This window comes from Salmo salar, chromosome 01 (genome assembly GCF_965601325.2).
Source record: "Salmo salar chromosome 01, fSalSal1, whole genome shotgun sequence".
NCBI classification, from domain to species: Eukaryota; Metazoa; Chordata; class Actinopteri; order Salmoniformes; family Salmonidae; genus Salmo; species Salmo salar.
The window spans coordinates 131,691,300-131,757,548 of NC_138291.1; the positions used below are offsets into that span (position 1 = coordinate 131,691,300).

The 66,249-nt window shown below is 40.3% G+C and overlaps 1 protein-coding gene and 2 long non-coding RNA genes across 8 annotated transcripts; 1 reads left to right on the plus strand and 2 right to left on the minus strand.

The window, feature by feature from the left end:
- Positions 1-9,384: 9,384 nt before the first annotated feature.
- On the minus strand, positions 9,385-13,621 carry LOC106560605 (uncharacterized). Its single transcript, XR_014395547.1, has 3 exons — positions 12,100-13,621; positions 11,884-11,979; positions 9,385-10,791 (listed from the first exon to the last, which is right to left on the minus strand). It is a non-coding gene; the product is annotated as an uncharacterized LOC106560605 (long non-coding RNA).
- A 3,609-nt stretch (positions 13,622-17,230) lies between these two features.
- Positions 17,231-30,991, minus strand: LOC123724437 (uncharacterized). The gene is made up of 3 exons (XR_006756988.2): positions 30,870-30,991; positions 18,184-18,256; positions 17,231-17,941 (listed from the first exon to the last, which is right to left on the minus strand). It is a non-coding gene; the product is annotated as an uncharacterized LOC123724437 (long non-coding RNA).
- Positions 30,784-59,643, plus strand: setd9 (SET domain containing 9). Of its 6 annotated transcripts, none has more exons than XM_014123646.3 (8): positions 30,784-31,004; positions 32,364-32,544; positions 36,944-37,137; positions 39,740-39,895; positions 48,494-48,617; positions 50,058-50,173; positions 50,384-50,489; positions 59,231-59,643. In XM_014123646.3, the coding sequence occupies exons 2-8, from the start codon at positions 32,447-32,449 to the stop codon at positions 59,316-59,318; spliced, it is 882 nt and encodes a 293-aa protein (XP_013979121.1). In that variant the 5' UTR covers positions 30,784-31,004; positions 32,364-32,446; the 3' UTR covers positions 59,319-59,643. The 6 variants fall into 6 exon arrangements, with proteins under 6 accessions (XP_013979121.1, XP_013979094.1, XP_013979086.1 ...); XM_014123619.3 differs by lacking the exon at positions 30,784-31,004 and adding an exon at positions 31,069-31,240 and having other exon boundaries at positions 32,367-32,544; XM_014123611.3 differs by lacking the exon at positions 30,784-31,004 and adding an exon at positions 31,081-31,240.
- The last annotated feature ends 6,606 nt before the right edge of the window (positions 59,644-66,249 follow it).

Below are 66,249 nucleotides of genomic sequence, written 5' to 3' on the forward strand. Positions count from 1 at the left end.
AAATGCTAAATTAACAAATGTACAGAAATATCAGTGCGAAGGCCAAATTACAGAGGAATAACTTTTTGAGGCTATTAAATCCTTTCAGTCTGGAAAAAAACCCAGGGCTTGATGGCATACCGGTAGAGGTATATCAAACCTTTTTTGATATACTAAAAGCTCCATTGTTAGATTGTTTTAACTACTCCTATAGAAATGGTAGTCTGTCAGGTACTCAGCAGGAAGGTCTGATTTCTATATTATTAAACCAAGACCCAGATGGCAAATATAAAGACCCAGTCTGTCTAAAAAAACTGGAGGCCCCTTACACTTTAATGGTGTGATGCAAAAAACTAGCGAAATGCATAGCATTCAGAATTAAAAGGGTTTTACCATGTATTGTTCATCCTGATCAGACAGGTTTTTTACATGGTCCATACATTGGAGATAATATACGACAACTACTAGATATAATAGAACATCATGAAACATCTAAGAAGCCAGGCCTGGTATTTATAGCAGATTTTTAAAAGGCATTTCATAAAGTAAGACTGGATTTTATTTATAAATGCCTTGATTTTTTCAATTTCAGTAATTCTCTTATAAAATGGGTAAAAATAATGTATAGCAACCCCAGGTGTAAAATAGTACATAATGGCTACTTCTCAGAGAGTTTGGAATTGTCAAGAGGTGTTAAACAAGGGTGTCCGCTGTCACTATATCTATTTGTTATGGCCATCGAAATGCTAGCTATTAAAATCAGATCCAATAACAACATTAGAGGATTAGAAATCCAAGGCTTAAAAACAAAGGTGTCCATGTATGCTGATGACTCAAGTTTTACATTAAGTCCGCAAGCTAGATCCCTGCAATGTCTCATTTTTGCCTTTGTGCAGATTGCCATGTCTCATTTTTGATTAATTGAAAATGATACTTTTTTCAAAGTATCTCTCTTTTCAAACAAGCATTGCAGAGCTGGCTACAATTTCAATTTCATCCCCCTGAAAAGATAGAACAAATATTACAACAAATATTATGGCTGAACTCAAATGTGCTGGTTGATAAAATACCTGTATTTATGGGAAAGATGTTTGAAAAGGGTATTTTGTTCTTAAATTATATTGTAAATTGGAATGGTAGTTATGTCCTTCATGGACTTATCAGAATTGTAGGGGAAGGTCTGCTCAATCCAAGAGTACAACCATTTGATTACAGCATTACCCCATTACCCAAAAATGGAGGAGGCAGGTGGCAGCAGGAGGAGGTAGGGAACTGGTCTGTCTGCCCAATATAAAGGGTAAAAACTGGCGAAGGAATGAAAATAGCATAAATAGGAAAGTATACCAGTTCCATTTGAGGACCAGGATGTTGACAACTGTGCCATACAGATTGCAAAATAGTTGCGAAGAAATGCCCTGGGGCATCTGACCCTGTTGCAGGGTTTCCCAACCTTCTCCTTTGCCCAACCTTCTCCTCCGCATCTTCTTTGTGCAGCATGTGACATAGCCAACCATAGCACCAAGGAGTGTCTGTTTGAAGGGTTTTATTGGCCCTTGTCCCCAACCACCGTAATTTATCAGGATGATGAAGGGTCCCTTACCTTCCAGGAGCAAGGTGTGTGTTTATTGTTTAGGTGTTTGAAATTAAATCTGATAGCACCACCTGCCATACTCACTTTTTAGTCATGCTGCACATTTTTCAATTCATCAGTATTTACAGTCCAAATTTTGTGCCACAGCAGTGTGGTTTCCCCCGCGGGGCCCTAACAGTGACAATCGGCAAGCAGTTTATCCTGATTGAAATAAATGGTCAGTCTGCGGTTTTAAATTACTTTTATGTCTAGTAGACAACCCACGGAGTTGCTCCAGCAATGTGTTCAATGCTTGGTCATGATGTTTGGCAAAGGTCTGGAACCATTCTATCAGACTACGATGCAACTACTCGTGCCTTCCGATGATGGCTTCTTGGGAGGCGAGGGCGTTGCGGATCTGGTCCGAGTCTGCTGGGTCAGTCATGGCCAGTTCGTACTATCACGTTTTAGGTAACACCCAGATGCAGACAGTGTTGAAGGAACAAAGTTGAATACTAAAATAGGGGCAGGCAAACATCAGGTCAAGGCAGACAGAGGTCAATAATCCAGAGAGGGTTTAAGGGTCCAGAATGGCAGGCAGTCTCAGGGTCTGGGCGGGCAGAAGGGTCAAAACCGGGAAGGACTAGAAAACAGGAGCAAGAAACAGGCAGGAACAGGGAAACAAACGCTGGGACAATATGGAAACAAATCAAGTGGTCTGAATACATTCCAAATACACTGTACTGTAGGTTATGAGCAGTGAGCCTATTACTTATGAGCAGTGGAATGGTCTGAACCACTTCAGTAGGGCTAGTGATTTTCTTTTGAGTAATGAGAAAACAATAAGCAAAAGTGATGGGAATATTGCATTTTGAAAAGCAAAAATGTGGACCTGTGTGATGGGTGTCATGAAGAATTAGATAGGGCTCCTGTTACTTTCCCCAGATGAAATTGCATGCTTATATCAGACAGTAAAGATACGGTAAGTTGCCTACAAGCAACATGAAAAAAGGATGAAGACCAATTATCTGCCTAACATCCAAACATGCGGCTTCACAGCAGCATAAACCACTATAGTCCTCTTTCCATTTTATTACTTGTAGAAACTGTAACCTACTTTAGGGTCAAATGTGTAATCGATTTGTGACAGGGAACAACTTATTATAGCTTATTATATTACCGACTGACCTTGAAATAGGTTACGTAATATAGGGCTAAATGCGATAATAAGCGCATCTTCATAGAGGAGTTTATTATAGGAGTGTAATAGGCTAGGTGTAGCTATATATTCAAATACGGTACATATAGGCCTACGTGTATATAGTCATAGCTTACAGTTGAAGTCGGAAGTTTACATACACCTTAGCCAAATACATTTAAACTCAGTATTTCACAATTACTGACATTTAATCAGAGTAAAAATTCCCTGTCTTCGGTCAGTTAGGATCACCACTTTATTTTAAGAACGTGAAATTTCAGAATAATAGTAGAGAGAACGATTTATTTCAGCTTTTATTTCTTTCATCACATTCCCAGCGGGTCAGAAGTTTACATACACTCAATTAGTATTTGGTAGCATTGCCTTTAAATTGTTTAACTTAGGTCAAACATTTCGGGTAGCGTTCCACAAGCTTCCCACAATAAATTGGGTGAATTTAGGCCCATTCCTCCTGACTGGTGTAATTGAGTCAGGCTTGTAGGCCTCCTTGCTCGCACACATTTTTTCAATTCTGCCGACAAATTTTCTATAGGGTTGAGGTCAGGGCTTTGTGATGGCCACTACAATACCTTGACTTTGTTGTCCTGAAGCCATTTTGCCACAACTTTGGAAGTATGCTTGGGGTCATTGTCCATTTGGAAGACCCATTTGCGACCAAGATTTAACTTCCTGACTGATGTCTTGAGATGTTGCTTCAATATATCCACATCATTTTCCTTCCTCATGTTGCCATCTATTTTGTGAAGTGCACCAGTCCCTCCTGCAGCAAAGCACCCCCACAACATGACGCTGCCACCCCCATGCTTCATGGTTGGGATGGTGTTCTCAGTTTACAAGTATCCCCCTTTTTCCTCCAAACATAACAAAGGTCATTATGACCAAACAGTTCAATTTTTGTTTCATCAGACCAGAGGACATTTCTCCAAAAAGTATGATCTTTGTCCCCATGTGCAGTTGCAAACCATAGTTCGTTTTTTTATGGCGGTTTTGGAGCAGTGGCTTCTTCCTTGCTAAGCGGCCTTTCATGGCTTTGTCAATATAGGACTCGTTTTCTGTGGATATAGATACTTTTGTACCTGTTTCCTCCAGCATCTTCACAAGGTCCTTTGCTGTTGTTCTGGGATTGATTTGCACTTTACGTACCAAAGTACGTTCATCTCTAGGAGACAGAACGCATCTCCTTCCTGAGCGGTATGATGGCTGCGTGGTCCCATGGTGTTTATACTTGCGTACTATTGTTTGTACAGATGAACGTGGTACCTTCAGGTGTTTATAAATTGCTCCCAAGGATGAACCAGACTTGTGGAGGTCTACAATGTTTTTTCTGAGGTCTTGGCTGATTTCTTTTGATTTTCCCATGATGTCAAGCAAAGACGCACTGAGTTTGAAGGTAGGCCTTGAAATACATCCACAGGTACACCTCCAATTGACTCAAATGATGTCAATTAGCCTATCAGAAGCTTCTAAAGCCATAATATCATTTTCTGGAATTTTCTAAGCTGTTTAAAGGCACAGTCAACTTCATTCATGTAAACTTCTGACCCACTGGAATTGTGATACAGTGAATTTTAAGTGAAATAATCTGTCTATAAACAATTGTTGGATAAATTACTTGTGTCATGCACAAAGTAGAAGCCATAACCGACTTGCTAAAACTATAGTTTTTTAACAAGCAATTTGTGGAGTGGTTAATGACTCCAACCTAAGTGTATGCAAACTTCCGACTTCAACTGTACATACATACATATGCTGCAGTAGAAACGACAACACGATATACAGAAAATAAGGCACTTACTTTGATAAGAATGTACACATGTCCAAAGTTATTATTCGTAAGGGAAACAACAATGAAACAATGCGAGCGCCAGACAGAAAATGTGCCTGTGCAAATGTCAATGTGCCTGTGCAAAACTCCCCAATCAGCCCCAATTAGTCCTGGCCGGAGACCCCGTCAAGACCTGGCACATCCAGCAGATGGAGCCATCACCTTGTGATGTATACTCCGTCTGTCACCAGGCCTCGACGAGTCCCCCCTGGTGGCTGACCTGCTGTACGCCCCCCCCTTAGCTCTGTCGGGGAGGGGACTGTCGTCAGTGCGACGTTTGTCTCCCTTCTCGATAGGGCATCCGCGTTACTCCGTCTGTCACCAGGCCTCGACGAGTCTCCCCCTGGTGGCTGACCTGCTGTACGCCACAACGTTTAACTGAAAGCCAATATTTTGTAAAGACTAGCACTTATGAAAAACAATGTAGCAATGTATGAATGCAACATTATTCTACATTTTGAAATTATATACCACGTTGTCAATGTCATTTTCTTGACCTTATCACCATTGTTGCTTACAGCTGATTTTATTGCACAGTTCAAACAAAGTGGTTCAAATTAATCAAATCTGGTGTAGAGGTTGAGTGGGTTGTTTGTAAAAAGGGAATTCAAGGAATTGTTATGATTTGCCCTACTTTGCTAAGTAAAGTTGTATAGTTAAAGCTGTAGGCTATGTTTTATCTGACAAATAGGCTACCTATTTGAAAAAATTGCACCAGCTACTCCTGTTTTATTTAGATCATGGACATGTAGCCTAGGCCACTGCTGGAAAACTTGAGGAATGAGGTAACTCCGATTTCAAAAGAGAATACAACTCTTTATAATGGATTTTCCTGACAATTACGCTGACATACGCTACGACGTCTATGTGAATTAATGCTTACTGCTGTCGAACGTGGTTGACGTGCCCCTCCTCAACTGCCCCCATCACCACAGGCCCCACTTGTTGGAAACAAGTGTCATATTTCATTTACAAAGAAAATACAAAATTACAAATCACATATACAACAGTATTTGCAATGGTTCAAATCATTTGGTTGCAAATGTGACTGTGGATATGTTAGAGACTTGTTAGGCTACTAATTTTCACGAACCACGTATGATCACAAAAGTCTGTATGACCAGTTACAGTAAAATAATGTGCCTACTTCATAGAAAATCTAGATACTTCATGGGAATTAATAGTGATGCCATAAAAAGCCTATAACAACAAGTACAGGTCCATAAAAACATGCTTTTTGTTCATAAAAAGACTTCACTCATTCGGCTAGTGTAGCATCATTGGTTCTAAATTAAGTAAAGAATATTTGCGTTAATATTTGGGACTTTAGTTGGGTATTCCCTTATAGAGTCATATGATGTATTACACCATGTTGCATGTACACTGAGGCAATGTAGATTTGTAGTGTAACACACATTTAAATCATTTTTGTCCACTACTGGTCATTTCAGAGCTACAGAAACATAGTTTGAGCTAAATCTACAAAAATATTTGGAGTCTGGGCAACATGTTGAAGTATATTTTTTGGAGTGCAGAATACTTAAAAGATGTCTGTCCATTAACTTGCTTTTATTCCTTACAATAACTTTAGTTGTAAAGTTCTGTTTGTACTCAACATTAAAGCCATGGCAACTTAACTGACCACTTAACTTGGTTCTATTGTGTCACTGTGAATTAAATTGTTTAAGTATCCAAACTGTGTAACTTTTGCACAACTTACTTACAATTTCAAGTAATATTACTATATTGTATACGTTCAGATCTCTTGATAAATAACTTAAATCATTCATGTTGTATCACTGTAATTAATGACTTTAGTTACTCTCTTCTTTGGAGGGCATTCAACAAGTACCAAATCAACATGTTCAAGTTTGCATACAACTTTTGAGTAAATTAAACATAAATCAGTAAAAAAAATTGTATCACATTTTAGTCCTGTGTAACTTGACATATTTTGTTACGTAACTCAAATAATTTGTGGAAACCAGCTGCACTTCAAAATTCAAAGTAAAAAACTATTCTTAAAATCCTTAAGTTCTTTCTGTCAGTCAACTATTCTAAAGCAAGTTAGCATTGCAATCGTTTTTTCTTAAAAATAAAATTACATTTTCTTTAAAACGCTGCATCTTCAGAATCGCAAATCTCTAATTACATGAATGCACAAAACATGATTAATCTATTTTAGCCTCCATCAATAGATGAATGCCAATTCTGTACAGTATGACTCATTTGAACATATGCAAAACTTTTAAAAGGCCCAGATAACAAAACCCCAACTTTAAATCAATTCAATACTGTGTAACATTGCAACATTCCCCATCAACAACTTAACTATTAAAACATAAGCACAGTATAATGACCCTTCCCCAATTAACACTTTCAACTGATGTGGTAGCTTCCATTCAATTAAAAGCTGTGCTGAAGGATATAAAATCAAAATAATGAGGTAGTGATGTGCCGACATCCATTTCACAGTCTAACAACTTGACTACATTTAACTGTTCCTTACAATGCCGATTAATGTTGACAATTTAAAAACATTTCGACCACGACAATTTTCACTCCATTATGTTTACAAAACAAAGTTATACTTGCAGATTATAAAATGTACTTATGCACGCAATGCTTCGGTCCTAAACCTTAATTCCTGTCTAAGGTGTAGGGCCGAATCATTAAACAGACAAATAAACGTTCTAAATGCAAGTAGAAAGTGTGTGCGAACGTTGTTTCTCCAACTTTCTTATATGTACCGGTCCACAACACTACACAGGTATGCAAAAGACCTCTCCTTACAACTCCATGAAGATTCCCTATCTATTTTCATCCTCTGGGACCTCACACATTTTTGATGATGAAGTCAGCAATGTGAGATTTGTGGCCAATGCCTCTAAAGCCTCCTATATTTAGGATTTAGGCCTAGAACTTCATCGCTGATTTGTAAGGTAACTTCACAATGCCAATGTTCAGTTTTCCCAAACATTAACACTTTCAATTAAACTCTACACAAACTGAAGTCAAGTTACTCCTGTATCTCTGTACATGTTAAGACTCAATAGATTAAAGGCCAATAGTTTTGCATGACTTTCTCATTTTTGTGACTGGTTTGACGAAAGGCACAGATCAAATCAAATGCATGGAGACATTTTAGTTGGTATTTGCCTACAAAACATTTAGTCGTCTTTAGTCGTTTTTTTTTATCCCTAATCTCTTTTCCTTATAGGAGAACGTAACTATTTACAATTGTTTAGCACCATACATTTTTGCGTTGGTTTTTCAAAGCAAGGACCTTTGGCTTCATTCTGTCTCTATCCAAGTTTAACAACACTTTTTGTATGAACCCAAATATGTTCTTCATGCCATTTGTGTATCCATGTTGGAGTGAGTACTGTACATTAGCCCATACAAACATACAAGTGCATCAGGCCAGCACCGGAAATCCTTCATAACCACCTTTTCCTGAAGGACCACGTAGACTCTTCCTAGATGGAATGGCACAGCAGCTACATCTCCATCGTAATCAATGACTAAGTTGATGGCTGCTGGTCTCTTGATGGCTGCAGGGTCTTGAGACGTTCCCTCCTGAGAAAGAACATGAAAATATAATTATCATGTCACAATACATTTACGTCATTTAGCAGACGCTCTTATCCAGAGCGACTTACAAATTGGTGCATTCACCTTATGATATCCAGTGGAACAACCACTTTACAATAGTACATGGGGGGGAGGGTAGGGGGGAGGGTTAGAAGGATTACTTAATCCTATCCCAGGTATTCCTTAAAGAGGTGGGGTTTCAGGTGTCTCCGGAAGGTGGTGATTGACTCCGCTGTCCTGGCGTCGTGAGGGAGCTTGTTCCACCATTGGGGTGCCAGAGCAGCGAACAGTTTTGACTGGGCTGAGCGGGAACTGTGCTTCCGCAGAGGTAGGGGGGCGAGCAGGCCAGAGGTGGATGAACGCAGTGCCCTTCTTTGGGTGTAGGGACTGATCAGAGCCTGAAGGTACGGAGGTGCCGTTCCCCTCACAGCTCCATAGGCAAGCACCATGGTCTTGTAGCAGATGCGAGCTTCAACTGGAAGCCAGTGGAGTGTGTGGAGGAGCGGGGTGACGTGAGAGAACTTGGGAAGGTTGAACACCAGACGGGCTGCGGCGTTCCGGATGAGTTGTAGGGGTTTGATGGCACAGGCAGGGAGCCCCGCCAACAGCGAGTTGCAGTAATCCAGACGGGAGATGACAAGTGCCTGGATTAGGACCTGCGCCGCTTCCTGTGTGAGGCAGGGTTGTACTCTGCGAATGTTGTAGAGCATGAACCTACAGGATCGGGTCACCGCCTTGATGTTAGCGGAGAATGACAGGGTGTTGTCCAGGGTCACGCCAAGGCTCTTAGCACTCTGGGAGGAGGACACAATGGAGTCGTCAACCGTGATGGCGAGATCATGGAACGGGCAGTCCTTCCCCAGGAGGAAGAGCAGCTCCGTCTTGCCGAGGTTCAGCTTGAGGTGGTGATCTGTCATCCACACTGATATGTCTGCCAGACATGCAGAGATGCAATTTGCCACCTGGTTATCAGAAGGGGGAAAGGAGAAGATGAATTGTGTGTCGTCTGCGTAGCAATGATAGGAGAGACCATGTGAGGATATGACAGAGCCAAGTGACTTGGTGTATAGCGAGAATAGGAGAGGGCCTAGAACTGAGCCCTGGGGGACACCAGTGGTGAGAGCACGTGGTGCGGAGACGGATTCTCGCCACGCCACCTGGTAGGAGCGACCTGTCAGGTAGGACGCAATCCAAGAGTGAGCCGCGCCGGAGATGCCCAACTCGGAGAGGGTGGAGAGGAGGATCTGATGGTTCACAGTATCAAAGGCAGCAGATAGGTCTAGAAGGATGAGAGCAGAGGAGGGAGAGTTAGCTTTAGCAGTGCGGAGAGCCTCCGTGACACAGAGAAGAGCATTCTCAGTTGACTGACCAGTCTTGAAACCTGACTGATTTGGATCAAGAAGGTCATTCTGAGAGAGATAGCAAGAGACCTGGCCAAGGACGGCACGCTCAAGAGTTTTGGAGAGAAAAGAAAGGGATACTGGTCTGTAGTTGTTGACATCGGAGGGATTGAGTGTAAGTTTTTTGAGAAGGGATGGAACTCTCGCTCTCTTGAAGACGGAAGGGACGTAGCCAGCGGTCAAGGATGAGTTGATGAGCGAGGTGAGGTGAGGGAGAAGGTCTCCGGAAATGGTCTGGAGAAGAGAGGCGGGGATAGGGTCAAGCAGGCAGGCTGTTGGGCGGTCGGCCGTCACAAGTCGCAAGATTTCATCTGGAGAGAGAGGGGAGAAAGAGGTCAAAGCATAGGGTAGGGCAATGTGAGCAGGACCAGCGGTGGCGTTTGACTTAACAAACGAGGATCAGATGTCGTCAACATTCTTTTCAAAATGGTTGACAAAGTCATCCGCAGAGAGGGGGGGAGGAGGATTCACGAGGGAGGAGAAGGTGGCAAAGAGCTTCCTAGGGTTAGAGGCAGATGCTTGGAATTTAGAGTGATAGAAAGTGGCTTTAGCAGCAGAAACAGAGGAAGAAAATGTGGAGGGAGGGAGGGAGTGAAAAGATGCCAGGTCCGTGAGAGGGTGAGGTCAAAAGAGGAGAGGAGTGGAAAGAAGGAGGCAGAGAGAAATGAGTCAAAGGTAGACGTAGGGAGGTTAAAGTCACCCAGAATTGTGAGGGGTGAGCCATCCTCAGGAAAGGAACTTATCAAGGCATCAAGCTCATTGATGAACTCTCCAAGGGAACCTGGAGGGCGATAAATGATGGATGTTAAGCTTGAATGGGCTAGTGACTGTGACAGCATGGAATTCAAAGGAGGAGATAGACAGATGGGTCAGGGGAGAAAGAGAGAATGTCCACTTGGGAAAGATGAGGATTCCAGTGCCACCACCTCGCTGACCAGATGCTCTCGGGGTATGCGAGAACACGTGGTCAGACGAGGAGAGAGCAGTAGGAGTAGCAGTGTTTTCTGTGGTAATCCATGTTTCCGTCAGCGCCAAGAAGGCGAGGGACTGGAGGGTAGCATAGGCTGAGATGAACTCTGCCTTGTTGGCCGCAGACCGGCAGTTCCAGAGGCTGCCGGAGACCAGGAACTCCACGTGGGTCGTGCGCGCTAGGACCACCAGGTTAGAGTGGCAGCGGCCATGCGGTGTGAAGCGTTTGTGTGACCTGTGCAGAGAGGAGAGAACGGGGATAGACAGACACATAGTTGACAGGCTACAGGAGAGGCTACGCTAATGCAAAGGAGATTGGAATGAAAATTAACTAAACAACTGGGGAAGCGAGAGAGCAGGGCCTCCCTCCCTAACCATTCACTGAAACACTCAAATATAACTTTCCCACCTTCCACTTAGAAATTATAATTGATGTAAACTACAGTGGTTCAATGTTTCCAGGAATAGGCTCAAACTTAGTTTATTCAGCTAGATAACTTGGTACAGTATTCTTCCGTGAAACCCACCCAGTGCACCGTGTCCTATGACGCCGTAGATAACTAGCATGCTAGCATCCAATAACACACGGTTAGCACCAATACTTGGTTACAACAAACTACCAATGGATCATTCGTGTCCGTGTCTAGTTCCTTTCATAACGCAGAAGTAATTAAACGTTGGCTAGCTAACACAAAGTCAGTCCTGTTAGCTACACAAGTGGACTACACAACTCAAAAGTTCAGAAACTAAAGCTTACGTTGCAAAAATCTTATTGACTAAAAATGATACAGTACTGCTAGCTGGTAGAGTTGGCTAGCTAGCAGTGGCTGCGTTTACCTTTATCTTTGATATAAAGACAACTATGTAGCTAGCTAACATTATACTAATCAAATCGTTCCGTTGTAATGTATTTTGTTTCTTCAATACTGCTAGTTGGTAAAGTTGGCTAGCTAGCAGTGGCTGTGGTGTTGTGGTGTTGACGTCGTTTGGAAAACGAACAAACAAACGAACGAACGAATACAGCTGGCTAGCTAACCTTGTTAGTTTCTCAAAGTTAGTTTCTCAAAGCTACACCTACACCTTTAGCTACACCTTTATCCTTGATGCAAAGACAACTATGTAGCTAGCTAGCTAACATAACACTAATTAAATCGTTCCGTTGTAATGTAATGTAATGAAATGTAATATTACCCACGGAGCGAAGTACAGCACGACTACTCACTCCAACATCCGGTCATAAACTCTTATGAAGACACAAGTAGTTTCTCCCCTCCTTTATTTTGAGTCTAAGAATATTTGAACAACTTCACACACAAACACAACCCACCGTGCATGTTATGAACACTCCAGAGTCATCCTCTTGGAGTATTGCTGGAAGACATCTGAGGACAACAGCTCGATTGGTGTTCACATCACATGGTTGCTACAGAGAAACATTACAACATGAACTATATATCTGTGTAACGGTATCACTGATATTAAAATATAACATTTCAATCAATTAATTCACTTTACATTTTGCTTACTGATTTAATTTATATACCTGGCTGTACAAATTCAGAATGGAAGCTATCTTCTGTCCATTTCTTCCAGTCTTTCCCTGCTTTCTCTGGATAGGGCTAGCAAGTGTTCTGTGTGTTTGTCCAACATGGAATAAAACGAATCCCGGAGTTGCTGGTTTGTGATGCGATGGCATTCTGCACATACCTAAAGTACAAAGGCAATTGAAAACTGCTTTACGTCCCCCATCCCCCACCCACATACTTGTTCCTTCAGGAAAAGTGCCGGCCATCTGTCTTGGATACGCTCTATGGTGGGGGTTAAGGTAACAATCTCTTTACGTCTCAATGCAAAGGTCCTACACATGCTGCTGTTGACCAATGATAAGTCAAACTTGTCTTGGACCATTTCCTCCAACTCCTCCACAAGGACAATCTTCAACCTCTCTAGACTTTCTTCAGTTTCACCGCTTTATCTTTGAATGTGGCGAGTCACCATCTGGGCTACTTATACTTCTCTTGCCACTGTTACCTTTCACTTCTGGACACACTGACTTGCTGAGTTTGCATCTGTTTGAACACCAAGCTGTCTCTCCATCCATCACAGCCACTTTTGGAGCCAGACTATTTCAGGCATCGATGTTTCTGAACTAATGCTTCAGCAGCACTTTTGATCTCATTGCTGCAAGGGTATGCCTTGTATTCAGATATTGCTCCAGCCATGCCCTCAAAAATCTTCCGTTTAAAGTAAGGCATTTCCCATGCAGCTATTTAGCTTCATTGCCTTCCCTGAGAGCAAATTCTATGTCATGTGGAAAGTTGGGCACCACAAACACGTCTGGCCATGCACTTACCCTTCGGGGTGTTAGGCAGCTGTAGGTCTCTCCACTGTCACTTGTCCCTGCAGAGCTGGAAGTTGAGCTACAGTCCAAGTCCATTACTCTGATCAATTTGACAGTTCCCATGTTTTGTAGTTCATGAATACTGCTCAGATTGCATAGCTGGCCACCAAAATCAGGACACTGTATGGAATTTCACATTTTTCACGCAGTAAAGTAGTTAGTTGAGGGACAGAATCTGGACGACAGGGGAGTGTCACCCGTTCAATGCCTCCGTCTCCTAAGTGGACTCTCAGTCAGGAGGAGTTCAGACTTGTCAGCCTTATCGCTGTAGGACAGGGGAACAAAGATGACTTTTCTACCTGCTCAAAGTATGAAGTGCTTAGTAGTAAGGACAAGTTGTTCATTCAGTCTGTATGCAGTTAGAAGCATGAAGTCATGGAGATCTGATGGTGTTGTTACAACATATGACTCTTGTTGTCACCTCATAGGAGTGCAGGTGCTCTATGTACCAAGACTGGCAGCTTTTGCATATAAACAGAGTTTGATTGGAAACATCATTCTCGTCAACAATTTGTTTGAATTGGGGCAAACCACCATGTAGGCCAGTGCACACAAACATGCATCTGACAAAATGCGTGTTGTCCACAACAACATGTGAAGTGCTGTACACCGAGGTGCTGTCAGTTATTCCCTGTGTATAATCCTGTGCTACAGTCAGAAGAGTGTTCGAAAATATGTTCTTTACAGTGAATGTCTCAACGGCAGGCTTAAAAAAAAAAAAACGGAGAAAATTCCAAGCAGTAAGTGGAATGTCTGAGAATTGTAGTTCTTCTTATGATTCTCTATCGAAACTACAGTATCTGTGGGGTTACGTTGAACTTTCTAAGGCTTCCATTGGCTGTCTAAATGGAATCTTCTCAGGTTTTGGCCTGCCATATGAGTTCTGTTATACTCACAGACACCATCCAAACAGTTTTAGAAACTTTAGGGTGTTTTCTATCCAAAGCCAATAATTATATGCATATTCTAGTTACTGGGCAGGAGTAGTAACCAGATTAAATCGGGTATGTTTTTTTATCCGGCCGTGTCAATACTGCCCCCTAGCCCTAACAGGATAATAAACACAAGTAAAGCATCCACAGGGAAAAACAATAAACTCTACTCACGATGACAGGAACAGTTTTGCAGGCACACAACACGCAGTGCAAAAACAACTACCCACAACCCCAAAGAAAAAACACACACTCCTATATAGGACTCCCAATCAAAGGCAACTCAACACACCTGCCTTCAATTGGGAGTCCAATCACCAACACAACACTTAACACACAAAACCCCTGCCACATCCTGACCAAAACTAACACAATTACGCCCTCTGCTGGTCAGGACGTGACAGTACCCCCCCTGAAGGTGCAGACCCCGGAATGCACCTAAAAAAAGAACACAAAAAAATCCCCAATAACCCAACAAAACCAATAAACAATAACCCCTAAACAATAAGGGAGGGAAGGGAGGGTGGCTGCCGTCAACGACGGCACTGTGCTACACCCTCCCTCCCCAACCAACCTATGCTGGAGGTGGCTCAGGTGCGGGACGTGGACCTCGCTCCACCTTCGGCGTTGCCCACTTCGGTGGCGCCGATAGCTGCGCCGGGCAGACGGGCCACTCGGGCTGACCCTGGCAGACGAGCCGCTCGGGCTGGGCCGGAGGTCAGGCGGGCCGCTCGGGCTGGGCCGGAGGACAGGCGGGCCGCTCGGGCTGGGCCGGAGGACAGGCGGGCCGCTCGGGCTGGGCCGGAGGACAGGCGGGCCGCTCGGGCTGGGCCGGAGGACAGGCGGGGCACCCTGGCAGATCCGGGCGTGCGGGCCGCTCTGGCTGGGCCGGGCAGACGGGCCGCTCTAACTGATCCGGGCCGCCCTGGCGGCCCCGGGCAGTCGGGCCGCCCTGGCGACCCCTGACTGGCGGGCAGCCCTGGTGACCCCTGACTGGCGGGCAGCCCTGGCGACCCCTGACTGGCGGGCAGCCCCGGCGACCCCTGACTGGCGGGCAGCCCCGGCGACCCCTGACTGGCGGGCAGCCCTGGCGACTCCTGACTGGCGGGCAGCTCTGGCGACTCCTGACTGGCGAGGCTGGGCTGACGCACTAGACGCCTGATGCATGGGGCTGGTACTGGACGTGCCAGCCTGGAGACACGCACCTCCATGCTAGTGCGTATAGCAGGAAACACTGGACCGTCGAGGCGCACTGGCGGTCTTGAGCGCAGGGTTGGCATCACCCCTTCCGGCTCGATGCTCACCTCACCCTGGTACATGCGCGGCGCTGGTACAGGTCGGACTGGCCTGTGCGTACGTATAGACGAGATGGTGCGTACCTCAGCGTAACATGGCGCCCTCCACCTCATACGCAGCTCCCTGTAATCACGGGTAGCTGGCTTACGGCTCTTCCTTGGCCTGGCCAAACTACCCGTGTGCCCCCCCCAAAAAAAATCTTTGGGGTGCCTCTCCGGCTTCCTCACCAGCCGTGTTCCAACATAACGTTCGCTCCCTTCTCCTGCTGCCTCCGCTCTTCTCAGTGCCTCCACCTGCTCCCATGGGAGGCGATCCCTTCCGGCCAGGATCTCTTCCCAGGTGTAGGATCCCTTGCCATCCAGGATGTCCTCCCATGTCCATTCCTCCACCCGATGCTCCTTCCTCTTCCGCTGCTTGGTCCTTTTGTGGTGGGTAGTTCTGTAACAACTGTCTTCAGAAATGGACCAAGGCGCAGCGGGAATGTGGATACTCATAGTTTCTTTAATAAACACAAGTAAAGCATCCACAGGGAAAAACAATAAACTCTACTCACGATGACAGGAACAGTTTTGCAGGCACACAATACGCAGTGCAAAAACAACTACCCACAACCCCAAAGAAAAACACACACTCCTATATAGGACTCCCAATCAAAGGCAACTCAACACACCTGCCTTCAATTGGGAGTCCAATCACCAATACAACAATTAACACACAAAACCCCTGCCACATCCTGACCAAAACTAACACAATTATGCCCTCTGCTGGTCAGGACGTGACACATATTTACAATTGAAGTTATATGCACATAACTCAGAAGCCTGTTAGGATATATTATTGCACTCAGGGTCAACCAACAAATGTTAACATTATTTTCTGGAGTGTTTTTCCAGTCACACATGACCCCTGCCGATTCATCCAAACCATCCACTTTCACAGTGTAATGTATTACTGATTGTATGTTTGTTTATTCCATGTTTAACTCTGTGTTGTTGTATGTGTCGAACTGCTTTGCTTTATCTTGGCCAGGTCGCAGTTGCAAATGAGAACTTGTTCTCAACTAGCCTACCTGGTTAAATAAAGGTGAAATAAAAATAAAAAATGAACATGTAACAAAATAGAAATATATTTTTTATGTTAATTGCGCTAAATACATTTGTGAGCAAAATTACTTAAATAAGTGTATTTTTTTATGTGTGAGGAAGTAAAATCAATTGAGTTCAAGGTACTTAAAGCAAAACAAATGTTATACTTATAAAAATCAGGTTTTGTTATGTTACAATTGCTTTTAAATTGCATCTACAAGCAAATGAATGTTCAATGTACAAGCTGTCTTTGTTATATGCACTTATACAACTAAGCTACTGTCACTTAAAAATAATATGTTACAAGTAGTTAAAAGTGTGTAATTGTTCAGGTCAACTTAAAAATGTAAAGTTCACATGACTTCTCATCAAGTTTTGTGTCAGTACCACTTAAAGTGTTTGAGTGTGTGAAACATTTGGAAATATTTCATTTCAGTCGACTCAATATATTTGTGCTAGTAAAGCATAAGGGTTTACAGTGTACTACCATACCCCGTTCAAAGGCACTTAAATATGTTGTCTTGCCCATTCACCCTCTGAATGTCATACATACACAATCCATGTCTCAATTATGTCAAGGCTTAATAAGGATCCTCCCCTTTTTTTCAATTTTCGCCTAAAATGACATACCCAAATCTAACTGCCTGTAGCAAGGATATGCATATTCTTAATACCATTTGAAAGGAAACACTTTGAAGTTTGTGGAAATGTTAAATTAATGTAGGAGAATATAACACATTAGATCTGGTAAAAGATAATACAAAGAAAAAAACATGAGTTTTATGTATTTTTTTTGTACCATCATCATTGAAATGCAAGAGAAAGACCATAATGTATCATTCCAGCCCAGGCGCAATTTAGATTTTGGCCACTAGATGGCAGCAGTGTATGTGCAAAGTTTAAACTGATCCAATGAGCCATTGCATTTCTGTTCAAAATGTTGTATCAAGACTGCCCAAATGTGCCTAATTGGTTTATTAATACATTTTCAAGTTCATAACTGTGCACTCTCCTCAAACAATAGCATTGTATTATTTCACTGTAATAGCTACTGTAAATTGGACAGTGCAGTTAGATGAATAAGAATTTAAGCTTTCTGCCAATATCAGACATGTCTATGTCCTGGGAAATGTTCTTGTTACTTACAACCTCATGCTAATCACATTAGCCTACTCAACCATCCCACGGGGGACCCACCGATCCTGTGGAGGTTTTAACAGGTGACATACAAACACACACATACATACACATTATACACACACGTACACCTGGATTGTGTTGTAGTAAGGTAGTGCCTGGAGGGCACACAATTAATCTATTGTGAAATGGTATTATAATGTATATGTATATTCCTTAATGTTTGCTGGACTCCGGGAAGAGTAGCTGCTGCCTTGGCAGGAACTAATGGGGATCCATAATAAATACAAATACATCAATAAGGGATCATAGCTTTCACCTGGATTCACCTGATCAGTCTATGTCATGGAAAGAGCAGGTGTTCATAATGTTTTGTACACTCAGTGTATATCAATCAAGTAACTTCTCAAACACAAATCTAAGGGCAGTGTGATCCACCGTCTCCTCCTCTGACAGGTCCCAAGAGGTGGTGAGGACCTGGCCTTTAAGCCCCCCTCACTCATCTTCTTCTTTTTCCCCAGAAGCAGACTAAAGCTGAAACGACAAAGTATGTTATGGTCATTGTTTCTGTACAATTTCAAAGGAAAATCAAACAAGTCTCCTGCCTCGTAGATGTAAAAAAAAAAAATGCCAGTCTGCCTCCACAAACAAAATATCAACAGATATGCTTGTGACAACAATATCTTCACTCATATGAAGGTATTTGCATTATCCACAGGTCTGACAAATTTATCATCAGTCCTGTACCCACTTGTTTGATTTTTCCAAGAACTTACATTTTTTTGCTCTTACTGAAAAGGTTTGGGCACAGCTTGGACATGTATTTTGTTGTTGTTGATCCCGGTATTTCTGAAATTGAGGACAAGGTGCAGCTTTATAATCTGTCGATATGAACACAAGAGGCTAATTGTTTAATGTCATACTCATAGCATCATGTCATATTATGTGAATCATAATTCCAGAATGAGGTAGTAAGTAGAGGGTTATTTTAGATATTAAATTGTCCACGTCAAGAACAAGATCAATAAACTGCTTAAGAAGGCTGATTCAGTTATTGGAGTTACTTATTGGCCTGACACCAGACTCTCTGAAGGTCATGACAGAGCAGAGAACCAGACAGAAACTGGATATCTGTATAGTTCTTCAAAAGACCCTAGGAGTACTTCTAGCTATTGGCTTGTAATGCCAAAGTGCTCAACAGAAAGTGTTAGGAGGTCGTTTTACCTAATGCAATACCTTTTATCATTTATTTAAATGACCTTACTTGAGGGGTACCCTACTGTTACGTGAATTAAGTTATCAATGTTCTTAAACCGAAATTCAATTAAACTACTTAGTCTGCCACCCCCCAGAGTGTGTAAGATTCTGGTTGAATGAAGCAGACGGAGAACCAGCCTACAATAGTCAAAACGTTTATTTATGAGAGCTCTAAAATCCATACAATGTACAAAGCCTTCCAAATGAGCTCGCATCAGTAGAGAACTCCACCCCACTTTAGGCGGCTGTATTTTTCCACAGTACACATACATTCATTATCAAACCTTGCCACCTGTCTTCTAATCTCCTGCCAGCTAAGCCGTTCTCAGGCCGTTGTTTCTCTCCCTAACTTAGGGAGGCCTCTTCTCCTGTTCCTTTCCCAAGGTCGTCTTATCAACTCTGCTGCTCATTTTGAAGTGGTAACAGTGTCCTAATCTTAAACAGTCTACTCACACACAGTATTGGATTATAGTTTTTAACATATTATTATAGCCTTATAATTGCTAATACATTTCAACAGGTTATATGGTTTCTGAGTGAAATCATTTAGTCAAACCTTTAATCATATAATTTCCATTACACCTACTTAGACTGGGTCCCTCCATGATTGTAAAATGTTGAAGGCCTATATTTGATTGTATAGTTGCTATATATTGATGGTAAGATATTATTATTAGGCTCCCACTTCTGCCCTACAAAGGCAAAACGCAGGAACTCCGATTTTTTTTTTACTTTATTATTTTTCTGTCTGATAATCCATGATATATTCTGATCAACTAGCTTGTTCTTGTGTCAGGAAACCATTACAACAGATCAAAGATGTTTTACCAAATTCATAGTTACTGCGTTTTGCCTTTGTAGGGCAGTCTTGCCAAAGTCATATAGTGTTATTGGTTGCACTATTGCCTGCCGGGTCACATCCCTGTTGCCCCGTAGACTTGGACAGTAAACCTTTCCAGTCTAGTCCACTGATGCTGCCATTGATGCTGTCCCAGCGCAAACTTAGGCTACAACAGTCGTTCTATGTTTGACCTAGTCGTCAATAAAAACAGTGAGCTGTGGGGTAATGAATAATTTACACTCTCAAAAATAAAGATTTTATCTGATCTTAAAATGGTTCGATCTGGAACCTTTTTTTTATGAGGGTTCCCCTACAGGCATTTGTGCATTCTGAGTGCACTGTGAAAAATATCTCAATATGCTGTCAACAATGTTACACTGAGCAACTACTAAGGCCCAATTGAGTTTCTCTCTGATCATTTTAATGGTTGTGCAGGCAGGACATACCAATAATTTTTCTATTGGACACACATACAGGCCAATAAATAAACTAGCTACATTATCACAGATCAAATTAAAATGTAAAATACAATTGTTTCTTCTATTATTATACATTGTATGCAAAGTAATACATAATGAGTAATTGTCTTTTTCTTAATTTTGGTTGCGGAGTTCAACATTATTAAGTTGATTAATTATATTACAAATGACAACACGGTCAGTTCCGGTACTACGGAATCATGGGAGATTGAGTTTCAGTCTGTCACTCACAGCCCGCCATTTAAGTCATGAGTCTGAAATAAATAAATAATTTGCTAAAAAGTATATCCATGTGCTTACACGATTGATATTATTGATTGTCTTTTTACATAAATGATAATAACAGTGAGTAGATTTTTAAACAGCTAGCTAAAAGGCCTACACGCTTCTGAGAACCAACCAGCTAATGTCAACGAGTGGCGCAGCAGTCTAAGGCACTGCATCTCAGTGCTAGATGTGTCACTACAGACCAGGTTCGATTCCAGGCTGTATCACAACCAGCCATGATTGGGAGTCCCATAGGGTGGCGCATAATTGGCCAGCGTCGTCCAGGTTAGGGCTTGGCCGGGGTAAGTCATCATTATAAATAAGAATTTGTTCTTAACTGACTTGCCTAGTTAAATAAATACAAAAGAGCTCGTTTTTTTCCAAGTTCCCAATTAGAAAAACTGGCTAGCAACCCTTTTAACTGTATAAATTAGCTTGAGAAGGTTCTATTTACTTTACTTTTCCATTTAAAATAAAGCAGACTCAGTGGTTTCTGTCTAGCCACTATCTAAAAAGCATATCAAGGTAATTACACCATTAGCTACAACATGTGCATTTGATTATGTTGCCCAGTCTGCCAGTACGTCTTTCTGTCTGCCTGTCCACCTAGGATTTCCAGTACCATGCTAGAGAGTGGTGGTGGCCACTGGAGGGCAAGCAACTTCACTGAGCACATGTAGAAGCTCATCGCCATGAAGTTCATCTATACCAGCTGATAAAAGTTGTCTAGATCCCAATGTAACAATTCACTTTGACCCAAGAGAACAATTAAGACTAAGAATTAGCAAAAGGTAAGACCATAATGAACAATATTATAAGGACAGAGGGGATCTGATCCTAGATCTGCCCTCCTACTCTGAGAGTCTTTGGGCCCTGGACACTAACCCCATTCTCTTAACCTGCTTTACACACATTTGTTTGTGTGTGTCCTAGGAGTTCCAGGTGGGGGTGTACCCACTGAAGGGCAACATCTATGAGCACATGTAGGAGCCCATCCTTGTGACGTCCATCTACACCAGCGAAGGAGGTCACCTATATTATAAGGTACATTACAGAAGCAACATTTAAAAAGTCCTTCGGTTCAGTACATACAGTAAATAGCTTTTATTGGAAAACAGTTTCAAGATATGTATGTTTACTGGGTTTTTTCCCCTTATTGCTCTGGAGCATTTTTCTGATGTAAGTGCTCAAACATGATGGAGGTTGGTGATATCAGCAACTGTGGGAGAAGGTTTGGTGATTGGCAAGGGTAGAATCAAGAGCCTTTAGTTCAACTTCATGTCACGCCTACAGTTCTCTGCAAAGGCCTCATACTCTGTATATACAGTTGAAGTTGGAAGTTTACATACACTTAGTCATTAAAACTCGTTTTTCAACCACTCCACAAATTTCTTGTTAACAAACTATAGTTTTGGCAAGTCGGTTAGGACATCTACTTTGTGCATGACACAAGTCATTTTTTCAACAATTGTTTACAGACAGATTATTTCACTTATAATTCACTGTATCACAATTCCAGTGGGTCAGAAGTTTACATGCACTAAGTTGACTGTGCCTTTAAACAGCTTGGAAAATTCCAGAAAATGATGTCATGGCTTTAGAAGCTTCTGATAGGCTAAATGACATCATTTGAGTAAATTAGAGGTGTAGGAAAAGGGAAACCGCACACTGCTCTTGATAGTATCACTGATCTTTAATAAGCTTAGGTATCGGCCTCACGGCCTTCGTCAGAGCTTTTGTGAATTAAAAACAAAATAGCACCCTTATGTAGACCTAGCCCCACCCACATCCGTTCCAAGCATCGAAAGGGGTTGGAGGGGAAAGAAAACAAATAAATGCAACCAAATATAACAATATGCATTTCACAAATATTCGAATAAACTGGGTAAATAAGACGTATTAAACACGTCTGTAAAACCACAATGAGGACATAAGTTTTCATTCATCATTAGGTACATTGTATTAAAAACTTCAGAGTAATCTTAAATAGGGACATAATTCATGTTCAAATTCACAACATAATATACATAGGCTAGGTCTACATACGGGTGCGATTTTGTTTTTAATTCACAAAAGCCGTGAGGCCGATACCTAAGCTTATTAAAGATCAGTGATACTATCAAGAGCAGTGTGCGGTTTCCCTTTTCCTTCATCTTGTTCAACTTTTACCATGCACCTGCAAAAAAGATTGCTCAGATGTGCGAGTGCCTTTTGCAAAGTCAATTGGAGGTATACCTGTGGATGTATTTCAAGGCCTACCTTTCAACTCAGTGCCCCTTTGCTTGACATCATGGGAAAATCCAAAGAAATCAGCTAAGACCTCAGAAACAAAAATTGTAGACCTCCACAAATCTGGTTCATCCTTGGGAGCAATTTCCAAATGCCTGGAGGTACCACGTTCATCTGTACAAACAATAGTACGCAAGTATAAACACCATGGGACCACGCAGCCATCATACCGCTCAGGAAGGAGACGCATTCTGTCTCCTATAGATGAACGTACTTTGGTGCGAAAAGTGCAAATCCATCCCAGAACAACAGAAAAGGACCTTGTGAAGATGCTGGAGGAAACAGGTACAAACGTATCTATATCCTCAATAAAATGAGTCCTATATCGACATAACCTGAAAGGCCGCTCAGCAAGGAAGAAGCCATTGCTCCAAACCCGCCATAAAAAAGCCAGACTACGGTTTGCAACTGCACATGGGGACGAAGATTGTACTTTTTGGAGAAATGTCCTCTGGTCTGATGAAACAAAAATGGAACTCTTTGGCTGTAATGACCTTTGTTATGTTTGGAGGGAAAAGGGGAATGTTTGCAAGCTGAAGAACACCATCCCAACCGTGAAGCACGGGGGTGGAAGCATCATGTTGTGGGGTTGCTTTGGTGCAGACTGGTGCACTTCACAAAATAGATGGCATCACGAGATAGGAAAATTATGTGGATATATTGAAGCAACATCTCAAGACATCAGTCAGGAAGTTAAAGCTTGGTCGCAAATGGGTCTTCCAAATGGACAATGACCCCAAGCATACTTCCAAAGTTGTGGCAAAATGGCTTCAGGAAAACAAAGTCAAGGTATTGGAGTGGCCATCACAAAGCCCTGACCTCAACCCTATAGAAAATTTGTCGGCAGATCTGAAAAATTGTGTGCGAGCAAGGAGGCCTACAAACCTGACTCAGTTACACCAGCTCTGTCAGGAGGAATGGGCCAAAATTCACCCAAATTATTGTGGGAAGCTTGTGGAAGGCTACCTGAAACGTTTGACCCAAGATAAACAATTTAAAGGCAATGCTACAAAATACCAATTGAGTGTTTGTAAACTTCTGACCCACTGGGAATGTGATGAAAGAAATAAAAGCTGAAATAAATAATTCTCTCTACTATTATTCTGACATTTCACATTCTTAAAATAAAGTGTGATCCTAACTGACCTAAGACAGGGAATTTTTACTTGGATTAAATGTCAGTAATTGTGGGAAAAATAGAGTTTAAATGTATTTGGCTAAGGTGTATGTAAACTTCCGACTTCAACTGTATATATACATGCAGTACCAGTCAAAAGTTGGGACACACCTACTCTTTCAAGGGTTTTTCTTTATTTTTTCAATTTTCTACATTGTAGAATAATAGTGAAGACATCAAAACTATGAAATAACACATGTGGAATCATGTAGTAACCAAATAGGGCTATCTTCTGTATACCTCCCCTACGTACAACACAACTGATTAGCTCAAACGCATTAAGAAGGAAAGAAATTCCACAAATTAACAAGACACACCTGTTAATTGAAATGCATTCCAGGTGACTACCTCATGAAGCTGGTTGAGAGAATGCCAAGAGTGTGCAAAGCTGTCATCAAGGCAAAGGGTGGCTACTTTGAAGAAGCTCAAATATAAAATATATTTTGATTTGTTTAACACTTTTTTGGTTACTACATGATTCCATATGTGTTATTTCATAGTTTTGTTGTCTTCACTATTATTCTGCAAATGTAGAAAATAGTAAAAATAACAAACCCTTGAACGAGTAGTTGTTCTAAAACTTTTGACTGGTAGTGTATGTTATGCTCTTGTGAAGGCTGGCTGAATTCTGGGAAAGAGTATGATCTTTTATCTTAGCATGGCTACAGATTCACCCTTCTCCCTGTTTTTGTTTGCTTGGAAATATTGATACTGGAGACTGTTATAAGAAGAAACTGTGTAACCTAGCATTTATAGCGGTTATGAAATGCATTGTCATTAATTGGAAGGTTGGTTATCTTCCCACAATGTCAGAATGGATGGCAGAAATATCAAGTTACATAGCTAACACACGCTTGCTCTATGCTGCTACTGGTGAGAAAGGACAATTTTCCGAAAACCCATGAATTTGAACTTTGGCCTTCTATGACGAACATGTGCACTTAGTCTTAGTTGAAATTGTCCAAAATCACAGTTGAACTGGTTGCGTATCACACAGTACAATGTTCTGAATCGCTATTGAAATGTAACACGTACCACACATGTGGCGTGTGGGATACCACATTCACCATTTGAATGGTATGATTTCCTCCTTTTAAATCCAGCGCCCATCAGTGCTACCTATCATCCCAATTCACGAGACACGCCCATTGCAGCTACCTACACTTGGTTGAGGCTGGCGGTGAATACCGTCACTCTCGACGGGACTTGCCGCCAGAGATTAAATATTTAAAAAAATTCCATTGGTATTCTACCTGATGTTGATTTGGACTGTTTGTTTACTGAAATCACCATAGCAACGTCGTACTGGCTTGGTTTTGCCATCACCCTCTTTTTTATTTATTTTTACTAACAAATCAATACAGGAAGTACATGTGGGAACACAAGTATATATATAACTAATATACAAAGGACAATTGGGCTAGGGGGTACAATATCACATGACACAAGGACCTTAAAACCTCTTGGGGCTAGGTGGGACGCTAGCGTGCCACCCGTGGTGCACTCCATCAACAGCAGGTGCATTTCAAGAGCGGCAAATTTGAATCCAAATAAATGTCAAAATTCAAATTTTTCAAAAATACAACTATTTTACACCATTTGAAAGATAAACATCTCCTTAATCTAACCACGTTTTACGATTTCAAAAAGGTTTTACGGCGAAAGCATAAATTTAGAGTATGTTAGGACAGTACATTTACAAGAGTTGTGTGTAATGTTTTGTCAAGTCAAAGACAGGGTCACCAAAACCATAAAACCAGCTAAAATGCACTAACCTTTTACAATCTCCATCAGATGACACTCCTAGGACATTATGTTAGACAATGCATGCATTTTTAGTTCTATCAAGTTCATATTTATATCCAAAAACAGCGTTTTACTATGGCATTGATGTTGAGGAAATCGTTTCCCTCCAATAACCGGCAGTCAAGTCAGCGTAACAAATTAAATAATTAAAATTAGAAAACATTGGTAAAATATTATATTGTCATTTAAAGAATTATAGATTTACATCTCTTGAACGCAATCAACTTGCCAGATTTAAAAATAACCTTACTGGGAAATCACACTTTGCAATAATCTGAGCACTGCGCCCAGAAAAATACGCGTTGCGATACAGACTAGACGTCATGTTGGGGAGATCTAAAATCGAAAATACTATGTAAATAATCCATTACCTTTGATTCTCTTCATCAGATGTCACTTCCAGGTATCACAGGTCCATAACGAATGTAGTTTTGTTCAAAAAAGCTCATCATTTATGTCCAAAAATCTCCGTCTCGTTAGCACATGATGTAAGCCAGCCAGACTTCTCGTCATGAACGAGGGGAAAAAATATATTTCCGTTCGTTCAAACATGTCAAACCTTGTATAGCATAAATCATTAGGGCCTTTTTTAACCAGAACATGAATAATATTCAAGGTGGACGAATGCATACTCTTTTATAACGTATTGGAACGAGGGTACCCAACATGAACTCGCGCGCCAGGTGTCTAATGGGACATCATCGTTCCATGGCTCTTGTTCGGTCAGATCTCCCTCCAGAAGACTCAAAACACTTTGTAAAGGCTGGTGACATCTAGTGGAAGCAATAGGAAGTGCCAAAATATTCCTAAGCCCCTGTGTTTTTCAATGGGATAGGTTTAAAGTCAATACAACACATCAGGTATCCACTTCCTGTCAGAAAATGTCTCAGGGTTTTGCCTGCCAAATGAGTTCTGTTATACTCACAGACACCATTCAAACAGTTTTGGAAACTTTAGAGTGTTTTCTATCCATATATAATAAGTATATGCATATTCTAGTTACTGGGTAGGATTAGTAACCAGATTAAAATCGGGTACATTTTTTTTATCCAGACGTGCAAATGCTGCCCCCTAGACCCAACAGTTAAGGGACATACATATACTTATTATTCTAACAGCTTTTTTGTTAGTAGAGTATTTCATTGTCTTAAAATACAGTTCAATTTCTTTTTGTAAGGTAAGAAAATGTGGTGTTTTGTTTGTAAATTTACATTTGTGAATATGAAATTTGGCCAAAAAATAATGAAATTACATAAAAATGTTTCAGATTACTTCTATCGTAGGTAAAGAATCCAAGCAGTACATCTATCCACAATAGTGTAAGATCATAAATGTGTTCAATTATAAATCTACTGATGTCTTGCCAGTTTTCTTACATGAATACAATGCCCAAAAAAGATACAACACTGTTTCTGGGTGGTCATTACAAAAGGAGCAATTTGAGTTGATGTTTTCCTTAAACTTCTTCATATAGTGGTTGGCAGGATAATATTTATGAATCATTTTAAAGGAAACTTCCTTAATTTTGTTAACAAGTAGGTATGTGTGTGTGGCAACATCCAAACTTTTTTCCAACAGATATTATCAATAAATCCATTCCAATAAGGCATGACATAAGGTATAGATACAACATCCTGCTGAAACAAGGTTCGTATCGCTCTGTTGTTGAATGGATCAAAATAACTAATCTTTTCTACTGATGAGTCAACAGAAGGTAGGCTCAGAGGGTCTTGATGCGTTCCTGAATAATAAAGCAACACCTGGGGGAATGGCATCTAAAACAATTGCAAAATCTTTAGGTGTTTCAAGGACCTTGTAAAGTGATAAGAATTCCTTATAACTGAGTGAAAGACCCTCTGCACTTAACAGTTGACTCACCAATAGGATATTATTTCATAACCAATATTCTAAAAACAAAGAAGTACTTTTATACAATATATCCCGATTATTCCATATATAATATCTGTGTGGAGGAAAATTATGCTTATAAATTAAGGACCATGACAAGAAAACCTGCCGATGAAAAGCAGAAAGTTTCACTGGAACTTTGTCAATATTATAATTGCAAACCAACATGAAGTTAAGGCCACCAAAAGTAGAGAAGACATGAGGAATAACATTCCACATAGAAGTGGGTCTTCTTAGGAATTGTTTTATCCAATTGATCTTAAAAGTATTATTTAAGATAGTAAAGTCCAGAAAATTCAGCCCACCATTAACATAAGTGTTCATTACAACAGTTTTCCTAATGTAATGGGTACGGTTTCTCCACAAAAAGTTGAAAAGCATCTGGTCTATCTCCTTGCTTATTTTACTGTCAAGATATAAAGATAGAGCGCCATATGTTAGTCTAGAGATTCCTAATAACCAAGGCTGAAGGTCTCTTCCTTTTAAAGATAATGGCTACAGAGCGACTTGATTTAGCTTCTTCTGGGCTTTTTAAATAAGAGGGTTAAAATTTAGTAAGCCTCTAGACTTCTGATCCTTAGTAATGGTTATGCCTAAATATGTAAGTTCTTCTTTCACTGGAATACCATAATATGAAGGTGTCACACAATCTTTGACAGCCATGAGTTCACATTTATTAATGTTAGGATATAGACCAGACGCTTTGGAAAAGGATTGCAATCACATTGATCGATATGGGAATTTGGTTAGCATCTTTCAGAAAAAGTGTAGTATTGTCAGCCAGCTGGCTTATAATAATTTCTTTACCAGCTATGGAAATACCTTGTACAGGATTATTATTTAAACAATTTGTAAGAAGTTGGGTGATTAATAAAAACAGGTACGGAGAGATAGAACAACCTTGCCTAATACCTAGATTTGAGTTAAAGAGAGGAGAGATGCCATATTTCAATTTGATAGAGCTGTTACCATTTGTATAGAGTCTTAATAGCCTTACAGAAAAAAAATCCCCAAAGCCAAGTCTCTCAAGGGAGTGGAAGAGGAACTGATGCTCTACAGTGTCAAATGTTTTAGAAAAATCTCAAAATAATATGAAGCTATCCTCGGTTATTAGGTCTGAGTAGTCAAGTATGTCTAATACTAGTCCGATATTGTTAGAAATGTCTGTTCCTTAGAAAGCCAGATTGTGTTTCATCAATGATTGCATCCAGGACTTCTTTAATTCTTTTTGCAAGTAGTAAGGCTAATATCTTATAGTCATTATTAAGAAGACAAATTGGACGGCAGTTATCGATGAGCCGCACTTCTTTTTTATTAACCCCTGACTCATTGTAGGAGGGAGAACATTGTTTTTAATACTCTCTAAAAAGACTTCAAATAGGAAGGGAGCTACTTGTTTAGAAAATAATTTGTACAATTCTGATGTAATTCCATCAACACCTGGTGATTTATTGTTCTTTAGATGTTTGATAGACTATAATCTCTTCAACTTTGATGGGTTCATCACACTGTTTAGATTCTATATCACTGATAGAGTGAACATTATTCAGTGAGTCAAAAAACATCTGTGGATTCCTGACGGTACGTAGAGCTATACAATTTTCTGTAAAAATTGCTACAGTATTTAGTGATACATTTTTGGTTATCTGTAATAACACCATCAATGTTTAACTTATGGATAGTGTTATTTGTAGAGTGAAATTTCTCAAGGCTAAAGATAAAGGATGAATTCTGTTCTCCCTCCTCAATCCATTTTTTCCTTGATCTAATAAAGGCTCCTTCTGATTTTAATATATATATATATATATCAGTTTTTGTAACTCAATCAGTTCCATCTTCTCCTCCCCCGAGGGGCCGGTTGGGGATCTATGAGAAAGGGAAGTTATCTTAATGATCACCTTTTCCTCCTCAGCAAGATTACTACCATATTTTCTAAGGTATTTGGACACCTCAAATTTAATGAGCTCCCAGTTCTTGCAATAAGATTTTTCTTCACAAGCCCTTTCCCTAAAGTGTGAAAGCAGATCTTTAACCTCAAACTTACCTATATCATTATTTAATAAATGAGCTATTTATCTTCCAGTAGGATGCTCTACCAAGATTAGTATCAGGGGTAAATATTTTGATATCAATGTAAATGGCCCTATGGTCTGTGAGGGGAGTAGTACAACTATTTGTAGTAACACACTCACTATCAATACATTTGGATATAAGCCAAAAATCTATTCTGGATTGTCTGGAACCTGTTTTGTTACTCCAAGTTGATGATCTGTCGGCCGGAAACCCCTCTCTCCATATATCAGTAAGATCAAACGTTTCCATAAAAAGTATTAATTGGTTGGCCTACCTGGGGGCCATCTATCAGTTGAATTATCTATAGTAATGTTAAAGTCCCCTCCTATCAATAATAACGAATTCGGAAATTTAGATAACCAATGAAGTATGTTTCTCTATAGATTCAAGCAACTCATCATTCTCATGTTTGGTGTTGTACACGTAGACGTTTACAGTAATGAGCATAATGTCATTGTAACTGATCACAAGACAAATAAAGTGACCAAAGGGGTCACATTCCGAGTGTAGAATAAATATTACCAAAGGTATTTTTCATTGTAGTGACACCAGCGGAGCGTTCAGATCCATGGGAAAGCCAAATATCGTTGCCCCACTGTGACCTCCAGAAGTTGGCATCAGCCGAAAATTGAGTCAGACTCTTGAAAAAAAGCAAAAATCTGTTCGAAATTGTTTAGCAAATAAAAATAAGACCTTGCGCTTCACATTGTTTCATAACCCCCTAGCATTAATAGAAAATATAGACAAAGACAAAACAACAAAGATTATATAAAAGGTATAAACTGTAGTAGGATGAGTCAAAAACGTAGGAGCAGTGAACATAAGCGATAAGGAACCGAGATCTGCATCATTTAAGTCAATTTAAAGTGAAAATAGCTTATTCCATAAACTCTGAGCTAGATGTTATCCGGCTTTTGAAATTCAACTCAACTGAAAATTATGTTCAAGACCAAACCAAGGGTTCTTTGTAGTAAGACAGATTAAAAACCCTCTTTAGTGTAATCAGGAACTATTCTAAGAAATTAAATACAAAATAATAATTTAAATAAAAAGGGTACCTACTATTTTAAGTGCATATGAAAACTGATCATACATTTTTTTTTAAATAAAAAATGTTTTACATATACATGTTCCTAAGACCTTTTTCATTTGGAAATAAGTATTAATAACTAAATCGAACAATAACCGTGTAAAGTCAGAGCAGACCTGTATGCCCTTTAAAACAGTATCTTAGTTACTGTATAGATAAAAAAAAAAAATACAACTTTCAGTCTTCTTCGTAAGTTTGTAAACAAAATAGGCCTTCTGGTCATACAAGAACAAACGAATACATTGAAGTACCTGAGTATTCCGAAAAATAGTCACCTGATGCTTGTTAGGTAAAGTTAAACAACACAAGGAAAATGAGATGGCCGAAATCATCAATCTGTTCCTTCTGGTCAGATTTTAGGGAGGAATATGGATTTCTGAACCGTTGATGAAGCCTCGTCCTCCTACGAAGTAAGCAGCCTTTCCCTCATTTCGTTATCGTTGGCCACAACTTGTTCCTTCTTTCTATGTCCTCCGGGCTGAGATGCTCGGTGAAACGCATACCATGGCTCTGAAGGAAGGCGTTCTGCCTAGCAGCTTTCCTGACAGCATCCCTGTAGAATCAAGCAGTGAAGAGGATGATGATACCCCTTGGTCTTGAATCATTTTGCTGTTGCTTCTTGCCGAGGCGATGCACAACGTCGATGGTATTACCAACTTTGTTCTTCTCTGCAGGCTTAACTTCTTGGCAGATACGGATAGCCTCTCCTCGCACATCCTCATTCTCCACCTCTGGCACGCCGTAGAGTCTCAGGTTCCATCTTGTGTATTATTCCAGATCAGTGAGACGTCTATGGTAGACATTGTTATTCTTTCCCACACTTTTTTCAACTTTTGCCCCTCTCATTTTCACATCCTTTCACCACATGCAAACTCCAGTCTTTTTCATGCCTTCGATAACCATTTTCACAATGGCGTCAGACCTGGAGTTGATGAGTATGGAGAGGGTAGAGTTCATGTTGGGTTTTTTGGAGGGTGGAGGTTTGCACGGAGTAACCGGTAAAGAGGGGGAATTCGTCATCTTCAACAGCATGATATTATCCATAGGCCAAGCGCAGTTATGGCAGTTGTCTATAAGCACGTTTCTCTCTTGTTGATTAGCAATAGAACGGCTAGCTTCTTCCTTTTTTTGTCACGACTTCGCATGGACATGCCGAAATAAATGATCAAATTCGTATTCCAATCACTGGAAAGTTATTATTTCTTGAACAAATAAAAACAGTAATGACTGTAAACTTGTTTTTTTTCACAATATTTCTGAAGTTTGGTGCGGAGCTCGGTAAAAAAGCGTTTGCTCAAGCCGCCATCTTGGCCTCCTTCATAACGTTACAAACTCCGCCGTCACCCTCTGTCTCCCTGCTATGCCTACTGGTATGACTGTTTTAACGCAGCATAACTTGTTCACGGGCTGAACGGCAGATGTTTCCACTTTGCGCACGACTTGAACAAGTCCAAGGTTAATATTGGACAGTTAGAAAAGATTACGTAACATTTTGGCAGTGAGGGTCTTGATAAATGTACATATGTATACAGTGTATATGCTATTGTTGCATACAGTCATGGCTACTGCTATTCATTGTCAAATGGGCTATAATGACAATACCTTCCATTTCAAAACGCTATGTGTTTTCAATGTTTTTGGGCTACAAATTAACAATGTTTAACTAGGCTAGAGTAATTCAACTTCTTCGTGCAGGTCTATAAACTATTTGCACGACGTGTTATTTTTTATTTTACTGCTTAAGTAGCCCTGTTTCTCCCTTCTTTCAGCAGATGGCGGTAGCGTTTTTTTCCAGCAGCAACTTGATTTACGGGGAGAACCCAACCAACATGTCAGCCTACATGTCCAGATCATGTTCAGAATTGTCATGACAAGAATTCAAGACAAATGGAAGTCCTACAGACACAGATTCGTTCCGTGGATTGCATTGAATCTTCGTAAAAATGAGAGGTAAGTCTTAAGTCTCTGAATTACGTGTACAATGGTTTTATGTATGAAGAAATTGATCGAGAAAGGTGCACAATTCAGTGCAATTGTGTTGGCCTATGTTAATATAATGGTAACAATGTAATTAAAGTACTTGCTGAAGAAAAGACCACTCAAGATTTCTGAAATATACTCGTAATATTCTATTTATTCCCCTCGCTCTAGTGCTTAAACGATTTAAGCTATTAACCGGAAACGAACTATTAAATCTGCAGACTGACCCAATTTAGATTGCTTGAGAAAATCTTAATGATAGCGCATATACTTTTTGAACTGCAAAAATATTTAAATGAGCTCCCAATGCATTTCAATTGAAATGAAAAGAGCCAGAAAACAAAAACGTATAGACCTCTCTCTTTCACCGTTTAAGCTATCAACTCCAAACCAACATTGAATGTTAAGACTGACCCTACTTAATAGCTTTTTGATTATTATATATCGTTTTTGAACTCTAACCAATTTTGAATGTGTATAACTTAACATGGGTTTGAATGAGAATCATAGTTCTACAGAGGTAGCTGTTCAAAATGGTCCTGCTCCTTGGCCAATTAAAGGTGCTATATGCAAAAATCACTATGCCATTTCCTGGTTGCTAAAATTTGAATATTTTGCCTAATTTTAGTTTGTGACGATAAGCAAGTACAGTTGAAGTCGGAAGGTTACACACTTGGGTTGGAGTCATTAAAACTCATTTTTCAACCACTCCACAAATTTATTGTTAATCTGGGAAGGGGGTTCTGCTAGCGGAACACCTGGCCTACAGCCAGTGAAATTGCAGGGCGCCAAATTCAAACAACAGAAATCTCATAATTAAAATTCCTCAAACGTACAAGTATTATACACCATTTTAAAGAAACTTCTTGTTAATCCAACCACAGTGTCCGATTTCAAAAAGGCTTTACGGCTAAAGCACACCATGCGATTATGTTAGGACAGCGCCTAGCCACAAAAAAACCATACAGACATTTTCCAAAGAAGGAAAGGTGTCAAAAGTCAGAAATTGCGTTAAAATGAATCACTAACCTTTGATGATCTTCATCTGGTGGCACTCCCAGGATTCCATGTTAGACAATAAGTTTGTTTTGTTCGATAAAGTTCATCTCTGTCCAAATACCTCCTTTTTGTTTGTGCGTTTAGTCCAGTAATCCAAATGCACAAAGTCTAGACGAAAAGCCCCAAAAGTTCCATTAGAGTTCGTAGAAACATGTCAAACGATGTTTCTAATCAATCCTTAGGGTATTTTTATCATAAATATTCAATAATGTTTCAACCGGACAATACTGTTTTTATTAGAAAGGGAACGGAGCGCATGACTAAACTAAAGGCTTTCAGCTGAGCACCTGCTTAGAGTGGTCTTATTCGCTCCCCTTTCACAATAGAAGCTTGAAACAACTTCTAAAGACTGTTGACATCTAGTGGAAGCCTTAGGAAGTGCAATCTGACCCCACAGACACTGGATAATTTGATAGGCATTCACTTGAAAACTACAAACCTCAAATTACCACTTCCTGGTTGGATTTTTCTCAGGTTTTCAACCTGCCATATGAGTTCTGTTATACTCACAACCATTTTAACAGTTTGGAAACTTTAGAATGTTTTCTATCCAAATCTACTAATTATATGCATATTCTAGCTTCTGGGCCTGAGTAACAGGCAGTTTACTTTGGGCACGCTTTTCATCCAAACTTCCTAATGCTGCCCCCTATTCCTAAAGAGTTAACAAACTATAGTTTTGGCAAGTAGGTTAGGGCATCTTCTTCATGCATGACAAGTCATTTTTCCAACAATTGTTTACAGACAGATTATTTCACTGTATCACAATTCCAGTGGGTCAGAAGTTTACATGCACTAAGTTGACTGCCTTTAAACAGCTTGGAAAATTCCAGAAAATTCCATCATGGCTTTAGAAGCTTCTGATAGGCTAATTGACATAATTTGAGTCAATTAGAGGTGTACTTGTGGATGTATTTCAAGGCCAACCTTCAAACTCAGTGCCTCTTTGCTTGACATCATGGGAAAACCAAAAGAAATCAGCCAAGACTTCAGAAAAAAATGGTAGACCTCCACAAGTCTGGTTCATCCTTGGGAGCAATTTCCAAATGCCTGAAGGCATCATGTTCATCTGTACAAACAATACTACGCAAGTATAAACACTATGGGACCACGCAGCCGTCATACCGCTCAGGAAGGAGACGCATTCTGTCTCCTAGAGATAAACATACTTTGGTGCGAAAAGTGCAAATCACTCCTAGAACAACAGTAAAGAACCGTGTGAAGATGCTGGAGGAAATGGGTATAGAAGTATCTATATCCACAGTATAACAAGTCCTATATTGACATAACCTGAATGGCCGCTTAGCAAGAGAGAAGCCACTGCTCCAAAACCACCATAAAAAAGCCAGACTACGGTGTGCAACTGTACATGGGGACAAAGATCGTTGAAGAAATGTCCTCTGGTCTGATGCAACAAAAATATAACTGTTTGGCCATAATGATCATCATTATGTTTGGAGGAAAAAGGGGGAGGCTTGCAAGCCGAAAAACACCATCCCAACCATGAAGCACGGGGGTGGCAGCATCATGTTGTGGGCATACTTTGCTGCAGGAGGGACTGGCGCACTTCACAAAATAGATGAGATCATGAGATTGGAAAATTATGTGGATATATTGAAGCAACATCTCAAGACATCAGTCAGGAAGTTTAAAGCTTTGTCACAAATGGGTCTTTCAAATGGACAATGACCCCAATCATACTTCCAAAGTTGTGGCAAAATGGCTTCAGGACAACAAAGTCAAGGTATTGGAATGGCCATCACAAAGCCCTGACCTCAATCCCATAGAAAATATGTGGGCAGAACTGAAAAAGTGGGTGTGAGCAAGGAGGCCAATAAACCTGACTCTGTTACACCAGCTCTTTCAAGAGGAATGGGCCAAAATTCACCCAACTTATTGTGGAAGGCTACCAGAAATGTTTTACCGAAGTTAAACAATTTAAAGCCAATGCTACCAAATACTAATTGAGTGTATGTGAACTTCTGACCAATTGGGAATGTGATGAAAGAAATGAAAGCTGAAGTAAATCATTCTCTCTACTATTATTCTGACATTTCACATTCTTAAAATTAACTGGTGATACTAACTGACCTAAGACAGGGAATCTTTACTAGGATTTAATGTCAGGAATTGTGACAGTGTGTAAATGATTTTGGCTAAGGTGTATGTAAACTTCCGACTTCAACTGTATCGTGTAGATAATCATTATACCATCTAAACCGCTGTGAAATATATTTTCAATAACCAAAATATTGTATTTTCAGCTGTTTGAAGCTGGTGTACAAAACCAAAAGACGCAAAAACAAAAGTTATTAACGGGAAGCATAGAAATGGCAGACATAGAACAGATCTACTGCTTCTTAGACTATAGTTCTATGTGAATTTGGTCAGATCGCCCAAAAAGTTACATATTGCATTTTTAAGCTATAAGACCATAGAGATATGTGTATCTGTACCATTATGACATCTGTGACTGCATGGGCAATGCCATTGAGGCCATCTCCATTTTAATGTAGACAATTTTCTTCTCTACTACTTATATGAGTTGGTATACAAACTGAAAGTGTGCATACTGCCATCTGGAGTGTGTTGTTTTTCTACAGGTATAAAGCCAAGGTTGGCGAATTACTGCCACCTCCAGTTATAGAATGTTTGCTGAAGAGTGTAATTAATTGGTTGATCCCTCCTGATGACTTGGATGGAATCGTGATCCTTCCTTAATCCATAGGAAGTCCCACCTAGTTGACTGCTTCAAAATGCCCCTGCAAAAACAAGTTTTATCCATCTAGGGTCCTCTATCATTCTCTATGTATAAGACTAACTTTCAAATGTTCAATCTATCCTAACTTTCTGTTCTTTTAAAACCTTTAACTCTAAAAATATGCATAAAATAACCCACCAACAATAACTCTCGACCGTTCAAGCTAGACACCAAACCAACATATTCAGGCTATCCTATCCAATCAATCAATCTTTCCATCTACCTACTTTTTCCAACTATAATCAGTCACTACCACTACTACTGCAGTCACTTCTATTACTTATTTCACAACAATAGATACTTTAAGACAAGCTAACAAGCATATATTTTCTTTAGGAAATGTGCTTTTCTAGTTTCATTATCTTTACTTTGCATAATCTGCTGATTTATGTTGGCTATCCCCTTGATTATTAGGGCTTGCATTCTTGTGCTCAAGCAGGCAAGCACCTCTGCAGCATCCAGACATTTAGTGGAAGCATATTTTTTTTTGCCTCAAAGTAAGTGAAGAGCTGATTTGCAATGGCCTATTCTGTCTTTTTTTCCCCACAGAACTATTCGCCAGGTCACAGAGCGCTCAAAAGACAGGCTGGCCTCGGATGAGGTGGTGTTAGAAACACTACTACATCTTTTTAGGGCACTGCTCAGAAATGACGTTGCACACCAGGAAGAGGTGTTACGTCTGCTTCCCGCCTCGACTCAAACCCGCTACCTCAGCCCAGAGACCACTGAGGGACCAGACATAGGTTGTGTTTTTGTTTCTGCCTTTTGTTAGGGAATGGAATCATGGGTGGGAAAGACATAAAAGCACAGCATTTGTTAAACTGGCTCCTAGGCACAGGGTGTGCAGGCTTTTGTTTCAGCCCAGCATTAACGCAGCTTATTCAATGACTTAGGGGCTTGATGAGTTGTCGATGAGTTGAATTAATCGTGTTAGTGTTCTATTTACCAGAGATAAGAATCAGACCTAGGTCAAATGTATACAATATCATATACTTTTAAATACTTACTGACTTGTGCTTGATCGAAACTGTTCCAGTATACAGAGGAAACTAAATCAAGCACAGCTCAACTATTTGGAGGGATTCCTCACGAAACCTAGACAAATATTGACCATGATTTTGGGGATTTTCATGAAATGTAATCAGTAGAATGGTCCTTTAGAGGAAGGATTGTTGACATACAGTGCATTCTGAAAATATTCAGACCCCTTGACTTTTTCCATATTTTGTTACATTACAGCCTTATTCTAAAATGGATTCAATTATTTTTCCCCCTCATCAACCTACACACAATACCCCATAATGACAAAGCAAAAACAGGTTTTTAGAATTTTTTTTGTACACTTATTTAAAAACAAACTGAAATCACATTTACGTAAGTATTCAGACCCTTTACTCAGTACTTTGTTGAAACATCTCTGGAGAAACCTGAAAATAGCTGTGCAGCGACGCTCCCCATCCAACCTGACAGAGCTTGAGAGGATCTGCAGAGAAGAATGGGAGAAACTCCCCAAATACAGGTGTGCCAAGCTTGTAGTGTCATACCCAAGAAGACATGAGGCTGTAATTGATGCCAAAGGTGCTTCAACAAAGTACTGAGAAAAAGGGTCTGAATACTTATGTACATTTCAGTTTTCTATTTTTAATAAATTAGCAAAAATGTCTAAACCTGTTTTTTGCTTTGTCATTGAGGAGTATTGTGTGTAGATTGATGAGGGGGAAAAAACAATTTAATCAATTTTAGAATAAGACTAACATAATAAAATGTGGAAAAAATCAAGGGTTCTGAATACTTCTGAATGCACTGTATGTAAAAGCATAATTGAGAAATCATTTATCAAAGTTTGCATATTTATTACATTTTGGCCTTCTCCTTTAAGACTACATAATGTTTCATCGGTAGGTGCTACAAAGCAAACATTGGTGTCATATGAAGCTTTACCGCTTGTTCTGTAGTATTTTGATTTCCCTCCCGCAAAAAAATATTTCTGAAATATAGCTAAACATGAATATTGGAAATATACAAATTTAGATTTGGCAATTTTTTAAATATATATTGTAGAACACAATATACTCAACGAGCATATTAGTTCCAGAGTGGCATCTCTGCAAGTTTTAAAGTCATGGCCCATTTTATACAGAGAAATTGGTGTAGTAGGCAATGTAACCAATCACAGACCTCCTTTTAATTATGTATTGCACTCCCTGCAAATCACCAGCAGAGGGCGACCCTTTTGAATCCATTTTCACGTTCAATCTGTTAAGGTTTACAAATCGGATAATAACTCTAAAAGTAGCAGACATCCCACTCTGGAACTTTGATATGCCCGTGGAGTAAACTATGTTCAATAATGTGTAGAAACATTTGCCAAACCAAAAATGGTATACAGTATTTTCAATGTTCATGTTTATACAGTATTCAAAAATTGTCATTCTTTATTGAAATGAAAATACTAGTCATATTACATACCAAGAGCTTCATATGACACATTTTTTTGCTTTGAAGAACCTAGAGATGAAACATTAGGAAGTCGTAAAGGAGTCCTGGGTAAGGCCAAAAGGTCACTTTGAATGTATTTTAAGTGTTTGACTCAGGTCTGATGATGATGATAATAACACTTATACACTGAGTATACCAAACATTAGGAACACCTTCACAACAGCCTTAATTCGTTGGGGCATGGACTCTACAAGGGCCAACATCCCTGTGGAACACTTGACACCATGTTGACTCCAATGCTTCCCACAGTTGTGTCAAGTTGGCTGGATGTCCTTTGGGTGGTGAACCATTCTTGATAAACACAGGAAACTGTTGAGCGTGAAAAACCCAGCAGCGTTGCAGTTCTTGACACTCAAACAGGTGCGCCTGGAACCTACTACCATACCCCTTTTAAAGGCACTTTACTTTTGTATTGTCCATTCACCCTGTGATTGGCACACATACACAATGTCTCACCTATCTCCTCTTCGTCTACATTGATTGAAGTTGATTTAACAAGTGACATCAATAAGGGATCATAGCTTTCACCTGATCAGTCTGTCATGGAAAGAGCAGGTGTTCCTAATGTTTTGTACACTTAGTCTATATTAATGTTATATGTGTAACTATACCATGTTCAGATTTTTATAAAACTATTTGTTACTCAAGAACAGTCAAGATAATGAGCCAACTCAAGAGCACACATCCTATACGTGCAAAAATTAACAATCTGTACCGTTCCCTTCTCAGCCCTATTAATTGTGCATGTCTTCCATTATATACCTGTCTTTCAAATATCCGGCTGGTGCCAACCATATGGAACATGTTTTCCTGAAATGCGTGACTAATTATTATAATATGAAACAGGAGAACCAAAAGGAGAGCATGGGCCCATCGAGACGATGTTCCTGACGGTTGGGTTCTGTATTGAGCGAAAGCCTAGTTCCTTGCCGTTCGCTGGAACAGGAGTCTTTGTTACCAGGGGCTTTGTGCCTAAAGGAGCTACAGTGGCCATGTACCCAGGTAATTCTCACCACTGATGAGGACTAAGGCCGGGACTCAATCTGATCGCGCTTGTCGACAATGCACCATTTTAAAGGTAATTTCCAATTGAGCCCACATACGCAACGTGTTTTTCTCCTATTTTCCCCCCCTTTCAGGGGTGTAACATTATGTTGTTACTATTATGGAGATGGGTTTCAAATACATGATCCGAGTATGTGTGAACCTAGAAGCGTACTCAGTCTGATACTGTATGAGCAACATAGTGGCTAATTGTAGGGGAGAGTGGGGTGAGTTGAATTAAAAAAAAAAAAATAAAAAAAAAAAAATTACATTCAGCATCACTCCATCAAGGGAGTGTTCTTTCCAACAAATATATCTAGATATATTTCAAGATGTTGTGTATCCTTGGAAATAATCAGAATTCATATTAACATGACCGTTTTGAAAACAGATTGTCCAAAACAAAGTGGTCTCTTGGTGCAATTTACCTGGGTATGGGGTAAGTTGAACCACCGAACAGGCTCAGTTAAAAAAATAATATTTTATCACAGGCTTAATGCCTAACAAACACTTTGTACTTTTTATCGCTGGGATATGAACTTCCTTACCACTTTTTTTTTTTTTTTTTTTTTTTTCCCCCCATTTGTTTTCTTCCTCCACAGACTCCATAAAATTATGACCTCTTCCTCAATATTTGGTCAAATTATATATTTGGTTTATGGTTTCCTAGAAACAAGGGTGGGTTACCCATTTGGCTAAACTTACCCCACTCTCCTCTATAGCTAGCAGGCTATGTGTTCGTAGTAGAGCTCAACCGATTGTGATTTTTCAATGCCGATACCTATTGGAGGACCAAAAAAAGCCCATACCGATTAACCGGTAATTATTATTATTATTTTTTTTTTTGCATATACATTTGTAATAATGACAATTACAACAATACTGAATGAACACTTATTTTAACTAACTATAATACATCAATAAAATCAATTTAATCTCAAATAAATAACGAAACATGTTCAATTTGGTTTAAATAATGCAAAAACAAAGTGTTGGAGAAGAAAGTAAAAGTGCAATATTTGCCATGTAAAAAAGCTCATGTTTAAGTTCCTTGCTCAGAACATGAGAACATATGAAAGCTGGTGGTTCCTTTTCTCTCTATACCATTTGTATTTCATATACCTTTGACTATTGGATGTTCTTATAGGCACTATAGTATTGCCAGCCTAATCTCGGGAGTTGATAGGCTTGCAGTCATAAACGGCGCAATGCTTGAAGCACAGCGAAGATCTGCTGGCAAATGCAGGAAAGTGCTGTTTGAATGAATGCTTACGAGCCTGCTGCTGCCTACCACCGCTCACAGACTGCTCTATCAAATCATAGACTTAATTATAATATAATAATACACAGAAATATGAGCCTTAGGTCATTAATATGGTCAAATCCGGAAACTATCATTTTGAAAACAAAACGTTAATTATTTCGGTGAAATACAGAACTGTTCTGTATTTTATCTAACGGGTGGCATCCCTAAGTCTAAATATTGCTGTTACATTGCACAACCTTCAATGTTATGTCATAATTATGTACAATTCTGGCAAATTAATTACGGTCTTTGTTAGGAAGAAAGGGTCTTCACACAGTTTGCAACGAGCCAGGCAGCCCAAACTGCTGCATATACCCTGACTCTGCTTGCACAGAACGCAAGAGAAGTGACACAATTTCCCTAGAAATTCATGTTATCAGGCAATATTAACTAAATATGCAGGTTTAAAAATATACTTTTGTATTGATTTTAAGAAGGGCATTGATGGTTATGTACACATTGGTGCAACGCCAGTGCTTTTTTCGCGAATGTCCTTGTTAGATCATCACCCGTTTGGTGAAGTAGGCTGTGATTTGATGAGAAATTAACAGGCACCGCATCAATTATATGCAACGCAGGACACGCTAGGTAAACTAGTAATATCATCAACCATGTGTAGTTAACTAGTGATTATGTTAAGATTGATAGTTTTTTATAAGATAAGTTTAATGCTAGCTAGAAACTTACCTTGGCTCCTTGCTGCACTCGCGTAACAGGTAGTCAGCCTGCCACGCCGTCTCCTCGTGGAGTGCAATGTAATCTGCCATAATCGGTGTCCAAAAATACCGATTTGTTATGAAAACTTGAAATCGGCCCTAATTAATCGGCCATTCCGATTAATCTGTCGACCTCTAGTTCGTAGATCAACTGAGGTGAATGAAGCTACAGAAGCCAAGGTGATAATGGCTGGTGTCATTTTTGCTTTATTTTTGTTTTTCAATTGCATAGAAATGCAGTAAATGAGCTTCAAATTTCAAAAATGTATTGGAATACCATTTGGATCAAGTTCAGCTTTCCCAAACTTAGGTCCTGCCCTGTTCATGCTCCCTCACCGATGCTTGCCTCTCCTAACGGTCCCCCACAACCTTGCTTGTCTTTCATTGAAAATGCATGGCTTCTGTTGTTTCATCGTCCCCAGTGGAAATCCACTGTTATCATGAACGTGATCTCTGCGAATACGGGAATATTGCCTTTAAAAGCTGCATTGTCGACAGCCTGTGATTGTATTGAATTCCAGTGGGGTGATACTGATGGTTTGTGAGGACTGATGGTTTGTTGACAATTGTAGCATTTTAGCTAAGCCAACCCAGCTACGGACAGAAGTGACATTTACGTAGCAGGTTATGAGAATTAATGTAACAGGTTAGGAAAATGTATGTAGCAACTGGGATTATATGTAGAAGCCAGAGAACAGTTTAAATTAAGCATTACAAGTTGATAGATCAATATATCCCCAAGCAACCAGGACAAAGTGTGCTGTCGACAGACTCGAACCCAACAAGCAATGGCTTACCTTAAAGGAAAAGACAAAGAACAACTTGGAGATGCAAATGAAAGCAACGAACAGCTGAAGGTTATCCAGGAAAACATAGCTAAAATGCTCTTTATGCTTACCAAAACAAACTGTTACAATCTGTTAGACTAGTTTCCTTTTGAGGAAATCTACTTTATCGTGTCATATGTGTATATACAGGGCTGGCACGTGGATGAACAAGACAACAAAATTGGCCTTCTGGAAACAGGTGCAAACTTTAAAAGTTTACCTGAATTAGCTAGAAAACGGAGACAAAATAATATGAGAATATTATCCCTACTGGAAGATGAAGAAAAAGGGGACCTTTCCAGCTACGTGATCAAGCTGATATTGGAGGAGCTAGGCGTGGATTTATCACCGGAGCATCTGGTGCGCTGCCATCGGATCGGCGTGAAGCAGAAGAACGCTAAATACCCTTGCGATCAGACAGTGACTGGAGGAGAAAGGAATCAAGTCTCAACTCCGAATCCTGGCAATTGTTGTTGTTGGTGGTTATTTGTGAGAATAGAGAGGGGCTATATCTGGGGGATTGTGATGGGGTGACTGGGATCAGATACTTCTCTCAGAGGACCCACCCTAAGTAGACCCCCCCCCCCCCACCAGCAACTATACTGTTGGGGCTACAGGTTAGCAATGAACCCCGAGTCGGGATTGCTAACAAGGCTGGAAATTCAAAACATCAAAAATCTAATAATTTCAATTTCTCAAACAATCAACTATTTTACACAATTTAAAAGATAAACATCTCCTTAATCTAACCACATTGTTCGATTTTCAAAGAGGCTTTACGGCAAAAGCATAAAGTTAGATTATGTTAGGACAGTACATAGCCACAAAAGTACAAACATCCATTTTCAATTCAAGGTCAAGCGTCACCAAAAGCAGAAACCAGCTAGAATTATGCACTAACCTTTGTCAATCTCCATCAGATGACACTCCTAGGACATTATGTTATACAATACATGCATTTTTTGTTCCATCAAGTTCATATTTATATCCAAAAACAGCATTTTACAGTAGCGTGAAATTCAGATTTGTTTCTTCTCTGAAATGCTTCCGGTGAACATAACAAAATTACTATTCGACAACATTGGTAAATTATAATATTGTCATTCAAAGAATAATATATTATTATCTCGTAATTGCTACCGAATGGCCAGATCTCAAAATAACTTTACTGGGAAATCACATTATGCAATAAACGGGGTGCTATGCTAAGAATAATAAGCTATGCTATACAGTTAGCATCATCTAATATCGATAATAACATTGTAAATATCCCCTTACCTTTGATTATCTCCATCAGAAGGCACTGCCAGGAATCCCAGGTCCGGAACAAATGTGGTTTCTTTTGACAAAGTTCATAATTTATGTCCAAATAACACCAAGTAGTTAGCGTTCATTATGCTCCCACAAAACGTGGTGGGGGGGGTTGTAAAATCACGCCGAAAAGCTAAAAAAAAACCTAGTAAATAATTTATTTACGTTCGTTCAAACATGTCAAACGTTGTAGCATTAATCTTTTGGTCCATTTTTAACGATAAACATCAGTAATATTTTCACACAACCTATCCTATGTCTTGATAAACAATTAATGACAAACTCACGCTTCTCAGATTTATGCGCAGGCGCAATAAAATGAAGTGACGACATGTCAACTTCCTTGCATTCTAATTTGCTCTCTGTTTATCATAGACGCTTCAAACAACTTTATAAAGATCGTTGACATCTAGTGGAAGCCGTAGGTGTTGCGAAATGAATCCTTTCTCACTATGGTATCTATAAAACAATGACACTAAATAGTACAGTCACAAAATTCACATTTTTTTAAAATCTATTTTTCACAGGTTTTTGCCTGCAATATGAGTTTTGTTATACTTACAGACACCATTCAAACTGTTTTAGAAAATTCAGAGCGTTTTCTATCCGAATGTGTTAATAATATGCATATCCTAGCTTCTGAGTTGGTGTAGGAGGCAGTTAAAAATGGGCACATATTTTTTTCAAAATTTCTCAATACTGCCCCCGAGCCCCAACAGGTTAATTACATTTATTAGGTAATACAAACCAACCACAGTACTTAAGTGGCAGTATTTCTTCAAATGTATGTATCCACATTTTTTTATTTTTAAATGGTACGTTAGGAGAGGAAAAAAGGCCTAAAAAGGCATAGCACCTCTAGTAATTTGCATTATGTTTTTTGTTAAGTCTGCTCAGTCCAGATGCTCTATATATGCCTTCGGAAAGTATTCAGACCCCTTGACTTTTTCCACATTTTGTTACGTTACAGCCTTATTCTAAAATATATATATTTTTTAATTACATTTTTGAGGGTTCTTGGGTATTATGCTATAAGCTTGGCACACCTATATTTGAGGAGTTTCTTCCATTCTTCTCTGCAGATCTTCTCAAGCTCTGTCAGGCTGGATGGGGAGTGCACAGCTATTGTTTGCACAGCTATTTTCAGGTCTCTCCAGAGATGTCCGATCAGGTTCAAGTCCGGGCTCTGGCTGGACCATGCAAGGACATTCAACGACCTGTCCCGAAGCCACTCCTGTGTTGTCTTGGCTGTGTGCTTAGGGTTGTTGTCCTTTTGGAAGGTGAACCTTTGCCCCAGTCTGAGGTCCTGAGCGCTCTGGAGCAGGTTTTCATCAAGGATCTCTCTGTACTTTGCTCCATTCATTTTTGCCTAAATCCTGAGTAGTCTCCCAGTCCCTGCCGCTGAAATACTTCCCTACAGCATGATGCTGCCACCACCATGCTTCACCGTAGGGATGGTGCCAGGTTTGTAGAAACATCATACATCATAGCTTCCCTGTAGCTCTGTTGCTAGAGCACCAGCATGGTGTGTGCAACGCCAGGGTTGTGGGTTCGATTCCCACGGGGGGCCAGTACAAAACAAAAAAAAAATGCATGAAATGAAATGTATGCATTCACTACTGTAAGTTGCTCTGGATAAGAGCATCTGCTAAATGACTTAAATGTAAATCTCAAGGATGATCAATGGAAACAGGATGCACCTGAGCTCAATTTCGATTCTCATAGCAAAGGGTCTGAATACTTATGCAAATAAGGTATTTCTGTTATGTTTAATACCTTTGCTAACATTTCTAACAAGTTGTTTTCGCTTTGTCATTAATGGGATTGTGTGTAGATTGCTGAGGATTTAAAAAAATATATATTTTAGATTAAGGCTGTAACGTAACAATGTGGAAAAAGTCAAGGGGTCTGACTACTTTCCGAAGGCACTGTATGTAATGTATAGTATATAATAACTATATTTGTACTATGATGCCCACTGGCCTCTTATGCCATGTGTGCTAAAATGTTTTAAATGGGTCTTCAATGATCAACGGAAGAGAAGTTGGATTTTGTTGGAACAAAGTTAACCTTATCACATGGAATGTGCACTGGCTCCATGATATGGGGGGGAGCATATGGTTCTCGAACACTTAGATTGTCAGTAGATGTGGTTTTCTTGCAAGAGTTACATTTATAAAAAAAAAAAAAAAGAAATTGTATATTTAAAGAGGAGCTGGGTTGAAGAGGCCTATGCTGTAATTTACTGTAGTAACAGCAGAAGTGTAGGCATCATTATAACTAAGAATACACTATTTTACCTTACTTTACCTTTATCCCAGAACCCTGTTTTCTAATGTTGAATTGTACCTTAATGGTGAAAAATACAAATTGATTTAATTGTATATCTCACCAGGGGATAATCTAGTGGTTTTAAGATTCAAGCTATATTAGATCAAATCCAGACAGGAAGTATTATTTTAGCAGGTGAACTAAATCATACATTTGCTAAGCTTGACAGACGTAGTAATAAAAAAGGCACATTTAGGGAATCTCCAGAGGCTGAAAATGTTCATCTCTACAAATGGAGGACACCTGGACATTATTATTATTATTATTATTATTATAAAATACTATTCCTTTTTTCCCTCAAAGTTAGAAAAGCTATTCAAGAATTGACTACATTTTTATTTCCAGAAATGCACTCAACATTTTACTGGATTCAAAAATGTATGAAATAGTGATATCAGATCATTCTCTGGTATCATGTTTAATTACACTAGAAAATACACTTAGCAACCGTTAGGAGAATGAACAGAGTGCATCTTCTGGACACAAAATGTATTAAATACATAAACAAACAAATAATATTTTACAATTACAAATGTAGACAGAGGACAGAAAAACCAACCCCCAATATAATGTGGGATGCCTTTAAGGCGTACATTAGGGGGATGATGATGATCTCAAGGCTTTTACTTGTGACATAGTTAAATGCGCTAAAGAGGAACAATGGGTACATATTTAAGATGTGCATGCTCATCCCCAGAATCGTTTTACGTGTCTATTTTCAAAGTAGTATAAAGTTAAGAACATTATTAACTTCATAGTTTATAACAATGTGGAGGAAAATTAAACTTCTACAAGAACCAATATCATTCCCTAAAAACCCAGCCTTATGGAACAATCCTTGCATAGCTTTTCAGAATTCAGATTTATTTTATAATTTTTTTATTGGTCCACATGGAAAACTAAATGCATAGAAACCATAAATTACTTGGTAACAGGAAATACATTGATTTCCATGACGGAATTAAAAAGCAATTTTGTCTGACCAATGTAGATAGTTTCAAATACATGCAACTTAAGTTACATTACACAATTAAATTTGAAATCTTTTGGACATCAGAGGGAATCTTATTTGAGCCAGAAAATGACATTCATACGAAATACAAAACCTTGCAGAGAGTATATCCAACTGACAATCTTTTTGAACCAAGACTGATGTTGGCACAAGATGGAGGGGAAGTTGGAGCATAAATAACCACATTACAGTTAACTAAAATGTACGCTTAATCTGGTATAAACTAATGTATAGAATTTACAGCATAACTGCAGAGTTATGTCTTAAGTGTAAAATGAATAATGACTCAATAAACCATGCTTTCTGGGAATCCTAAAAAGTCCAGAAGTTATGGGCGGAGCTAGAAAGTTGGCTGTCAGAAGTATTACAATGTAAACTTACTTTTAATCTGTGTCATATTTCAAGACGTGGCATATGTCCCAATGAGCTGGACGATTCTCTTATCACTCACCCTGAAAAAACATATACTAAAAACTTGGAAATCAATCAATCCGCCATTAACAAAATGGAAAAATCTAATGATTTATTGAAATAGCATGGGTGACCGAGGAAAAACAAATTGGCACAATTTAAGACCAAGTGGCAAACAATAATGCAGGCACTAGGGATGGGTCTGTGAGCATGCAGGTCTGGGCAGGGATGGGGGTGTGAGCATGTGGGTCTGGGCAGATGAGATGTAGTCGTTGTTTGTGTGTGTCTGTAAGTTGTTCGTATCTGGAGTGAAAAAAAAACTGGGTTAGGCTTAGCTAAAATGCTAGTTGTCCACAACTGTTATCCCCAACACGACAACTAGATAGAGCTGTACTGATAACCACAACCGTACAAACCATCAGTCCCGACAAACCATAATTTATAACACCGACCTAAAAAGAGGGATACATATTTATACTCGTGTATCTCTTTAGTATAAGCAAGAACATAGATTAAAAAGTACCCCTTTTAACACATAGCATAGCTATTTTGAAAGTAATTAAGGAAATGCATATCACTTGGACAAGTGTTGTGATTTACCGTTGTGTGAATGAGTGACTAATTTCTGTGTTATCCATGCAGGGACCATCTATCAAGCATATGAGCCCATTCTCTTCCAGTCCATTTGGAACCCTTTTGTATTCAGATGCATAGATCATGTTTTGATTGATGGCAATGACAAAGGCATCTCTAAAATAGTGTACAGGTGAGAAATGTGGCATAGAAAAATGGGTAACACTTTACTTGACACCCAGTGTCATAACATGGTTATAACCATTGCATAATGTCATGGTGACATAACCTGTCATATAATCATAACACTCATGAACATATATTGCGTTATTTTATGGCTGGTTATGACACCTCCATAAATGTCAAAACCCACTTTTTTTTCGCAATTTTTTTCACTGCCAAGAAGTTCCCTTTCATTTGAAAGTTTGTTTCTTAAGTCCTTTGTTGTAATTAATTTTCTAGTCTTGTTTTTTTATTTTTTACATATTGCATTTTTTTGTTATTTTAACTTTATGACACTGTCAAGAAGTGTTATGACCATCCTGTGTCACTTTACTTGGACTAAGAAAATACACTTTATGACACTGTCAAGAAGCATTGTGACCGTCATAATCATACATACCCTCTTTTTGACTGATATAAGGGCATCTTGTCCTGCTCCTGAAATCTGCTCCTGCATTCATCCCAGTGGCTGCCTTTCCTTCCAGTTCTCTGCTTTCCAGTTCTCTGCTGCCAGTGACTGGAACGAAGTGCAAAAATCGCTGAAGCTGGAGAGTTACATTTCCCTCACTAACTTTAAACATCAGTTATCTGAGCAGCTAACCGATCGCTGCAGCTGTACATAATCCATCTGTAAATAGCCCACCCAATCTACCTACCTCATCCCCATATTGTTTTTATTTACTTTGCTGCTCTTTTGCACACCAGTATCACTACTTACACACCATCATCTGCTCATCATCATCTGCTCATCTATCACTCCAGTGTTAATCTGCTAAATTGTAATTACTTTGCTATCTCATTTGCACACACTGTATATAGACTTTCTTTTTTTTCTATTGTGTTATTGACTGTACGCTTGTTTATTCCATGTGTAACTCTGTGTTGTTTCTGTCGCACTGCTTTGCTTTATCTTGGCAAGGTCACAGTTGTAAATGAGAACTTGTTCTCAACTAGCTTATCTGGTTAAATAAAGATGAAATATATATATTTTTTTTAAACTGAGCATTGGGGTAGGTGCATGTCTGACATCAATGTGTCCGCAATTACAATGATCATTTAATATGGTCAATTTAAAGAAAAAAGTATATAACAAACATACTGTTGACATGTAGGATTTGGTGTAATGGAATGTTTTGCCTTGTGTTGTAGGTTTTGTGGGTTTTGACACTTATGTAGGTGTCATAACCAGCCCTAAAATAACAGAATATATGTCACAACAGGTCTAAATATGTCATGAAAGTTTTATGACCATGTTATGTCAACTGGTATGACATGGTTATGACCGTGTTATGATGCTTGGTGTCAAGTAAAGTGTTACTGAAAAATGTCCTAGGGCTTGATGACTGTCCTACGACAATTTTTCACATGTAGATGGACAGAATTCATATTTAAAAGTATTGATGTTTTCCAGGTCGTGCAGTGGAAGAGACAGGCTTGGTCCTTTCAGGTTGAGTGACATCACTTGGTTGACAGCCAATACAGAAAACCCGCTAGCAGTGGGTCAATATGTGAACAACTGCTCAAATGGTACCATCACATCTCTGCTCACCCATAGGAGAAATGGGGCTATAATTAGATTAAATATTTCTATACAGATATGCCTATATATTCTATATCATGAAGACTATTTATTTTACATAATTATTGTCTGTCTGCAATGTTGCAAATGCTGTGACCACTGACTATCTAAATATTCCTTTTCCTTTTTTTGTGTGGAATTATACTCTTATCTTTCAGAGAGGGCTGCAAATGTGTGCTATCAGGAGTATGATGTGCCTGAAGCATTTCCTCTTGAACTTCGCCAGTACCTTCCCAATGTGAACTACAGACATGACACGCAAAGGCAAGAATTTAAAGGATGTTTGAAATAATGTTGGTCCCTACTTCCTACAGTATTTGTTTGATTGTGTTACTGTTGACTGCGCCCATTGCAATCTCAAAAGTTAATTTATTAATTCAGCAGCTGTGTGGTTTGATTCACTCATAAGTAATTTAGAGCAATTAACAGTAAGTGTAGGCCAGAGCTATTAATATGGATACGGCTCTGGTCTAGGCTACTGGGGTGTTTATTTAACCGTTTTATACCAGGGATAACAAACCTAGTGTTCCTGTTTGTATTCACAGCTATAAATGTATTAATACAAATGTTAATGACCTTCTGTTTTGGCTCCATTTCCAAACAGCAGCTTTTGCTGTTGTTGACTAGTGAGTAGTCTTCTGAGCCAGACTGTCTTGAACTGGCTTAGTCTCGATGTGGCATGTGGCGACGCTTTCCATTGCCTGTCCAGCATAGCCACACCGTATTACATAGGAGAAAACCTAAACGTCCCTTGTCTGTCAAGAATGTTTCATAAAATTATGTTTGAACTTACTCTGCTGTTGAGTTCTAAATCCGGCTGAGAATATCACAGTGAGATGAATGTACGATTGCTGAAATCGCTAGACTTTCCCCTTTAATATGCCATCTCTCAGGCTGGGCTCTGTCGCTCAGAGGAAGGGGAGAGCAGACAGGTGGGGGGCTTTCTGGCGTTATAAGGCACTGAACCCTGCGACATTCACAGAGCGCATTGTACACAAATGTCAGTCAGAACCTGTCCAGAACCGCTTCAATTTCCTTAAATAGAAGACTTAACTTTTTAACCGCTTAGATGTTATAATAATCTCAATGGCCGATCTCAATGTCCAATAAATAATACTTGGTTATTTTGTCTCAAATTTCAAACCAATAAGAACCAACACCACGGACAATCGGCAGAGTAAATTCAAACGTGATTTGGGACATTTTAAGTTTTCTTATATGTAATAATGCGTGGCTACGCTGTACAGGCAATGGAAAGCATCGCTATGGAGTCAAATCCGGTTCAAAAGTTGAAGGGGTGCGAGATGAAACCTCATTGCGTGTGCTAACAGAAGAAATGTGGTCGAGCGAGCAGAGGATGGGGCCCCCGAGTCCACAGGCCAGCCGAGAGCACAAAATAAACTTGAGAGCTTGCTAGTGTGACTTTGAGCGAGCAGAACATCATAGCCACAGATCAAAAATAAACATTTCTTAAACAATAAATATAGAATTGTAATCAAAGAAATGTGATTCAAATGTGTAACAAATACATTTTAAATCATTAAATTGTCCACCAGCAATAGTCACTTGTCATGGTCAAGTTTTCGCTCTCAATTTCTCAAGTTGCTCGCTTTTAAGTCTTGGCACCTTGGTTTTGGTTCTATATTGTGGTGCTCCGCCCTATAGTGGGCTTTGCTCCTAGTGGTTTACCCCACTACCTAGGCAGCCAATAGCCTGACAAAATAATTATGCATGTGCTCCAGCCAATTGGAGTACAGCTCTCCCTGTATATAGGAGCGCACACCTACAGTCTTCCTATTTCCTTCAGCGAGACTGAAGATTAGTCTGAAGACTTGCATGGCAAGATAAGTCTCAAGATGATCCTGCCGCCGTTGATCCAGTGGGGTTACACCATTCAATTTCGCTGCCCCTCCACCCTTTACAGGGGTCGTGGAAATGGTGATGGCGTCACCCGAGAAGGTTACGGCTCTTAACAAGGAAATTGCAGAGCTTCTGGTGAAGGAAGCGCTAACAGTAGTTCCCCCAGAGCAGAGAAACAACGGGCTTTACTCTATTTTCTCATGCCATGGGTTTTAAAGAAGTCCGTACCTAAACTACCTTTCCGCATGCTCACAATGAGGCACCTTCTGGAGTGTATCCATCAGGGTGACTTTTTCCATGTTCCGGGGCTTCCGCGTCACAGGAAGTTTCTGTGCTTTGCTTTCCAAGGAGTGGCATTCGAGTACGAGTGCCTTTTGGGTACGCCCAAGCTCCTCGCACATTTTCCAAATGTGTGAAGGCGGCAATAGAGCCGCTGCGTCAACAGGGTTCTGGCGTACTTGGACGATCTGCTGGTTCTCACCCTGTCAGCAGAGCTGGCGATCGCACACACGACCTGACTGGTGACTCATCTCACCCGTCTGGGTCTTGCAGTGAATTGGGAAAAGAGCGCACCTTAGTGCTAGACGTGTTGTGTGAACCACCGTTTGAGCCTTTGGCCCAGATCTCTCTGAGAATGTTGTCTTTGAAGACTGCATCATTACTTGCCCAAGCGTGTCAGCGATCTATGCACTCTGTCAACGCGACGTGAATGTATCGCCATCAATGGTGATCTGAGCAGGGCGGTGTTGTTTCCTAATCCGGTGGTCATGCCTGAGATTATTAAGAGCTCTTACATATTACGGACCCTAGAGCTATGGGCCTTTTTTCCTCCTCTTCATGCTAGAGAGAGAGGAACATCTCCATCTGTGTCCTGTCCCCACCTTATGTGAAGGGCACAGCAATGGTTAGGTGTTTGTGTGCTATGGTGCTGGAGCGCTTGGTCGGCCACTCTCAAAACAGCGGTTGTCTCACTGGCTCTGCGATGTCATTGCCTTGGCCTTTGAGACTAAGGGGCCCCCAGTGCCTTAGGACATTAGGGCTCACTCTACACGTCAAGTGGCGGTGACTTCTGCCCAAAATGTTTAGGGGTGCAGGGGTCAAGGATATCTGCACTGCAGCATCGTGGTTGACGCCTTCCCTTTTTATACATTTCTACCTGTTAGATAAGTCATTGGGCTGTTTCGTACAGTCTACTTGGTTTAGCTGCCTAGAGGACTTAAGCTGAAGGGGGTGAGGTGGTGGGCTGTTTTGGGCAGCTCCCCCCACTGGACATATGGGTGATCATGCTTACATTACTTGATCTTTGGGATTTTAGGCTGGGTTTCTGTATATGCACTTTGACCTTTGCTGATGTAAAAAGGGCTTGATTGATTGATTGATTGGCTGTCTACATCCCTCATTCTCAACTCTGGACCTTGAAGCCACTAACCAGGAACTGACTTAGACCTGGGACACCAGGTGGATGCAATTAATTATCCGGTAGAACAGAAAAGCAGCAGGCTCAGGACCTCGTAGTGTAAAAGCTGAATACCCCTGGTCTACATGTTTAGTTCAATACATGATTCTCTGACCCACCAGTCTTTTTATTTTTATTTATTAAAGATCCAGCAGCAGCTACTCTTCCTGGGGTCCAGCAACATTAAGGCAGTTATATACCATTAGAAATATTACATTTCACAACACTTTTCACAACACATTAAGTGTGTGCCCTCAGGCCACTACCAAATATCTACAATACAAAATCCGTGTGTAGAGTGCGTGTGTGAGTATCTGTGCCTGTCTCCGCTGTTCCATAGGTGTGTATTTTTTTTTATTTTTTAAATTTATGATTCTACTGCTTGCATCAGTTACCTGATGTGGAATTAGAGTTCCATGTAGTCATGGCTCTATGTAGCACTGTGCTCCTCCCATAGTCTGTTGTGGATTGTGAAGAGACCTCTGGTGGAATGTCTTGTGGGGTATGCATGGGTGTCCGAGCTGTGTGCTCGTAGTTTATATAGACAGCTTGGTGCATTCAGCATGTCAATACAAGTAGTGATGAAGTCAATATCTCCTCTACTTTGTGCCCTGAGAGATTAACATGTATTGTATTCGTGTTAGCTCTCAATGTACATTTAAGGGCCAGCCGTCCTGCCCTGTTCTGAGCCAATTGTAATTTGTGGCACCTGACCACACGACTGGACAGCAGTTCATAGGGTTGTTAATAAGGCAAAGTAACGCTTTATTATGGACAGACTTCTCCCCATCTTAGCTACTGTTGCATCAACATGTTTTAACCATGACAGTTTACAATCCAGGGTTACTCAAAGCAGTTGTTATCTCCACTTTCTCAACTTCCACATTATTTATTACAAGATTTAGTTGAGTTTTAGGGTTTAGTGAATGATTTGTCCCAAATAGAATGCTTTTAGTTTTTGAAATATTTAGGACCAACTTATTTCTTGCCACCCATTCTAAAACTGACTGCGGCTCTAAGTGTTGTAGTCATTTCACTCGCTGTAGTAGCTTTACTCAAAGCCAGTGGCATGACAGCCAAGACATAAGACTCCTGAACATCAAATCAAATGGCTATCCCCCCCGCAGCTGCTACTCTCTTATCTATGCATAGTCACTTTAATAACTCTACCTACATGTACATATTACCTCGACTAACCGGTGCCCCCACACATTGAATCTGCATCGGCACCCCTGCTGCTCTTCAATTATTTGTTACTTTTATTTGTTACTTTTTTTTTTAGGTATTTTTCTTAACTGCAGTCTCGGTTAAGTGCTTGTAAGCATTGCACTGTAAGATATACACCGGTTGTATTTGGCGCATGTGACAAATACACATTTATTTTATTTGACATGTAACTTTTTATCCACAATATAGCAGTGGGTGTAAAGCCATAACACATCCATTTTTACAGCAACAGACTGATGGATAATGTCAAAGGCCACACTAAAGTCTAACAAAACAGCTCCCACAATCTTTTTATCATACATTTCTCTCAGCCAATCATCAGTCATTTGGGTAAGGGCCGTGCATGTTGAATGTCCTTCCCTATAAGCATACTGAAAGTCTTGCCAATTTGTTTACTGTAAAATAGCATTGAATCTGGTCAAACATAATCTTTTCCAAAAGTTTACTACGGGTTGGTAACGAGCTGATTGGTTGGCTGTTTGAGCCAGTAAAGAGGGATTTACCAATCTTGGGTAGCAGATTGACTTTTGCTTCCCTCCAGGCCTGAGAACACACACTTTTTTGTAGGCTTAGATTGAAGATCTGGCAAATAGGAGTGGCAAAAAAATTACAATGCTTGTCTTTCATAATTTGGTCAGTTATACTTGGATGTGTAGTGTCGGCGTTTGTTGCTGGCATGTCATGCCTAAGTTTGCTAATCTTGCTGATGGGGGGGGGGAATAATTAAAGAAGTAGGCAATATCACTGGGTTTGTGATGAATGAGCCATCTGATTCAATTAATGATGGAGCTGAGTTTGACTTTTTGCCCAAAATGTAATTTAAGGTGCTCCAAAATGTGTTACTATCATTCTTTATACAATTTCTTTGTTTCATAGTATAGTTTCTTCTCTTTGTTCAGTTTAGTCACATGATTTCTCAATTTGCAGTACGTTTGCCAATTGGTTGTGCAGCCAGACTTATTTGCCATTCATTTTTCCTCATCCCTCTCAACCATACCATTTTTCAATTCCTCATCAATCCGCGAGGATTTACGTTTTTACAGTAATTTACTTCATGGGTGGATGCTTATTAGTGACTGGAATAGGCAATTTCATAAATGTGTCAAGTGCAGTGTCTGGTTGCTCCTCATTACAGACCAGCAAATATTCCTTACATCATCACGAAACTAATTGTATGACCTCATATACACTATATTAGACCCAGCCTTTGGTACTTTGGTTTTCCTAGATATGGCTACTATATTGTGAACACTACATCCAATGGATTTGTAAAGCAAATTTCTGTAGCATTAGTAAAGATGTGACCAATACATGATTTCATTCCTGTGCTGTTTGTAAATACCCTGGTAGGTTGACTGATAACCTGAACCAGGTTGCAGGCACTGGTTACAGTTTGAAGCTTTCTCTTGATTGGGCAGCTTGATGAAAGCCAGTCAATATTAAGGTCACCCAGAAAATATACCTCTGTTGATATCACATACATTGTCAAGCATTTCACACATTATCCAGATACTGACTGTTAACACTTGGTGGTCTATAGCAGCTTCCCACAAGAATGGGCTTTAGGTGAGGCAGATGAACCTGTAGCCATACTATTTCAAAAGTATTTAACATGAGATCCGCTCTAAGCTTCACAGGAATGTGGCTCTGAATATAGACTTCAACAACGCCCCCATTGACATTTGTCTTTTCTTTTAGACGTTATAACCATGTATTTCAACCAGTGTATTATCTAAGTGTGTTTCAGAGAGTCAGAATATGAATGTCATCTGTTACTAGCAAGTTATTTATTTCATGAACCTTGTTTCTTAGGCTACATATGTTAATGTGAGGTATTTTTAGCACTTTTCTGGGATGCCTGATTTTTGTTAATCGCTTAACTGGGAAACTTAGACATGACAATGTTATTCATGTTTGAGCTGATAGTACAGGGTGAGAAAAACACAGTGGACTTCCTACTAGGGCACACCGCCTCAGTGCTAACAGTATAATTCTGGTTCATAGGCACATGATTGCTGTATACAATAGTTGTAGGCTCGACAGAGGCATTCAGGGGAGTTGGAGGGACATAAATGAGATGACTTACATTGTGACTGCCAACACCCCTGGGATAATGTAAATCTGCTGCAGCATTACGACAAGTCAGCTACACAATGGTAGGGAGTTGGGCTTGGGTCATTGATAAATTGTCTCAATGCAGCCTTGAAATTCGTGGACAGTTCAGTTCAGGAGCCAAGATGATTTGGATCGACTCCGTCATTCCTGTAGAGCATGTTCGGTTTCCAGAAGTTGTCAAAGTTATTTAGAAAAGCTATTCCAACAGAGCTACAGTAATCTTTTAGCCAGGTATGTAATGCCAGTAGCCTGCTGAATCTTTCATAACCACGGCCCAACGATGGTACCAGACCTGAAATAATTCGCCACTTTTTGGAATCTCTCAGAGCTAGAATCAGTTCTTTAAAATCAATTTTCAGCAGTTCCAAGCTAGCCCTCCTGATGTCGTTTGACCCCACATGGACTACGACAGCGTCAGCACCCAGCAGCTGTCGTAGAACACTTGGAAGCTGCCTTGTAACATCATGTACTCGTTCTCCAGGATAGCACAGGGGTTTTGCCCCAGGAACCAAGATGTTTCTTACCATAGAGCTGCCAATGACGACAGCTGGTGCAACGGCTGAGGTCCGGCCGTTCTTTCGCCTCAAGTGATTTCGCAAACCCCTCAAGGACCAAAGGGTGGTGGGGCCCGATGGACCTGAGCCAGCTGTAGTATCCATTGTGGATGATGAATGGGCCAGACTCTTAGTCTCACTGTCCCATGAGGGGGGAAAGCTCTGAGGATCTGAACACGAGGTAGAAGCCACCGAAGAGAGAGAAACAGAACAGAGGACTAAGGCGCAGGTACCTCCGGATCCAATCTCGATTTGGAAGCCCCCCAGGGAATAAGGCGCCGGAACCTCCTGGATCCAGGGCGGCAAAGCCAAGAAGGCCCCGTTTTCTGTTTTCGACTTCCATGGTGAGTGACATATCTCCATGGCTGGGAGGTAAGATCGAGAACAGGAACATCCACTAAGTCACCAGGAGCATCCTCCTAAATCCATTCTCCAGGGAAGGCAGAGACTCCTCCGGGGAGGGATTCCTGCGGAGTACCGGCAGTCGGCTGTGGAGAGCCGACACTTTGATTAGGTGTGGCGAGTTGAGTGAGGACACAGTAGTTGTTAGTCTATTGGACTACATTCTAGTACTTGTTGGCAGCCACAGCTGGGTCTTACCTTTTTTTCACAAGGGAATTGTTGGGACCGGCAAGGAGTACAGCCATCTAGCTCTATGATTTCAGGCTGATGGGGGGCGGGCTTAAAGGCAGGTAAGTGTCTAGAAACCTTAGATTGTCCATCACTCCAGTGAATGTGGCCAAACTAACAAATTCCTGCCCTTGGCCAATCCAGTGTTGTGATTGGCTATTATTTGGCCTGCAATCCATTGTGTGATTGGTTGAGCCTTCTTGTTTGTGTGCCTTCAAACAGATGCACTGCAGAGCCGTCTGTTTAGCTCAGACTAAGATTTCGCTAGGTAGCCTGCTTGAGCAGTAACCTCCAAACATATTGGGAAATAAATTAAAATAGGTATACTATACCTTAAGTTGAGTGTAATCTACTCGCTAGAGTAAGTTAGCTAATTACTTCTTAGCCAGCAACATTCGTCTGTAAAACGAAAAGCTGACAGTCAGCTCTAGCAAACACCATAAAATGAGTCCACTAATTGAAGGCAGGATCCAATATTTAGCGTATTAAGCCCAAGGACACAGCATAAATGGGGATTTTGAATTATATGAAGACAAAGGGGAGAATCTGCTGCAGTTCATACAGTACTTAAACAGTCCAAAATAATAGAAACTGACATGAATATGATAAACCAGCTAAACATGTCAGAATCTGCTTTATTTGCCCAGTACATTTGCATGTACAGGAATTTGACTCTGTGAAATGGTACTGTCCCAATAAGCAGACAAAATATATAGATGCAGAATTTCCACCCTGCATGCTTCCTTGCCCTGGAGTCGTGCAGGACCTTGGAGTGCAGACGTTAGCCAATGACCATCTCAGCAGACCGGACAATCCGTTGCAGTGATTCAGGAGGTGAGGATGGACTCTGTTGTTTAGAACTGAATCAGCACACACAGCATTCGGTTCTGCTCACTCAGTCACACGTGCAAGCTCTCAAGTTTAATTTGCATTCACCACGCTGGCCTGCGGGACCTGTCCTCTTCTCGCTCGACCACTTTTCTTCTTTGACTATTTGCTCACGCAATGTTTAATCTTGGTCGCACGGTCTATCTCGCGCCCGATCGACGTTTGAATCGGCTGTGACTGTTAACATAGCCACATCTGGACTAGCCCTGGCTCAGCTTGCATTGGTCAAAGCAAGTCTTAACTAGAGTGACAACAGCTTCTTTCTTCTCCTCCAGGCCTTTACGATGTGTGGTCCTTGTAGCGTTAAGAGACATCCGTCCAGGGGAGGAACTCTTTTCTAACTACTTCACCATTGTGCATTAGGTCACATTTTAAAACTGGTACTACCTGAACTTGTTCAAGAAGAAACACTTGGCTACAGTGTGCCTTAGTGCACACAACCCAGGTCTAAGATTTTTGAACACGTAAGATTATGAAAAGTACTTATTCAACTAGTCAAGTGAAAGCCCCTCTGAAGAACTGTGGCCAGATGATTCTGTGTAGCCTGAGGGAAGACAACGAAAGAGACTGAAGGAAGAATGGAGAACATGAAACTGAGAACCATATTCATAAGAACATTTTCCTTTATTTCTGCATCTGTACACACGATTTGTCTGGAACAAAATATATAAAATATTCAACGAAAGTGTACAGTTTTATGAACAAACTTTACTTTTGAATGATGAGATTAAATCCTGTCTTGTCTACTTTACACTATAGTCTTAACCCCAATTGAACGGTCAACCTTCACAACTTCACTGTGGTAAGTCAAATACACTATATTTACAAAAGTATGTGGACACCCCTTCAAATTAGTGGATTCGGCTATTTCAGCCACACTCGTTGCTGAAAGGTGTATAAAAATCGAGCACACAGCCATGCACTCTCCATAGACAAACATTGGCAGTAGAATAGCCTTACTGAAGAGCTCAGTGACTTTCAACGTGGCACTGTCATAGGATGCTACCTTTCCAACAAAGCAGTGCATAACATTTCTGCCCTGCTAGAGCTGTCCCGGTCAACTGTAAGTGCTGTTATTGTGAAGTGGAAACATCTAGGAGCAATAATTGCTCAGCAGCGAAGTAGGTCACGCAAGCTCACAGAACTGCACTGTTGAAGTGCGTAAAAAAAATTCTGTCCTCGGTTGCAACACTCCCTACCGAGTTCTGGAAGCAACGTCAGCACAATAACTTAGTTGGGAGATTCATGAAATGGGTTTTCATGGCCGAGCAGCCACTGACAAGCGTCGGCTGGAGTGGTGTAAAGCTTGCCGCTGTTGGACTCAGGAGCAGTGGAAACGCATTCTCTGACGTGATGAATCACGCTTCACCATCTGGCAGTCGGATGGATGAATCTGGGTTTGGTGGATACCAGGAGAACACTACCTGACACAATGCATAGTGCCAACTGGAAAGTTTGGTAGCAAGTCCTCGCAGCAATGTTCTAACATCTAGTGGAAAGCCTTCCCAGAAGAGTGGAGGCTGTTATAGTAGCAAAAGGACCAACTCCATATAGATACCCATGATTTTGGAATGAGATGTTCGACAAGCAGGTGTCCACATACTTTTGGTCATGTAGTGTATTACAAAAGGACACACATTTTTCTGTACAGACAGAGGGAGAGGTCAAATATACACATTGAAGAAAAATGGTTACCACTAAATACTCTTCAACCTTTTACTTTAAATACAACCCTACATTTTGTTTTTCTAAAGCTCTGCAAAAGTATTTGCTCCTCAGAGTAGGGAGAAAATAACTGCACAACCTGTTACCCATTTGAGCATGTTTTTGTATGTCAAAATCAATGGTGTAGATGCACTGAGTATACAAAACATTAAGGACACCTGCTCTTTCCATGACAGACTGACCAGGTGAAAGCTATAATCCTTTGTAAGCATTTCACTGCATGTGACAAATAAAATTGTATTTTATTGATGTCACTTGTTAAATACACTTCAAACAGTGTAGATGAAGGGGAGGAGACAGGTTAAAAAATAAATTTTAAGCCGAGACAATTGAGACATGGATTGTGTATGTACAGTCGTGGCCAAAAGTTTTGAGAATGACACAAATATTAATTTTCAAAGTCTGCTGCCTCAGTTTGTATGGTGGCAATTTGCGTATACTCCAGAATGTTATGAAGAGTGATCGGATGAATTGCAAAGTCCCTCTTTGCCATGCAAAATGAACTGAATCCCCCCAAAAAACATTTCCACTGCATTTCAGCCCTGCCACAAAAGGACCAGCTGAAATGTCAGTGATTCTCTCGTTAACACAGGTGTGAGTGTTGATGAGGACAAGGCTGAAGATCACTCTGTCATGCTGATTGAGTTTGAATAACTCATCTATGGTTACCTGCAAGGAAACACGTGCCGTCATCATTGCTTTGCACAAAAAGTGCTTCACAGGCAAGGATATTGCTGCCAGTAAGATTGCACCTAAATCAACCATTTATCAGATCATCAAGAACTTCAAGGAGAGCGGTTCAATTGTTGTGAAGAAGGCTTCAGGGCACCCAAGAAAGTCCAGCAAGCTCCAGGACCTTCTAAAGTTGATTCAGCTGCGGGATCAGGGCACCACCAGTACAGAGCTTGCTCAGGAATGGCAGCAGGCAGGTGTGAGTTCATCTGCACACACAGTGAGGCGAAGACTTTTGGAGGATGGCCTGGTGTCAAGAAGGGCAGCAAAGAAGCCACTTCTCTCCAGGAAAAACATCAGGGACAGACTGATATTCTGCAAGAGGTACAGGGATTGGACTGCTGAGGACTGGGGTAAAGTCATTTTCTCTGATGAATCCCCTTTCTGATTGTTTGGGGCATCCAGAAAAAAGCTAGTCCGGAGAAGACAAGGTGAGCGCTACCATCAGTCCTGTGTCATGCCAACAGTAAAGCATCCTGAGACCATTCATGTGTGAAGTTGCTTCTCAGCCAAGGGAGTGGGCTCACTCACAATTTTGCATAAGAACACAGCCATGAATAAAGAATAGTACCAACACATCCTCCGAGAGCAATTTCTCCCAACCATCCAGGAACAGTTTGGTGACAATGCCTTTTCGAGCATGATGGAGCACCTTGCCATAAGGCGAAAGTGATGACTAAGTGGCTCGGGGAACAAAATATCAAAATTTTGGGTCCACGGCCAGGAAGCTCCCCAGACCTTAATCCCATTGAGAACTTGTGGTCAATCCTCAGGAGGCGGGTGAACAAACAAAACCCCACAACTTCTGACAAACGCCAAGCATTGATTATGCAAGAATGGGCTGCCATCAGTCAGGATGTGGCCCAGAAGTTAATTGACAGCATGCCAGGGCGGATTGCAGAGGTCTTGAAAAAGAAGGGTCAACACTGCAAATATTGACTCTTAGCATCAACTTCATGTAATTGTCAATAAAAGCCTGACACTTAGGAAATGCTTGTAATTTTACTTCAGTATTCCATAGTAACATCTGACAAATATCTAAAGACACTGAGGTAGCAGACTTTGAAAATTAATATGTGTCATTCTCAACATTTAGCCACGACTGTATGTGTGCCATGAATGGGCAATACAAAGTATTTAACTGCCTTTTAACGGGGTATGGTAGTAGGTGCCAGGTGCACCGGTTTGTGGCAAGAACTGCAACACTGCTGGGTTTTTCCACAGTTTCCTGTGTGTAACAAGAATGGTCCACCACCCAAAAGACATCCATCCAACTTGACAACTGTGGGAAGCATTGGAGTCAACATCGGCCAGTATCCCTGTGGAACGCTTTTGCGTTCTGAGGGCAAGGAGTGGGGGGGTGCAACTGAATATTAGGACCGTATTCCTAAATGTTTGGTATACATCCTTCAAGTAAGTACATCGGGGAAAAACAATAAGTTACAAATGAATGGAAAGACCACTCCATGGGGAGGTACAAAAACAAACACTCAAAAGTTACTTTCCTGCAAAGTCCACCATCATCCCCCCTCAAATCATTAAACATGGCTGTATTCACACAACTGGATGTCAACCAACACAGCAACAAGTTGTAATCCTAGACAGACCAAACACTCAGCTTGAACAAACTGTTTTTCCTGCAGGTTGTGATACTAAGCACTTCAATGACATTCGCTTCCCTCAACACGTTAAATAGACAAGCAAAGACTCAAGGCTGTCTAGTACATTTTAATACTGCATACACCACTCCTGCCATAGTTCCATAGCTAGCTCCCTAAGGACTTATCACATACACTGCTAGTTATATTTATGAGACAGTGAAATGACCCCAAGTCCAGCCTGGGCACTGTACAGCGCAGGTCTATCAGATGCTCTTCAATTAATACATAAATAATAGAAAAATTGCAAAGTGGTTTAATACGGTTTATGCATCGAATAGCTTTGATGAGTACTCATGTGTCTGTGGGACTGAGTATATTGATTAGAATTTCCATGACAGACTGAGGGTTACAATTCCACGGAGAGGAAGGTTTACATATCTTAACATATTTAAAAATTATTGCCTTGTAAAGAGGGAAGCAACACAGTACATTTGACTTCCAATAGAGTACCACATTAGGAGTCATAATACCCATAAAACCTAGAGGTCAAACAGGGAAATGGTTCCAATTGTTTTCCACCATTCATTTTTTCCCCATATGGGATTTTAGAAACACTTAAAATAAGGGCTGTGTTTCGTGTAGGCTTACCCTGGCGTGACATTTTGATAACTGTGTAAATCTCTCTAGGACAAGGTGACATCAGTATATTAGCCTTTTTATCTCTTCCCAAAATGAAATGCTAATTAGCTGTTAACCTGTTATTGCTAGGGGGCAGTATTTTCACAGCCGGATAAAAAACGTACCCGATTTAATCTGATTATTACTCCTGCCCAGAAACTAAAATATGCATATAATTATTAGCTTTGGATAGAAAACACTCAAGTTTCTAAAACTGTTTGAATGGTGTCTGTGAGTATAACAGAACTCATTTGGCAGGCCAAAACCTGAGAAGATTCCATGCAGGAAGTGCCCTGTCTGACAATTTCTTGCCCTTCTTGATTATCTCTATCCATTACAGGGGATCTCTGCTGTTAAGTGACACTTCCTACGGCTCCCATGGGCTCTCAGAAGGCGGCAAAAAGCTGAATCGTGGCTTTGCAGGCTCTGGCTGAAAAAAAGTAGCGCGTTTGGATAGTGGCTGTTCACAGTACTGTGAGACTCAGGCGCGTGCCCGAGTCGACCCCATGCTTTGTTTTCTTTCGTCTGTTTACCTAAACGCAGATTCCCGGTCGGAATATTATCGCTTTTTTACGAGAATGGCATAAAAATTGATTTTAAACAGCGGTTGACATGCTTCGAAGTACGGTAATGGAATATTTAGAAATCTTTTGTCACGAAATGTGCCATGCTCGTGACCCTTATTTACACTTCGGATAGTGTCTTGAACGCACGAACAAAACGCCGCTGTTTGGATATGACTATGGATTATTTTGAACCAAACCAACATTTGTTATTGAAGTAGAAGTCCTGGGCGTGCATTCTGACGAAGAACACCAAAGGTAATCAAACTTTTCTAATAGTAAATCTGACTTTCGTCAGGGCTAAACTTGGTGGGTGTCTAAATAGCTAGCCGTGATGGCTGGGCTATCTACTCAGAATATTGCAAAATGTGCTTTCACCGAAAAGCCATTTTAAAATCGGACACCTCGATTGCACAAAGGAGTTCTGTATCTATAATTCTTAAAATAATTATGTTTTTTGTGAACGTTTATCGTGAGTAATTTAGTAAATTCACCGGAGGTTTGCGGGGGGTATGCTAGTTCTGAACGTCACATGCTAATGTAAAAAGCTGGTTTTTGATATAAATATGAACTTGATTGAACAAAACATGCATGTATTGTATAACATAATGTCCTAGGTGTGTCATCTGATGAAGATCATCAAAGGTTAGTGCTGCATTTAGCTGTGGTTTTGTTTTTTGTGACATTATATGCTAGCTTGAAAAATGGGTGTCTGATTATTTCTGGCTGGGTACTCTGCTGACATAATCTAAATGTTTTGCTTTCGCTGTAAAGCCTTTTTGAAATCGGACAGTGTGGTTAGATAAAGGAGAGTCTTGTCTTTAAAATGCTGTGAAATAGTCATATGTTTGAAAAATTGACGTTTTTGTATTTTTGAGGAATTTGTAATTCGCGCCACGCCCTATCATTGGATATTGGAGCAGGTGTTCCGCTAGCGGAACGTCTAGATATAAGAGGTTAAAGAACTACAAATGCCATGATGATCTGGACGAGACTGCTGAATCGAGGCAAGGCTAAGAATCTCTGGATTAACTATCCAATGTGGGCTAAATGTAGCAATTAATAAATTGGCTGCAGATCTTTAAAATTTGACAATTATGTGAATTGTCTTGTGCAAGTTTTAAATTGACACAATACCTGTTAGCAAAGGTGTCAGCTAGAGATGACGTGCGGGAGCTTGCATGGATGTAGTTTTGCATGTCTACTTTGATGCTAATTAGCATTCAAATCAGTAAATAGAGCCGAATATATTGATAAGTCACCTTGTCTGAGAGAGATTTAAACGGTTATCTTAATGACACACCAGGGTTAGCCTACATGAAACACAGACCTTATTTTAAGTGTTGCTAAAATCCCCTATGAGAAAAATGAAATGGTGGGAAACAATTTGAACAAGTTCCCTGTTTGACCTCTAGGTTTTATGGGTATTATGACACCTCCACTGTGGGGCTCTATAGGGTTCAAGGGTGAGCACAGACAAGGCCCATAGTGATTAATTCAAAGGAAAAGATGAAACTAAATCTGGTTTTACGCATTATGGGCTGGTTAATAAATTGTGTGTGGTAAATCAGGAAACTTTGGGAGCCCTAGAGATGTTTGTACTTCAGCCAACCATAACTTCACAACCAGCATCTATAATTTCAATTGAAAACAAGTCAAACCTTTGCTAATAACCTCAAAACACTCACACTGAGTTGCTCATCATTGTCAGATGCCCTTAATGCTCTTCAAGTACTCAAAACCGCCAAGACATTCTATCACGTCCATCCCAAGTGAGTTCAAATGATGCATAGATAAATGAAGTTGACTGAATGCTGGCCAACAGCACATCTTGACACACAGGTACAGATGGGGCAGAGGAGTAATAGTGACATTCACAGCAGCAATGTAAACCCCCAGGATTTGCATAATTGATATTTAAGAGAGGGGGATTCAACTCCCAAACAAGTCTTTTCACTACTTATGAAAAGTATACCTTGCTGGATATAAGATACA

Excerpts from the sequence above, each read along its gene's own strand:
- setd9 (XM_014123574.3), top strand. The coding sequence starts at position 31,460 with ATGCAAACTCCAGTCTTTTTCATGCCTTCGATAACCATTTTCACAATG. Across the intron at positions 31,530-32,363 it reads GTCAGACCTGGAGTTGATGA|CAGATGGCGGTAGCGTTTTT; the intron begins GTATGGAGAGGG and ends CCCTTCTTTCAG. Across the intron at positions 50,490-59,230 it reads TACAGACATGACACGCAAAG|GCCTTTACGATGTGTGGTCC; the intron begins GCAAGAATTTAA and ends CTTCTCCTCCAG.